The sequence below is a fragment of the Eptesicus fuscus genome, chromosome 19 (assembly GCF_027574615.1).
Source record: "Eptesicus fuscus isolate TK198812 chromosome 19, DD_ASM_mEF_20220401, whole genome shotgun sequence".
Classification (NCBI taxonomy): Eukaryota; Metazoa; Chordata; class Mammalia; order Chiroptera; family Vespertilionidae; genus Eptesicus; species Eptesicus fuscus.
The window spans coordinates 919554-981396 of NC_072491.1; the positions used below are offsets into that span (position 1 = coordinate 919554).

Here is a 61843-nt window from a genome sequence, read left to right on the forward strand (position 1 = left end):
CGCGGGCAGGCCCAGCAGAGCGCAGTGGCGGTGCGGGACTGGACCATGCGGGGGACGAGGTTGGCGCTGCTGGCGCTGGCGCTGGCCTCCTGCGGCGGGCTTGGTGAGAGGCGGGAGGGTGCCAGGGGTGCTGGGGTGGGCGGGTTGGGGGACAGGAGAGGAAGAAAGGGGGGGTGGCACCCGGCCTGAGGGCTCAGTTGGTAGGCCCCCAGTTTGATTCCCGTCAGGGTGGGTGCTGATGTCTGTTTCTCTCTCATCTCCCCGCCCTCCCTCTATGTCCTCCAGTGAGGAAGGGAGGGAGGGAGGGAGGGGGAGGTGAGGAGTGTTGGTGTCCCCTGGTGGAGGGAGATGGAGGCGGGGGGGGGGGGGGGCAGCATGGAGGGGCTGAGGGTGAGGAGGGTGCAGTGAGGGTGCTGGGGTCACCGGCAGAGGCCCTGGGTGCCCGCCAGGGAGCTGCCCTTCCCGGGGACCCTCGGGCTGGGTGTGGGCCAGACCAGGGAGTTCTGGGGGCAGCAGAGGATGGACAGAGGGGTGAGCACCTGGGAAAACAGCGGAGGGGACAGCCCAGCCCCTTGGGGCCCCTACGCCCCACCGCAGGAGGAGCTGGGTCTGAGCCGGACGACATGGTTCTGCCGTTTCCCAGAGAGGGAAACTGAGGTTAGCCAGCGGGACCCAGCGCCACCCAGTGCGGGTGCAGAAGCCTGTGGGCTCCGTGCAGGGGTGGGGCAGGTAGCAGGGAAGGGGAGTGGCCGGGCCCCACCCCTGCGCTGTGCACCCGACCTGCCTGGGTCCCTGCCCGGCGCCCCCTCCCCCCCCCCCCCCCCCCCCGTGCCCTGCAGACACCAGTGTCGCCCGGACACCGCCAAAGCCGCCTGTCCCCACCCCGGGAGGCCCCCGCCGGGCACACGCTGCCTCAGGACTCGGTTTTCACGTGGGCACCTGGGCCCCGGGTCTCCGGACGGGGCTCGGGAGGGCAGGGCCTGCTGACCCGCCCTGTCACCGCCCCAGCCGTGGCCCTGCGATGCTTCAGCTGCCAGGAGCCCACAGGGGAGTTCAGCTGCGTCACCATCGCCACGTGCAAGGCCAACGAAACCATGTGCAAGACCACCCTCTACTCGCGGGAGATGGGTCAGTGCGCGGGGGCGGGCGGGCGGGGCTGCGCCGGGGTCAGTGCGGCCTCCCCGGCGAGGACCCGTCGGTGGCCGTGTGCCTGGCCCCGGGGGCGCTCGCTGGTGCTGTGGGCGGACAGGGGGCCGGTCACAGAGGGAGTGAGACGGGGTGGCGGCCCGCGGGGGGTCCTGCCGGAGGCACGAGGCCTGACGCGGGTGCCCCCTGCCCACAGTGTACCCCTTCCTGGGGGACGCCACGGTGACCAAGGCCTGCGCCAGCAAGTGCGTGCCCTCGGACGCGGACGGCATCGGCCTGACACGGCCGGTGTCCTGCTGTAATGTCGACCTGTGCAACGTGGTCGGGGCGTCCGCCCCCCGCGGCCCCCGTGGCCTGGCCCTGGCCCTCACGCTGGCCTCCCTCCTGAGCCTCCCCCTTTAGCGCCCCACCCCCCGCCTCCCGGCCCAAACGCCCTTGAAGAAGCTCGCCTACCTGCACCAGGCCTCCCGTCTCCTTTCTGGGGCGCCTCCCCCTGCGTATCTGGGGCCTCACCTGGAGCCTGCGCGCCCCCCCCTCCCCCCGCCTACCGCTCTCTCCTCGTCACACCAGCCACCGCACATCACGGGCTCCCGCTGTCTCCCCGCGGGAGCGAGGATGGTCACTGGGCCGGGGACACACTGACCAGCAGGACGCTGCCCTCTAGCCCTCAGGGGCTCGGCGGCGGGCTGGGGGGCAGGAGATGGGACCCCAGGTGCAGGGGGAGCCCCCCACCCACCAGAGCCAGGTCGGGGTGGATTCTCGGAGGCAGCCGGGCAAGGCCTCCCATGACGGAGAGGTTGGGTGGAGGGGGCGCCAGGCCAGGCCGGCCAGCAGTGACCCCCTGCCGCTCACCCAGCCCGCGACGAGGTCCCCCTGGGGCCCCGTGGCAGAGGGTGCTGAGAGGTGTGTGTGGGGGGGCCCTGAGCGTCCACACCCCCCTTCTCCGGGCCCCACTTCCTGTGTCTGAGGAAACCCAGGCTCCAGTGCGGAGGGACCTTCACTCCACCTTGGACTTGGGCCGGCACCGACCCCCCGAGCACCTCCCAGGCCCCGTTCCCAGAGGGCGGCGCGTCTGTCTGGAGTGGGAGCCTGGGGCCTGTGTCTCCCCTCCCCCCGTCCCCCGGAGCGCCCGCCCTGCCCCAGGCGCCTGCCAGGCCTGGCGGTTGAGTTGCATAACCCTCTCCTTTTGTCCCCTCGCACCTCTCCCTCAGTCCCACACCTGCCCAGCCCACCGGGGGAGGCGAGCCCAGCCTCGGCCCGGCTGCAAACTCCCGCCTGCCCCGCACCCACTGGATGCCTGCTGCAAACCAGGTCCTCCTGGGCAGGTCAGAGCAGGGATGCAGCCCCTCCCCCACCCCCCCCCACGGAGTCGGGGGGCACAGACCCAGACTGTGGGGCACTACCTCCGGAGGGAGCACCTGGAGGGTCACGGGACTTGACCCCGGGACCAAGCTGGACACCTGGGCCGAGTGCCCTGAAACGGGCCAGCAAGGCCCGGGGGGAGAGAAAGCCGGCGCCGGGCCCGGGTTGGGGCCAGTCCTGCCCTGCCAGCCGGGTCCCCCGGTTCACAGGAGCCCCACCAGCCGGACGCCCCGACTCAGCACACACCCAGGGAGTGCCCGCGGCTCCGGGAGGGGGTTCGGGGCTTCCAAAGGAGGACCTCGCTCAGACACGCACGTCGAAGACCCTTTAATCGCGGGCTTCCTCTAAACAGAACAAACATCGCAGCTTTCCCGGCGGCGTAAGGAGAGGGGGCAGGCGAGGCGCGAGGCGGCGGCGCTCCTGCTCCAAGGCGGGGGGCGGGGCCTCCAGGCTGGGCGGCGAGGCGCTAGCGGGGCAGCGCCACCCCCAGGGCCTGAGCGCGTTCCGGCCGGGCTTTCTTGCTCGGAGGTCTTGGCCAGCTCCTCCTCTCTCCAGCTGACAGGAGGCATCAGGCTGGAGCAGGGGTGTGTGTGTGTGTGTGTGGCCCCAACGGGGAGCCCCGAGGGCAGCTGCAGGCCAGGCCACTGGGGTGAAACCGAGAAGACCCCCCCAGCCCCGGCCCATCAGGGAGGCAGCCCCTCCGAGGAAGAAGGGGAGATGGGCAGCAGAATGGGGTGCGAGGCAAGGACAGCTCAGAGGGAGGGCCAGAGAGGGCGGGGCCGCCCGTGGCCCCACAGCACACCCCAATGGACCAAGGAATGCAGACAGGCGAGGGCGGGGTGCGGCGGCCCCCCCCCCCCCCCCCCCCCCCCCGGCCACAGGAAGCTCGCCACCTCCACAGAAGCCCCGTGCCCTCCGCCCTGCTCGACGCCGCCCCGGGCCGGCCACCCTCACCTGCAGCCCGAGGGACGGCCCCGGCCCTGCCCCGCCCCCCACCGTCTCCCACTGCGGCTCGGTGCCCAGCACGGCTCCAGGTGGTCCCTGAGCTCCGAGCTAGCTCTGGACCCGGTCCCAGCGCCAAGGACCCTGGGCCTCCCTCTTCACTCACCGCCTCTGCCCGGAGGACGGGGCGCCTAGATCACCCCATCCCATGCTCAGCGGGGAGGCTCAGAGGGCCGTCAGTAATGGGGTGGGGGAGGGCCGAGCGAGTGAAGGGGGCCTTGCTGGTCGCAGGCCACCTCAGCTCGGAGAGCCGGGCCAGCCCATCCTGCAGTGTGCGCCCCGGCAGGCGGGGGCGGGGCGGCGGTGACTGCCTGGTAGTGGCCGGCAGGCGGGGATGGTCACTGGTCCTTGCCGACTTCGTCGCCGAGCCCGCTCTCGGCCCGGAGCAGCCGGCTGCTGGCCTCGTTGTAGGCGACCCAGTGCTGCAGGTCTTCCGGCAGCTCCGGCGGCTCCACCTGCGGGGGGAGGGGGGTGAGACCGGCTCCCTGAGCTCTCCGCTGCCAGGGCGACCAGCAGGAGTGCAGGGAGGGACAGCCTGGCCAGGGGCTGCCGCCCCCCTCCATGCCTCTGCGGATGGTCTCCAGGCCCAGGTGTCTCCTCCCTGGCCCAGGCCCCCAGCTCCTGGGCCCTCGGTGGTTAAACCTCTCCCGTCCTTGCTCTCAAGGCACCGCCTCCTCCATCAGGCCTGCGTCCCCAGGGCCTGCCTGAGCCCTGAGCCCTCCTTGTCCCCAGAATCAGGTCCAAACCTCTGAGGCCTGCGGGCCGGAGGGGTGACAGATGGGAACCCAGAGCAGCCAGAGGCCTTCGGAGGCAGAGCAGGGGCCGGAGGGCGGAGGGCCCGGGGCAGCACCCCAAGGGCTTGTCTCGAGCCCCCCTCTTTCTCGAGGGCGCCATCAAGGGCTGAGCTTGTCCTCCCAGCCCTTCCAGCTCCCGGCCTGACCGCTGAGTTCCCGCCTGGCCCCGTTTTTGCAATGGGGTGGCAGGCCAGATGCGGGGCCAGGCCTGGGGTCAGAGGCCGAACCGACTGGCTTTGGGAGCCAGGGGGTGGGGAGGCCCCAGGGACATGCCACCATCTCAGAGCACCCAGAGGCCCAGCCTCCCCTGCAGATGGGGGCGAGGGGGGGGGGGCGCGGCCGCATCACCGCACAGTCAGGCTCGGGCTCAGGCTCGGGCTCTGCTCCGGGTCCAGGCCTGGCTCTCGGGAGCCGGTCCCCCAAGGACCCAATCCTTCAGCATGCAGGACTCTGGGCAGTGGGCTCGGCCCGCCCCTGGCCCCCCTGGCCCTGGCTGGTGTCCTCGGCACGTCCCTGGGGCCTCCGTGGGTCAGCCCCCCACCTCTCGTGGGGACCTCCCCATCAGCTCAGTGACCCTCAGCCGAGGCCTGACCACGTCGCAGCTTCCCGGGCAGGAGAGCGCCGGACTCCCCTCCTCTGCCTTCGCTCACCCACAGACTCACAGCCTTGATGGCCACCCCCTGCCGGCTTCCTGGCACATGAAGGGGCACGCAGGACACCTCTGCCCCTGAGGCGGTCGGGGAGACCCGGGGCCTTTGGCTGTGTTCCTGGGGCTCGCTGTGCAGCCTCGGGCAGATCCCACCCCTCTCTGGGCCTGCTTCCCCATCTCTGAGGTGGGGAGACGCTGACCTCTCACCAGGAAGGTGAGGCCGCGGCCCTCCTGTCCTCGGAGGGCAGTGCCCTGCCCGGCGTGGGCACAGGAGCCCCCGGCGTTTTCGGGAACCCGCCTGCAGCCAGAGTCTGCCCTTGCCAACCTCCCGGGGCAGCGCCGGGCCGTCCCCAGGGCCCAGTTGCCAGGCAGCTCGGGGAGGGCAGGGGGGGGCTGCGCTGTGCCGGGAGGAGCTGGCCGCCGGCCCTGGGGAGGGACCTCGAGCCCCAGGCAGCGCTGCGGCTTCTTCTCTCCACTGGAACAGCGAGGGGCTGCAGCTCTCCGGCTCCGTCCCCAGAGCCAGTCCCAGGGGCCGGCGACACCCCCTCAGCTCTGAGCTCGGGAGAGGGGGTCTCAGAACTCCCAGCAACTTCCTCTCACTGACACCCCTCCCCCCACACACTACGTTCAGAACCAAGCACCAGAGAGGGCGGCTCCACACTCCGCGACACACAACACTGAGCTGGGAGAGGCCTGGCCTGGGCTCGCCGGTCCTGGGAGAGGTGGCACAAGGGCCTGGAGGCTTGAGGGGTCGGGCTAGGAAGTGGCGAGGGGGCAAGCACAGTCCCGGTATGGAGTGGATTCGGGGGCCCTGGGAGCCCCAGGAAGAACGGCACCAGGGAAGGAGGCTCTGGGTCCAAAAGGAAGGACGGTGCGCTGCAGGGCGGGCACCCCGAGGGAAGGGGTCTCACCAGGGGCGGGGCAAGGACCGGGAGACGGCGGGGTCGCGCACCGGGAGGGGGGGCTCACCCTGCGCTTGCACAGGTGCTGCACGACGCGCTCCGGCGAGGTGCCCAGCACGTGCTGGCGGGAGCGCAGCAGCGCGCACAGGAAGCCGTCGCGCAGGCTGACGAAGCGCGCCTCGAGGTAGAAGGCGCGGTCGTCCCAGCCCAGCAGGCGGGTGCGCACTTCGAAGGGCTCGAGCAGGCGCAGCGAGCGGCGGTAGCGCGCGCACGAGGCAGCCAGCACGGCGCGCGCCCCGAGCGTGCGCAGCGCCCCGAGCACCCCACAGCGGGCCAGGTGCGCGGCGCGCGCCACGTCGGCCTCGCGCAAGTAGCGCGCGTTGTTCATGTGCAGCAGCAGGTCCAGGTCCGAGGGCAGCACGCGGCCCGCGTAGCGCTGCTCGGCCAGCAGGTCCCGGACGCGCGGCTGCAGCAGGCGCGCGCGCAGCACGGCGCACGGGACGCGCAGCAGGTACCACCCGTCCAGCAGCGCGAAGTAGGCGAGCGCCAAGCCCAGCAGGGGCACGAGCAGCTGCAGCATCGCGACGCGGCCCGCGGTGCCAGGGCCAGCCGGTGCGCGCTGCGCAGCTACCCGCGCCCGCCAGCCCCGGAACCGGCGAGCGCCGCGCGGCCGGAGCGAACCACCTCGCGAAGCCGGCTGAGGGGGGAACGAGCCTGAGGCCGCGGGTGCTGCAGGCAGGAACCCCGCCCCTCGCCGCCGGCACCCCCGTGTCCTCAGTGGTCCCTTCCGCCCGGCCGCCGGCGCCGTTATCGCTTTCCTGGGCGGGTGGGGCGCCGAGGCGCGCGCGGAGCACCACAGCGCCACCTGGCGGTCGCGCTCCGCGGGGCAGGCTGGATCGCGGATAGTCGCCCGCAGGGTCCCTGCCCGGCCAGGAGCGAGCGCCCCACTGGCCCCCGAGATTCGGCCCCTGATTTGAGGGGAGTCCAAGGGTCCAGCGCTTCCCCGGCCCAGGCCGCGGGACTTCGCAAGAGAAATGGGCACAGTCAGCCCCGGGGGCGCTCGTGGGAGACTCTGCTGGAAGCCGACCTTCCTAGGCTCCAGGGGCTCCCCACTCCCGCAGGGCGACACCCCCAAAGCATAAGCGGCGGATTTAGGGCACATGACAGTCTGGCCCCAATACACCTTTCAGTCCCAGCCTGTAGCCTCATTACTCGTCCCCACCCACATTCACCCCTACCCCCCAAAGATCCTGACCACCCCAACTTGATTCCCAGGCATTCCCGCCCTTTGCCCCTTTAGAAACGGGAGCAACGACGCCTGGGTGGGGGCGGGGAACGTACATGACTCAGCAAGGGGTTCAGAGGTGTCTGCGCTTGGGACGCAGCCCAGCGGCCGGTGGCACACGCCCGGGTGCCTGTCCCCCCTGCAAGGCTGGGGAGGGAGAGCCCCGAGAGGGAGGCCCCAGGGCTCTCCAGCCTCAGGTTTGCAGTGACTGGAGGGCGCCCCTCAGGTCTGCGCTGGATCCTGCGGCTGGAGCTCCTGGTGCTTGCTGAGCGCCGGCAGCTCTGAGAAGCGTCCGGGCCGCTGGGCTCCCGGCCAGCCCACAGGGCCTGCAGGGCTCTCAGCCGCCCTCTCCACGGAGCAGCTTCCCAGGCGGGGCGGGCGGCTGCGCGCACCCCCGACCTGGAAGCCCCGGTGTGGACTATCTGAGCCTCTGAGCCCCCAGTGCGAACAGGCTCCCTGCCTCCAGTCCGGCGCTCAGCCGCCACACAGCCCCGCCACGCCTGGCAGCCTTGGGGCATCGTCACGATCCCATTTCCCAGAAGAAAAGCTGGGGCTCTGATGGGCTGAGTGACCGCCTGGGGCCCGGGGCCAGGAGAGCCTGAGCCAGGCCTGGGGTCCTCCCCTGGGGACCCTGCTGCCCAAAGCAGAGCCAGGGCTGGGCCTTGGGGGCAGGACCCCGTCCTCTGGGGCAGCCCCGGGTCCCTCCACCCTGACCTTTTCCATTCTTCCTGCCCTCCCTCTGGGGCGCTGTTCTTCGTGGCCTCACCTAAGTACAATTGTTCCATTGCTCGTTAGAGAGAGTGAGAGGGAGGGAGGGAAGAGGAGGAGAGAGAGAAACATCAATGTGAGAGAGACACATCGACTGGGAGCCTCCTGCATGCACCCTGCCTGGGGCTGGGGACTGAACCTGCAACCCAGGTAGGTAGGAGGGTTGATTTCAGAGGGGAAGGGAGAGGGGAGAGATAGAAACATCAGTGATGAGAGAGAGTCATGGATCGGCTGCCCTGACCCAGAATCGAACCCACGACCCATCGGTGTGCGGGCTGACGCTCTAGCCACTGAGACACAAGCCAGGGCTCTGGCACTTCTTAACAGGCAGCTGTGCGCCCCTGTGCCTCTGCCCACCCCGCCGGCATCCGTCTGTCTGTCTGTCTGCCCGTCCAGGAGCCAGGCCCTGGCCCAGGGTGGTGTCTGCACCCGGAGATCCCTGGGGGCCAACCTCTGGGTGAGGAGTTTCTGCATCGGGGCCCGGGTGCTGGAGGACCCCCAACCCCGACCCCGTAGCCGTGGGACTCGCCGCCTGTCCTGCCGTCTGGTGTGTCCCTGTGGGTGCCCGGATGCCCGCCCTGCGCCCGGCCCCCGCTGTCATCAAGCACACAGCTTGTCTGGTTTCACAGGGTGGGTGACAAAGGGACCGCAGACTAAACCCGACAAGCTCAGGGGGGCAGCGGGGCGGGCCCCACACACTCAGAGCCGAAGGGAACCCGGTGGGTGGTCCGAACACGGTGGCCGCGGCCGGGAGTCACGTGCGGGGCCGCAGCTTCCCCGCCCTCAGTCTCTGCCTTCGGCGAGTCTGTCTGCCGTGCTTGGCATCAGGAGGACGTCGCTTCGGGGTGTCAGCGTGACCTTCCTCTCCAGGCCTCGGGGTCACCCCGCACCAGGGCGGGGGCCGCAGAGCCCCAGGGCTGTCTGTTCTCCGGTCCCTGTCTCTCAACGCTGCCCTTCCCCAACAACAGCACAGAAGCACACGTCTCCCAACTCACTTGTTTTTAAAGTAATGTTTTCATTTCACTTTCAAATGTTTTTTTATTGATTTCAGAGAGGAAGGGAGTGGGGGGTGGGGGGGAGAGATAGAAACATCAGTGATGAGAGAGTCATGGATCGGCTGCCTGCTGCATGCCTCCAACGGGGGATGGAGCCCGCAACCCAGGCCTGTGCCCTGACCGGGAATCAAACCGTGACCTCCTGGGTCATAAGATGACGCCGGGCCACTGAGCCCCGCCGGCCGGGCTCTCCAGCGCACTTTTCATCTGACCCCCGTGGCTTCCCCGCGTCGCTGTCTCCCGCCGCCCTGATGCCCGCCTGTGCCTCCCCTGTGGTTCCGGGGTGAACCGAGGCTGCCTGAGCGTCTCCTCCTGAGGTCTCGCTTCCTGGCAAGTGCCCTCCATTTGGCTCAAATAAACTCGTAACAACCCTTTGCAGAGCGGGCCCTGTTTCCCAGTTCCGCCGGAGGGGACGCCGCTGGGGAGGGGACGCAGCTGGGGGGGGCCTCACGGCCGGAGGGGGGAGGGGACGCAGCTGGGGGGGGGCCTCATGGCCGGAGGGGGGAGGGGATGCAGCTGGGGGGGGGCCTCCCCCAATCTGACTGAAGGGGATGGAGTTTCCATGCGGCTTCGGCGGCTCGCCCTGCCCCCTCCCCTCTGCTCTGCAGTCACCTCCTGGGGCTCCAGATTTTCTGCTTCCTCGTGGCGCTGCACCCACGGCCGATGCCCCTGGGAACACCCCACATCCCAGGGAGGTCCTGGCCAACAGACCACTGTGACCTCCTGGGGCTGCCACCCGGGCCCACGCTTGCTGGAGGTCCCCACTCTGCCAGCTGGGTGCAGGCTTCCCAAGCTCCCTCATTGCTGAGCCCTTCCTGAGCCCTTCATTGCTGGGAGAAACTGTGAACGGAAGGAGCCACCTGCTAACCTGACCAGCTCAGGGGAGGCCTGCGTGGCCGTCTTGCAAACTCAGAGACCTGAAATAACCACAAAGATGGTCTGAAAATTAAATATTTGACTACAAACAGGTTATAGTGGGCAGTCATGTCCTAGGCTGATATCTTCCCTGACAAAGATCAACTTAGATCTTCCTTACTGAGCCCATTTGCCTTTTTGCCTCTAAGATAACATATCTGTGAGATGTCTGGGTAACTTGTAACTTCCTTCTTTTGCTGGAGCCCCTGGGGCACAACCAGATGTGGTGGGCGCCAGGACAGATACTTCAAATTCCTTCATTATCATGTTAATTGTTCCTGTACCCACCTAAGTATGTGTCCATCATTTTGCTTTTTATCCAATCCCAGGGGTTTCCCACCGTTTGACTTTAACCCACCTCCTTAATCCGTCACCAATGAATTTCATGTAGCCGACCTATGTCCCTCCTTTGATGGCAATGTATAAATACAGATGTAACCCACCATTTCCTCGGAGCATTATCTCAATTCATTGAGGTTCTGCTTCCCGGCATATGTCGACATTTTGGCTCAAATAAACTCACTAAAATTCTTTACAGGTTTCATTGGTTTTTTTCGTTAACAAAACTCATCACCCCCAGGCCTCCCCCAGGGGCAGGCTGCCCAGGTGTCCCTTCCCTAGGCCTCCAGAGCTGGGGGGGGGGGGGGTGGAAGGAGGGGCTGGATGGCCTCCAGCCCAAGGGAGGCCACCAGGGGGTGTTCGACCCTGTCCTCCTCTCTTCCCACCCCTCCCTCTCTGGCAGAGCCGACTCAGTCCTCGAGGCGAGGCCAGAGGTCCCAGAGGGACGGTGGGGGACCCTGGGGGAGCCCCGTGCATCTTGGGGATGGGTGCATGTGGTTCCATGTTCGCGAGGTGCCAGCAGACCGTCACACGGACAGAGCCGGCCTTCCTGGGACAACCTCGCTGACCCAGGAGACCCGCCAAGTCCCTTCACATGCCGTTTCTGCCGCCCAGCAGGCCTCGCTGCAGCAGGCTCAGGTCCCCACACACGGAGCCGCGAGCAACCAGGCGGTTGCTGTTCCAAGCCACTACGTTTCGGGGTGCGCTGGCACGCGGAAGTCATGGCTGCTACCGGCGCCCAGGGCAGAAGCAGAAATCAGTGAGACGGAGGGGCTTGGTCTGGGGACCGGAGCGGGCGACGGGAGAGAGAACGGGCAGCCGGGCTGCGGAGGGCAGAGCCCAGCCCGCTCTGGCTACTGGGTGTGGGTGCAAAGCCCACGGAGCGTCAGGGTGACTGCCTTTCGCCCGAGTGAACGGAAAGCTGCCGCTCTTGGTGTCCAGGGGGGCTGTCAGCCTCTGCTGGCGTGTGGAGCCCTCAGCATGGAGACGGCCGCCCGGGCGGCGGGGTGGGCGGGTCCTGGAGCCCGGGGAGGAAAGGAAGGCGCAGGAAGGCGCCGTCGCCAGTCTCGGTTCCGGTTCCGTCCTGCTGGGACGAAGGACAGTGAGCCGTGGCTCACACAACAGACACTCAGGAACTCACAGCTCCGGAGGTCCCTCGTCTGAAACGAGTCTTCGGAGCGGAAACCAAGGTGTCAGCAGGGCCTGCTCCTCCGGAGGCTCAGGGGAGCCTCAGTCCCGCCCTCTTCCAGGTTGGGGGCTCTGCACTCCGGCTCCTGGCCCTTCCCTCACCCACAGAGCACACCCTGCAGCCTGTGCCAGGGTCAGCCTCCCTCTCCCCCGTCACACTGTCTTCCCTGACTCCCACCCTCTGTCGTCCCTCCTGCAGGGACCCTGTGATGGCCCGGGCCCTCCCCATGATCAGGGTGCCGCCCCCAGAGCCTGAACGGAATCGCACCTGCTAAATCCCGGGTGCCCTGTGAGGTGACTATTCACAGGTTCCGGGGATTAGGATGTGGACAGCCGGGCTGTGTGTGTGTGTGTGTGTGTGGGGGCATTGGTTCCACATGCAAATTAGCCACCCCATCCCAAGGTCGCCCAAAGTCCCAACTCATGACAGCACCCACTCAAGTCCACATCTCCAAGTCTAGCCCGCTCGCTCACAAGTCTCAAATCTCATCATAGAAATCACCACCATTGGGTATGGAGAGGCTCCGGCTAAGGAAGAGGCTGGGCAGGAGGGACACAGCGTGGACACTGGATGTGGCTAAGGCAGGGGCTCAGAGACGGCCACGGGGGGTGGGGCACTGAGCCCTGTCCGCCTGGGGCCGACCCTGGCCCAGGGCAACGAGGGCCCCGCTCATCACGAAACCCAAGGCGCAGTCACCCCGCGCCCATGCTACAGCCGGACAAGTCGAGGCGCACAGCACTCTCGGGGCCAAGGCCATGGAGGTCCCCCTGGACGCCCCGTTTTCTTCCGTCTGCATGCCCACTGCCTCCTGCTGAGCCACCGAGACGCGAGTCCTCCGGGGTGCCTAGAGCGTCCCGGAAGTGATGGGGCGGAGGGGCGCGGCCCGGCGGAGGGCGGGGCGCCGGCACTTCCGGCGGCGGCGGCCCGGCGCCGGCAGGTGAGTGGGGCGGGCCTGGGGAGCGCCGGCGCCCTGTGGTCTCTGGTCCCTCTCCCGCCCAGCAGCGCTCCCGGGAGCCGCACCCCGGCTCGGGCCGAGCCCCTCCGCCTCCCGCCCCACGGGGACCGGGCCGGGCTGCCCTCCCCGAGCCATCCCTGCAGCCCCCGCCCGGAGCCTGGCGGCGCCCGCTCCCGACCCTGAGGCTCCGCCGGCAGAGGCCACCGGCCACGGAGTCACCCTCCCGCCCCTGGAGGAAGCCGCCTGAGACTTGACTTTCTGTTTCCCCTTTTGGGTTTGCCCTTGCCCCACGCGTGACCCCGGGGTAGAAACGCCTCCACACCGGCCTGAGTGGCCCGCGCGCCTCCCCGCCCCGGGGTCCCTAGCCCTGTGGTCCCCCCGCCGCCGACCTCCCTGTAGGATGTGCACCCGAGGTTACCGTCCCTTCCCCGCCCCACCCCATCCTTCTTGCCCCCAAGACTTCCTCCATCTCTTTCTCGGTTTCCAGAACACTTCTTCTTTTTTAAAAATATGTTTTTATTGGTTTCAGCGAGGAAGGAAGAGGGAGGGAGAGAAGCATCACTGATGAGACTCGTGGGTCCGCTGCCCTGACCGGGAATCCCACTGTGACCTCCTGGTTCATAGGTCGATGCCCAACCCCTGAGCCAGCAGCTGGGCCAGCACACTACTTACTGAGTCTTCCTCCCCGATTGCGCCCTCTGCCCCACAGACCAGCTCTCCCCCTGACGCTCTCTGCGAGGACAGGGAGGGGTCTGCACGTGGATAAGGGGCTCCCTCTCGCTCTCCTGCCCCTTCGGTCTGTCCCTTGGGCACGAGAGGGTGACAGGTTTGCGGCTGTCCGTGTCCCTGTGGCCTGGGTGGCGGTGCCTCCTTGGAGGTGGCGGTGGCGAGGCTGGAAGCCCCGGGACCTTCTGGTGTGAGACATTGTTCCAGGAGTACCACCTGAAGGCCATCCTTAGAGCAGGCTTCTGCCTCAGGAGACGGGTCCCCGTGTTTTCAGCCGTCGCGTGTCGCCCTGCGCACACCTGCGTGTCAGGCGTGAGGCGGCGTCCGTCGTGAACCGGTTCCTGGCGCTGAGCCTCCAGAACACCTTTTCGGGGCGTCCCAGCCCTTCCTTTGGGGTCCCCTTTCCTCCCGGTTTCTAAGCTGGTTTCCTGCTAAGCATCTCCTTAAAAGTGGGTAACGGCCTCTCCTTCCCTCTGCTCCCCACAGGGCCCTGGAGAGAGCGCCCTGGCCCCGCCGCGCAGCCTCTGCGAGCCGCAGCCTGCTCCCCAGGCCCCTCTGCTCTGGCCCGGGGCCGAGGGGAGAAGCTGCTTCCATCCCGCAGAGGAGGCCGCGGGCTTTAGCAGCGCAGAGACGTGTGGGGGCCGTGTGACGAGAGAGTTCCAGGAGCTGCCACGTATGTGCCCAGGAGTGGAAGACGGGGGAGCTGAGGCTAGAGGCTGCTGGGCCCGGAGGGAGGCAGGAGGCGCCAGGAGGATCAGCAGACTGGCAGGCAGAGGCAGGGGAGACGGGCAAGTGAGGGGCACGGAGAAGGGGGAGGGGAGGCCCCCAGCACCGGTGCCTGTCCCCCCTCCATCTGCCCGTGTCTGCCTCCAGGACGAGCCACCCTCCACATGGCCGCCAGGCAGGCTGCCGGGAGGGGCCCCGGGGGGAAGCGCAAGCGGGTGGTGCTGACCCTGAAGGAGAAGATGGACGTGTGCGCGCGGCTGGAGAAGGGCGAGAGCCGGAAGGCGCTGATGCAGGAGTACAACGTGGGGATGTCCACACTCTACGACATCAGGGCCCACAAGGCGCAGCTGCTGCGCTTCTTCGCCAGCTCCGCCTGCAACAAGGCGCTGGAGCGGCGGCGCACGCTGCACACGCCCAAGCTGGAGCACCTGGACCGGGCGCTGTACGCCTGGTTCCTGGGCCGGCGTGCCGAGGGCGTGCCCGTGTCGGGCCCCATGCTCATCGAGAAGGCCAAGGACTTCTACGCGCAGATGCAGCTCACCGAGCCCTGCGTGTTCTCCGGCGGCTGGCTGTGGCGGTTTAAGGCCAGGCACGGCATCAAGAAGCTGGACGCGGCCGGGGAGAAGCAGGTGGCCGACCGCCACGCGGCGGAGCGGTTCTGTGGGTTTTTCCGGAGCCTGACGGCGGAGCACGGCCTGACGCCGGAGCAGGTGTACAATGCCGACGAGACCGGCCTCTTCTGGCAGTGCCTGCCCGGACCCACCGCCGAGGGCGAGCCGGCGCCCGGCGGCAGGCAGAGCCGGGACAGGCTGACCGTCCTCACGTGCGCCAACGCCACGGGCTCCCACAGGCTCCGGCCCCTGGTGATCGGGAAGTGCAGCGGCCCCCGGGCTCCCAGGGGCACCCAGCACCTGCCGGCGGCCTCCCGGGCCGTGCTGGCTGACTGGTTCCACCACATCTTCGCCCCCGCGGTGAGGGAGCACTTCCGAGCCCTGGGGCTGCCCGAGGACAGCAAGGCCGTCCTGCTGCTGGACGGCTCCCGGGCCCACCCGCAGGAGTCCGAGCTGGTGGCGGGGAGCATCTTCACCGTCTTCCTGCCCGCCAGCGCCGCCGCCCTCCTCCAGCCCATGGACCAGGGCATTCGGCGGGGCTTCATGAGGAACTTCATCAACCCCCCGGGGGCGCTGCCCGGCTCCCACCCGCGCTGTGGCGCGAGTGACGCCATCTGCAGTGTGGCCTGCGCCTGGGACGCCGTGCCCGCCGCCGTCTTCAGCCGCGCCTGGGGGCGGCTGTGGCCCGGGGCCGCCATGCTGGCCGAAGGCTCATCTTCCGAGGAGGAGCCCCAGCGCCTGGGCGCCAAGCCTCACGACCAGACCTTCGCGCACGTCCCGGAGCTCGGGGGCGGGGCCCGGTCGCGGCTGAGCAGCCGGCTCCAGGGCAGCGTGGCCCCGGGGCAGGAGGCCGGAGCGGGGCGTCGGGCCCAGTGTCCCCCGGAGCGGCCCGAGAAGGACGGGGGCCCCGAGGCTGCCGGGGAGGGCGAGGAGGCCACCTGGGAGCAGGCGGCCGCGGCCTTCGACACGGTGCTCCGCTTCGCCGAGGGGTGGCCTTGCTTCACGGCGCAGGAGCTGGGGCAGCTGCGCGCACTGCGCTCCGTGTTCACGCGGCGGCGGCAGGGGCGGTGGCGGCGCCCACCCCTCGGGGCCGTGGTCAAGCTCGAAGGCGCCCGGGAGCGCACAGGGGGCTGCGCCACCTCGGCCTGCGCGCCGTGCCCCACGGGCGAGAACTGACGGTGCCCAGCCGCCGGGCTGCGTGGTGCCCGCGGCAGGAGCTGTCCCCGGGGAGTGGGCGCTGAGGCGCGCAGGGCCCCTCACGTTCCGTTACCTGCCTTCCTGTCACGTCACGTCACATGAACGTGAGGAGCTGAGCCTCCCATGGCGGGGACCGGGACAGGACCGGGACGGGCGGAGTCTGGCCTGGCGCCCGTGGCTGAGCCTTGCTCTGACCCGCCCGAGCGTGGAGAGGGGGAAGCCGGCGCTCAGGCCACCACGGCAGCGCCGCTGTCCCGCCGCAGGCTGGTCCCGGGCCCCGCCCCTCGGGTGGCTGCTGGCCTGGCGGCTGTGCGTGTCACATGGGCCCGGGGCGGGTCGCCAGCAGAGCCTGTTCGCGGCCCCGCTGGAGCCTGGTCTCCCGCAGCGCCCGCGTCTTCCTGAGAGGACCTCCGTGCTCCCGGCACTCACCGCCCCGCCTGGACTCGGCCCCCAAGATGTGGGCCCCACGCCGACTCGACGCGGTTGCACGTGCCATTCCCAGCGTCTTCCCTGCTGGGCCCGCCCCCACCTGCCCTCTGCCCCCTGGGGCCCCCTCTCTCCTTTCCTCCCTCTCCCGGCCCCTCCCTCGCCCAGCCCTGCGCACAGATGGCCTGTCCCTCCGGGGCCACGGCCCCCACAGAGCCCGCCCACGCAGGGTCTGGCCGCCGAGGGCGCTGGCCGAGCGTGGAGAGCTGCGTCCTTGCTCAGAGGACGGACGTTCAGAGAGAGCCCCGGGCGGGCGCGGCGGCAGCGTCTCCTCGGTATCCGCCTTTGTGTCCTGTTACCTGAGGACAGGGCACAGGCGTGACCAGGGCTGTGGCCCTGCCCGGGGCTGGGTGGGGGGCCGGCGGGGCCACGTGCGGGCACAGAGCTCCGCGTGGGGGAAGAACGGTCCTGGGCGCGGAGGCGGTGGCTGCACGGCACGGGGAATGTGCTTGGCGCCCGAGCCGTCAGTGCAACATGGCCAACGCTGTGACGTTCACGTTGGGGGTGTTTTACCCCAATAAACAGACTGAGGGCGGTGATGGGACCGGGTGGCTGGGCTGGGGACCTGCAGAACCTCAGAGGCCACCCCGGGCTTGGGGGTGTCCCCTCGTCCCACCGTCCCCCTTCCCTTCGGCGGCCGGGGCAGACCCAGCTGCCTGCTGCCTGGGAATCCAGGGAGGGGGGCTCAGCCTGCCCCTCTGCCCACCTGTCCTCAGCACCCACTGAGTGCCGGGCGTTGCCAGGTCCCCTGGCCCAGCCTGTGGGGTGGGGTCAGGCCCCTGCTGGAGCAGGACGAGGCCTATGAGGGGCAGGGCCCAAGGGCCTGTGTCTTCGGCCGGCTGGGGGCGGGGCCTCCGGAGCAGCCTCGGACCCCACCTGTCCTGTCCCTCTCACATTTATCGGGGTCCCTCCTCCTCAGAGGCCTCACTGGCCACTCCAGGCCAGCCGCTCCCTGACCCGCGAGCTCAGCCGCCTGCTGGTGGCGGGTTCGGTCTCGCTGGAGGGCCCCCCTCGAGGCCCCAGGACCCGGAGGCCTGCGGGCATCAGCCTCGCTCGCTATTGAACAAAACTGGAGAGGACGAGTGTCAGCCGCGGGTCCGTCGGCGACTCGGACGTTTTACGGAGAGGGAGGTGCCTGGCTGTGTTCTCCAAGCCGCTGCCTCACACACCTGGCTGGAGAGATCTGGGGGGAAGGGGGGAAGGTGGGGGCCTTCCCCTCTCCCTACTGTGTCCCTAGATCCCCTGCCGCCACCGGGTCGCTCCTGGGCTGGCAGGTGCGTCAGGGCCCGGCGGGTGGGTCGGGGATGACGTGGGCCTGACGCGCTTTCCTCCCAGACAAAGGCCCCTCCGCCGCTGAGTCAGCGCCAAGGGCGTGTGAGCAGCCCCTCCTGGCAGCCCCTCCTGTCACTGCACAGCCCTGGGGGCCGGGGGGCAGGGAAGGACGAGGGGGGGAGGGGAGGAGGAGCTGGAGCCAGCCACCTGGAGAGGGAGGCCAGGCCCCACTGCGGGCCCCTGAGCTGCCGTGGGGGGTCTGGTGGCCGGGATTGCTGTGTGGTGGGGGGCACAGCCCTCAGACCTGCAGAGCCTGCTTCTCTGATTAGGAGGAGCTGGGCGGCTGCCAGCTGGTGGGCATCACAGGTACCCACCGTCCTGGACGGTGACCGGCATCGTGGCTCAGGCCGGGCGTCCCAGCCCCCCACGAGATGGTCAGAGCGGCCGAGGGGGGACCCAGGTGGAGGGGACGGTGGTGGCCACCACCAGGCCCTGCAGGAGGTCCACGCGGCAGCCACGCGGGAGACACGAGGACAATGACGGCCCGCATGGCGGGGTTCCGGGGGCCTGCGGCACATCTCGGAGTCGGAGGGTGTCCTATGTCAGGGACTGGGAGCCCCTGGGTGGACAGGAGGGGGTGGGGTGGCTCAGGGGTCGGCGTGGTCCACAGCGCTCCCCGCCCAGCCTGCCTGGGCTACACGCTGGCCACCGGCTGTTCTCAGGAGCCCCCGGGCCGGCGGCCTCGCCGATGGTGGCTGCAGTCCACAGCGGGCCACCCAGGCTTCTCCAGCCGAGGGCCTGTGAGTGCAGCTGTGGTGTCTGACGGTTCCAGTGAGGTGGAACCTTCTAGACTCGAGGACGGGATAGTCCTGACCCTGGATCAGCCGGGCTCTCGCCCTGAGTCACGCGCTCCGTGGGGCTGGGCCAGGGGCACTTCCAGCCTCAGAAGTGAGAGGAATAAAAGTTTCAGCCCGAAGCCTGTGGTGTTTTGTTGTGCCTGAGCGGCTGGGACAGTGGGGAGGGTGCAGGGGTGATGGGGGTGGTGCTGGGAGTGAAATTGGAGGTGATGGTGATGATGGGGTGATAGTGGTGAAGGTGCAGGTGATGGGGGTGATGGGGGTGGAGGTGATGGTGATGATGGGGTGATAGTGGTGAAGGTGCATGGTGATGGGGTGGAGGTGATGGTGGTGATGGTGATGGGGGTGGATGTGATGGTGATGGTGATGGTGGTGATGGGGTGGTGGTAATGGTGGAGGTGCTGATGATGGGAGTGGTGGTGGTGATGGTGGTGGTGATGGTGGTTGTGGTGATGGTGGTGGTGGTGGTGATGGGAGTGGTGGTGGTGATGGAGGTGGTGGGGGTGATGGTGGTGGTGGTCATGGTGATGGTGATGGAGGGGGTGGTGGTGATGGGGGTGGAGGTGCTGATGGGAGTGGGGGTGGTGATGGTGGTGGTGATGGTGGTTGTGGTGATGGAGGTGGTGGGGGTGATGGTGGTGGTGGTGATGATGGTGGGGGTGAGGGGGGTGGTGGTGGTGATAGTGATGGAGGTGATGGTGATGGAGGGGGTGGTGGCTGTGGCCAAGGGGTGCGGAGGTGGTTGTGACAACGGTTATGACCGCCTGTATGAGGGACACTTGGAAGTCAGGGCAGAGCCTGGACCATGGGCAGCGGGCTCATGTCAGCGCCTCCTGCTGGGGACGCGCTGGTTTAGGGACCTGCCACGCCCCCCACGGGGCCTGGGAGCCGCGGGCTGTCCTGGAACCCTGCCCCCTGCACAGGATCCACCTCCTGCACCCCTCCCGGCCAGCTGGCCCCTCAGCAGACACTGACCCCATGGGCTCCTGGTGGTCTTGTGTTTGTACGCAGAAACGCCGGGTCCACTGGGCCCCGGGAGTGGTCTCATCGGGTGGCTGGGCTGTGACCCCAGGGCCCATTGCCACTTGGCCCAGCAGAGGCCGAGCAGTCCGGGGTGGCCGGCGCCCCAAGCCGCTCCTGACACACATTACCAGTCTCCCCGCCGATGGATGTGCCTGGTGATGGCCCACCTCCTCGCACCGCCCTCTGGCCGGGGTGGGTGGGGGGAGGAAGGCCTGGTTCCTGGCCGGGAGGGCAGTGTCCGGGGACCTGCGTCCACTCTGCTCCCAGGGCAGGAGCCCAGGGGAGCGGCTGCCGCGGGACTAGGTGGCCGGGGGCCTGCACAAGGGGGCGGGCGGGGAGGCCGCTGCGGAGGTGGCCCAGCCCAGGGGAGGGAGGGGGTGACCCGCAGTCAGACAGGTGGCCGGACCTGGAGCTCTGGGGCCCGGGGCATGGAGGGAGGGGCAAGCCCCGTGTCAGCCCTGCGCCCCTCAACGCACCCTGCTAGCCCCTGGGGCCAGTCCGGACGAAGGCGGAGGCTGTGCCAAGGCCTGGCACCCGTAGGTGCTGGGGAGCCCGGCTGTCCTTATATCGACGGCCCCACGGGCCCAGGCTCCTCCGCCCGGGGACTCGGGGTCCGGGGGCCGCCGGCAGGGCTTGCGGCTCCGGGAGGCCTGTCGCCAGCAGACGCTCTGGGCAGCGCCGGGGAGCGGGGAGCGGAGGGCAGGGTGGCAGCAGGCCAGCAGCAGGGGCGGGGGGGACCCGGGCTTCGGCAGCACCGGCCACCGCCATTTTCCCGTTTCCGGCGGGCGGGCGGGGCGGGCGCCTGCGTGGGGAGCCCGCGTCACCGCTGTTCTCAGCCGCGCTCCCCTCTCCTTTTATGGCTCCGGAAGCGGCTGCCGCAGGCAGAGCTCACGGGAGGCGCGGGGACAGCGGGAAGGCGCAGACGCCCCCTCCCTGGCAGTCCGCTCCCGCTCCCGCGCCGCAGTTCCGGGGCATCCGGCCCCCACCCTGGCTGAGGGGCTGCCTCACGTGGGGACCTGGCAGCAGGATCTGGGTCCCTGGGCACCGGGGGACGGCACCCAGCCTGGCCAGGCACCCAGGGGCGGGGGGAGGGGCAGCTGCGGCTCCAACCCAGGAGGCTCCCCTCTGCTCCTGGTGAGGCCTCGCCTCCCCCTCACCTGACGGCCGGGCCCTGGCTCCCCTGTCCCTGGACCATAGACGCCCTCAGCGGGCCCCTCCCCCGGCACCTGGCTCTCAGCTGGGGGACTCCCCACCGGCTGCACCTGTGGCCCCTGTGCCCCTCCCGGCCACAGACCCCCGTCCCTTCCAGCAACCCCTCCCCTCCCGGCCCTGCCCCTGGAGACAGGACCCAGCGCCCCCACCCCACCAGCCAGACCCCTGCACGCAGCCTCCCCTGCGCACCCTCCAGCTGCCCAGCCCTTCTCGGGCTCCCGCCCCCATACCTCGGTGGGATCCCCACCACAACGCTGCAGGGGGGTCTCTCCTCCTGGGTCTGGTCCAAGGGGGCCCCTTGAAGAGCTTGGGCTGTGAGCGGAGGCTCGACCCGCTGCTGCCGGCGCGGCCCGTGTCCCCCCGGGCCTGTGTGGGTTCGTGGAGATGCCCTGCTTTGTGGGCCGGTCTGCACCTCCCCGCACCCCACCTCGCCACGGCCGGGAACTGTTTGTTGATTGAATGACTGTTTGTTGATTGAATGACTGACCACCTCACGGCCGAGCAGGGCAGATGGCCGTGTGCGCCCTCTCCCCTCCCGCCCTGGTTCTGGCCTCCTTGCTGCGGGCCTTGGCCCCCCCCTCGGCCTCAGTTTCCTCTCCCCTAGGGCTGGGGGGGCGGGAGGGCCTTGGAGGACGGGCTCAGCCTCCTGGTCCGGGGGCGGGGGCCGCCTGAGGATGCAGGGAGCAGCTGGTGCAGCACCCGTGCCAGGATCACCGGAAAAATACAGAAGTTTCCTTGGAGGCTGCACCGGAAGGCGCCGAGGCGGGAGGCGGGAGGAGGGAGGAGGGTCTGGATGAGGGGCCCAGAAGGCCCGGCTGCCGGTTCCGGGACGGGATGCAGCACACGCTCCTGCCAAGCCCGGAGAGGAAGCGGAGGGAATGTTCTCCCAGCTCGCGTGCCTCCCGGGCCCAGCCTCCCGGTCATGGCCCCTCCTGTCTCAGGTCTTGGCCCACAATCAGGGCGCCCCGCACGGAGGGTCTCCTGACACCCCGCAGGCCCTGCCCCGGGAGGTGGAGGCAGCGGGCAGTGGGAGCGTCAGGAAGGGGGCCACCCGGGGGATCCCCGCCTCAGCCCCCTCCCCGGTCCCAGCGGTGACACTGTGACAGGGACCGGGCGGGGCCGGAGGCCCTCGGCCTCAGGGACACGCGGCTCTGGCACTGTCACCCCATTTCACAGGTGGAAAGTTGAGGCTCAGGTGAGCCCACCTAATGTCTCCCAGCCAGAAATGGTTGGAGAAGGGCCGGGCCTCCGTCTGTCCCCTGACCCGCCCGGAGGCCTGCTCGGTGCCAGGCCCGCTCCGGCTCCAGCCACTCCGCTGCGCCCCGTCACCCGGCTGGGGAGCAGGGGGGGCACAGGTCCTGCACTCGGGGACCCCTGGGCCGGGATGGAGGGAGGCTGCCCACCAGCAAGTGCCGGGCCAGGCACCAGGCCGCCTGGTCCTTCCGCCCAGCCCCGCAGGCACGGTGGCCATGGCCCGAGGCCGCCTGACCCGGGACGGCCCCACAGGTGGCCGGCCCAGACGGGGTTTGTGGAGGGTGGGCCCCTGGACTGCAGGCCCAGGCCGGCGGGAGGGGCCGAGTGCTGAGGTGGGACTTAGCCAGGAGGGAGCCAGCACCAACACTCGGAGTTCGGAAAACCACAGGAGAGGAGGAGGGTCCCCAGAGGGGGGTGAGCCTGTGGGGACAAGCCGGTCACGGAGCGGCAGCGGGAGGCAGGGGCGAGGCCCCACGGAGGCACAAGCTCGGTGGGGTGGGGTGGGGTGGGGTGGGCACCCTGAGGCGGGATGGAGGCCCATCCTGAGAGGAGCATCTTAGCACCTGGCTGTGGCCGCCTGAGCCCCAGGGCAGAAGGCCAGACCTACAGGGTCTTAAGTGGGTCCCGTTGGCCTCCTAGCATTGGGCAGGCCGCCCCCTCCCCCCCTCCCCCCTGCCGTGCTCACCCTCCATCCCCCCGCAGAGCCCCTCCCTCTAGGGCACGGCCTCGGCAGTGGTTAGGCCTGGAGCCTCAGACCAGCTGGGCTCCGAGAGAGAGGGGGCCCCAGGCCTGCCTCTCCCGCTGCCCGCCCCTCCCCAGCCTGCCCCTCCTGCTCTGTGTGAGGCTGGCGGGGAGGGCTGCACAGAGGGGCAGGGCGGGGCAGACCCCATCCCAGGCGGGGGAGCAGCCTGGAGGGGGGAGAACGGAGCCCCAGGTGCCAGTGTGGGGGGGGGAGGGGGGGCGGCGGTTTGCTACCGCAGGCCTCTGGGGCGATAATTGGGCCGCGCGTTCCCCAGCACAGAGCTGTTCCCAGCACAGAGCGCAGCCTGTCCCTGTCCCCGTCCCTCACTGCGGCTGGCCACCAGCGCAGCCTCCGCAGCCTCCGTGCAGGCCCTGCAGCATCGCCCGCCCCTGGCTGCGGCCGGACTAGCCTGGGAGGGGGCCGCCAACTTAACCTTGAGGCTCCCCGCTCAGGCCCGGCTGCCCCACAAAGGTGGTGGTTCACCCCCCCCCTTCCATCGCCCGCCTTGGCTCCCCCCTCTCCAGCCCCCCTCCCCCGTACCCTACCCCTCCCTGGCCCCCCGGGCCCTGGCTGGGCGCAGACCACGCTGCCGTGGGTGGGCCACGGAGCCCGCCCTGGCCCAGGCCACCCAGCTGGTCAGGGGACCTGGGTCCGAGGGCCGCCCTCAGGGCCACCGTGGAGCGGGCTAGCGGGGTGACGCCTGGCCACTCGGGTGCTGGCTCTGGCGCGTCCACTGCACACGCGTGTGGTGTGCACAAGGGTGGGTGCGCGCGGTCCCTGCCCGCTGGCTCAGGGGGGGCGCCTCCCCTAACCAGGGCCCTCAGACAGGTCCGAGCTCACCGCAGACGTGGGCACGGCCGCCCCCTCCACGCAGGCTCCCAGCACCAGGCACGCCGAGGGCCCGGCCACTCACCCCACAGACCTCGCACACCCAGGCCCGGCCGCCGCCGCCGCCTCCGGCTCCGGCTCCGGGAAACGCCTGGGGCTGCGGCTCGGGATCCCTGCTCGGGAGCGCTGCCTGCCTCCCCCTCCTCTGCCCACCCACTCGCCTTTAATTAGAAACGCCAGGAGAGCCATTTTTGGGGAGTTTTTGCCAGAAAGACTTTCCCCGTCCAAAGCAGGGGCGGAAGCTCAGATTGGCTCGGGGTGGGGAGGAGGGCTCCCCGAGCTGGGGGAAGGGGCTGGGGGGAGTGGGGACTCCAGAGTGTGGGCACCTGCCAAAGCTGTGTCCCCCCTGAGTGAATATGACAGAGTGGGGCTGTGTGAGGGGGTGGGGGTGAGCGTGTACTGGGGGGATACGTGTCTGTGTGGGGGGATGCGTGTCTGTGTGGGGGGATGCGTGTCTGTGTGGGGGGATGCGTGTCTGTGTGGGGGGATGCGTGTGGGGGGATGCGTGGGGAGGGATGACTGGGGGATGAGTGTGCAGTGAGGGGGGTGGGAGAGGGAGAGGGCCGGGCAGCAGGGGCTCAGCTCTCCTGGCCGGCACTGGGGTGTCTGTGCCCCGGCTGTGGGCAGTGGTGTGCCCAGGTGACAGGGGGCCTGGGCCCCAGACCCTCCTCGGCGGGGTTACCCAGGAAGGACATCCCTGCACTCTGCCAGGGAGGCCGGGAATCTCAGCTTCCGGAGCCCCACGCCTTATATGGCGCTTTCTCTCGGCTCTGCCACTGCCGCACGGAAGGCTGGCTCCCTCTCCTGCCGTCCCCCCCTTCCTCCCGCTCCCCCCTCCCTCTCGCTCTGCCAGCCTCTGGGAGCTTCTGACAGGTTTCCCCCTGGCCTGGGGGTTCAGGGCCCAGCCCCCTGCAGTGGGCAGCAGGTCCCCCATCCCCTCCCCTCCCCTCCCACCCTACCCCACCCCACCCCACCCCACCCCGGGCAAGCTTCCAGACTGGGGGCACTACGTGGGGAAATCGCAGGCCGCACCGGCCCAGCCCCGTCAGGCTGTCTCACACCCACACCTATGCCAGGGGCCGGCAGAGCCCAGGCCTGGGCGCAGGACCCACAGGCGGCCGGAGGACCCCAGGGCAGGGGCGGGCAGGACCCAGGGCAGGGGCGGCCGGAGGACCCCAGGGCAGGGGCGGCCGGAGGACCCCAGGGCAGGGGCGGCCGGAGGACCCCAGGGCAGGGGCGGCCGGAGGACCCCAGGGCAGGGGCGGCCGGAGGACCCCAGGGCAGGGGCGGGCAGGGCTCCAGGCCACGTCTGGGACTCACACCTGACCCCTGGGCACCCCAAGGCTCCTTGAAGCCCTCAGCTCGGGGAGGGGGGTCTGAGTATGGGGGGGCGGGTTGTCAGGGTTCACCTGGGGCTGAACATCGCGGCTGCACTGGGCAGGGTGGGGCAGGGTGGGCGGCAAGCAGGACCCAGCACCGGCCCTCACCCCCTCCAGGGTAGGGAGAGCGGGGAGGGGCGGAAGCCCGCCCTGAGCCCCGGGAGGGTCTCCCTCCTTACCCTCGCGTGGCGGGAGGAGGGGAGGGCGGGCAGGCTGTCCTTCCGGCCTCTGGGGGCGCACACTGCCCCGCCCCGCCCGGCGCCGGCGTGGGGGGTGGTCGCGGGTCCCCAGTCGTCCCCCAGGTTTGCAGGCTGAATGGCCCGGGGAGGGGGCGGCGGAGTCAGCGGATTAGTCACCCGAGGCCGGGCCTGGGCGCGGGGGGTGGGTCCTCGCTCTGCGCCGGGCGCGAGTGGCGCGGGGGCGGACCCGGGGGGGGGGGCGCGGGCCAATAGGAGGCCGCGCTCAGCGAGGGGCCGCCCACGGCGCGCCGGCAGCATAAAGAGCGGGCGCCGCGGCAGCGGGGTGCAGAGCTCGGCGCCGGCTGCCTCGCTGCTTCCCTGCGCAGCGGACGAGCCTCCGCGCTCCGCCGCCCCATCCATCCATCCCTCCATCCCTCCATCCCTCCGCACCCGGCGCGCCCGCTCCTCCGCACAGCCGCACCCGCACCCGGCGCGCCCGCACCCGCACCCGCCGGCCCCGAGGGGACTCTGCAGCCCGCCCCTCCCTCCCGTCCGAGCGCCGCGGCCACCTGCGCGCAGATGGAGCTGGACCACAGGACGACCGGAGGCCTCCACGCCTACCCCGGGCCGCGGGGCGGGCCGGTGGCCAAGCCCAACGTGATCCTGCAGATCGGGAAGTGCCGGGCCGAGATGCTGGAACACGTGCGCAGGACCCACCGGCACCTGCTGGCCGAGGTCTCCAAGCAGGTGGAGCGCGAGCTCAAGGGGCTGCACCGGTCGGTGGGCAAGCTGGAGAGCAACCTGGACGGCTACGTGCCCCCCAGCGACTCGCAGCGCTGGCGGAAGTCCATCAAGGCCTGCCTGTGCCGCTGCCAGGAGACCATCCTGCACCTGGAGCGCTGGGTCAAGCGCGAGATGCACGTGTGGCGCGAGGTCTTCTACCGCCTGGAGCGCTGGGCCGACCGCCTGGAGGCCATGGGCGCCAAGTACCCGGTGGGCAGCGAGCCGGGGCGCCACACCGTGTCCGTGGGCGTCGGGGGCCCCGAGAGCTGCCAGGAGGCCGACGGCTACGACTACACCGTCAGCCCCTACGCCATCACCCCGCCGCCGGCCGCGGGCGAGCTGCCGGGCCAGGAGCTGGAGGAGGCCCAGCAGTACCCGCCCTGGGGGTCCGGCGAGGACGGCCAGCCGCTCCCGGGCGTGGACACGCAGATCTTCGAGGACCCGCACGAGTTCCTCAGCCACCTGGAGGAGTACCTGCGGCAGGTGGGCGGCTCCGAGGAGTACTGGCTGTCCCAGATCCAGAACCACATGAACGGGCCGGCCAAGAAGTGGTGGGAGTTCAAGCAGGGCTCGGTCAAGAACTGGGTGCAGTTCAAGAAGGAGTTCCTGCAGTACAGCGAGGGCACGCTGTCCCGCGAGGCGCTGCAGCGCGAGCTGGACCTGCCGCAGAAGCAGGGCGAGCCGCTCGACCAGTTCCTCTGGCGCAAGCGGGACCTGTACCAGACGCTGTACGTGGACGCCGACGAGGAGGAGATCATCCAGTACGTGGTGGGCACCCTGCAGCCCAAGCTCAAGCGCTTCCTGCGCCACCCGCTGCCCAAGACGCTGGAGCAGCTCATCCAGCGCGGCCTGGAGGTGCAGGGCGGCCTGGAGCAGGCCGAGCCCGCCGGCGCCCAGCGCCCCGCCCAGGAGGAGGCCGAGACCGAGACCGAGGCCGAGGGGGCCCTCACGCCGGCCCTCACCAACGAGTCCGCCGTCAGTGACCGGACCCAGCCCGAGTAGAGGGCCTCGGGGCCCGCCGCCCGCCCGCCATGCCCGCCCGTAGCCTTTGCCAACCTGGACTTTCCAGCTGGGCCGACTCCTTCAGCGGGACAGCCCCTGGCCTCCCAGCCTGACCACACGGACAGTCACGGACAGTGTCCCCTCTCCCTACAGCACCCTGCCCCGTCACCTCCGCCGTCTGTCTTCCGGGGCCTGGGCCAGCCTGGTCCCCCCGACCCCTCACCCCTACACACACTCAGGTCACGGCGAGTCCCAGCTTCCGCCTCCTGCTCAGCGCCCGGGCCCTCGGCCTGTGGCCAGCTCCCCCCTCCGAAGGGCACGGGCAGCGGGCACCGAGCTCAGCGGGCACCGAGCTCGGGACACCCCAGAGCCGAAGCGAAGACACAGCCCGTGCCAAGGGGACCTCAGCTTCAGGGCTGCAGCGCCCTCCCGGCAGTGGCCGCACAGGGCAGCCGGCTCCCGTCCTGGAGGAAACAAGCTGAACCCCAGCCCCGCAGCAGCAGCAGCAGCAGCAGCAGACCCGGCCCCGCCTCCTGGCCCCTCAGGTGAGCCCCTGCAGCTGGGCACTACCACCAGGGGTCGCCATAGAGCAGGGAGCTCCCAGGCCAAGTCCGTGGTCCAGGGGAGCCCACGAGGCTCAGAGGCACCCCAACCAGTGAGCCACGGGGCTGCGTGGGGGCGCAGAGACCCCGGGGTCAGGGAGAGGGGCAGGTGGGAGGCAGGGCCGGGGGAGTTTGGTGAGCCAGCTCACACGGATCCCATGTTCTCTCTCCCCAGCAGCATCTGTGATTCATGCTCCAGCTCAGCTGGGTGACTCACCACGCGGGCAGAGGGTCCCACGGGCCCCAGTCCTCAAACTAGCTGAGGGGGCAGCCGTGTCCCCGGAGCCAGGAGAGTGACCACAGGTAAGGGAGCCCCCCTCCCGCCCAGGACCCTTCCCTCAGCTGTCCTCATAGGGGCCTGCGAGGCCCTTCCTACAGACCCCCCCGCCCCGCCCGGCCCCCCTGCCTCCCTGCCCCCCTGACGTCTGGTGTCTTCCTTTCCTCCAGGTCTCAGGCTCCCCGGAGCCCCGGCTGCTGCGCCTGGCACTGCCCGCCCCCCTCTCCTCCCACAAGCTGCCCGCCCAGGAGGAGATGCCTGAGGCCAGCGAGAGGGGGGCTGCGGAGAGGAGACCCAAGGAGAGCGGTGCTGAAGACGGGCCAGTGCGAGGGCCAGGCTGCCACGTGCCCGCCCCGCTGGCCGCCAGCCCGCCGGCCCCCAGGCCACTGTGGCTGGAGTCGGGGTTCGCTACCCAGGCCCCGACTCACTCCAGCCCGGGAACCCGCCCACTGTGTGGCCACCCGCTCCTCTCCCGCTGAGCTTCCCGCCAGCCCTGGGCTGAGGCCGCGGCCCCGCTCCTGCCTCTGCCCGGTGGCCCCAGGCCGGCCCAGGACGCCCCGAGCCTTTGCTCCTGGGGCTCAAGCTGCTCTCTGCCAGGCCCCGCTGCTGCCCGCCCCCCCCCCCCCCCACATACACCAACACCCTGGTGCTGCCCATGACCTGTGTCTGCCGAGCAGGTCCTGTTTGGGGGTCCCCTTTCTGCCTGTCCACTGGGGGTTCCCAGGTTCGGGGACCGACAGCTGCAGCGACACTGTCCGCCCTTCACCCCCCCTCAGGTTTCATGTGCACAGGATCCAGAACCCAGGCCCCAGGCCAGGCCTCCCTGAAGACAGACTCTTTTGTAAGATTTTGCTAATAAAACACTGAGACTTGGCGGAGTGTGCGCTGCTGTTTCTCGGCCGGAATGGAGCCGCGGAGGGAGGGATGCAGTGAGGGCGGCGGGCCCCGAAGTTCAGGTTGAGGGGTCTCTGGGAACCCGGGGAGCACAGCCCATTGCCCCACAGGGCAGCCGGTCAGGGTCCTGGATCCTCAGGGTGGGAGGGCCTCAGGGGCTCCCCTCACAGAAGCCAGCCCCCTGCAGCCCCCCCAGGCCGGCAGCAGGTGGGAGGGGCTGGGAGGAGGCCGAGGCTGCCCCCCTCCCCCTGCCGCCAGGGTGTGTGTGTGTGTGTGGGTGTGGGGGGGGGGGTCTTGGGAACTCTTCAACTCCCAGGGCTCAGCCCACACAGAAGCCGGCGGTCCGAGGGGACTTCTCAGGCCCTGGTGCCCGGGACCCAGGCACCCCGGGACCCAGGCACCCCGGGACCCAGGCAAGGCACGTTCCCTGCTGGGAGGGTCCCTGGCGAGGCCTGGCTGCAGGTTCCTGAACTTGGTCTCCTTCAGCCTCGGGCCCCTCGCCTGCAAAACGCGGGAACCGTCACTAACATAGTTCCCGCGTGGGCTCACACACAAACTCGGAAATGAGGGCCACCTGACGCCCTGGGGGGGCTGGCTCACCTGTCTGAGGGGAACACCAGGTCCGCGAGGGGGAGGGACAGTGGCTGGCGGTGCGTGCCGGCCGGAGCTGAAGAAGAAGCAGGACCCAGTGGAGAGGACGGTGAGCGGTCTGCCATAGGAGCTGGCTCGCTCGAAGGCAGGGCGGGGGCCTGGCCACTGCAAGGTGCCTGGGGCCTGAGGGGCTCCCTCCTCCAGGCCGAGCTCGGCTCAGGCTCCGGGCTCCGCTGGGAAATCTCTCACCTGATTGAGCCAGGCCCTCGGGTTGGCCCTCAAGTCCACCCCTGGAGCTGCAGTCACGCCCCCTCCAGACCTCAGCGACCCCCAGGTTGGGGTTTGATGGTGCCTGGGGGCAGTACCCAGCCAAGTACCATCCCAACCGCCATCCTCCGCAGCGCAGGGCCTGCCCCTCCCTCCCGGGGGCTGCTCTGCCCGGTGGGGTGCTGGGCCAGGTGGGCATGAGGGCGGGCGGCAGGAAATGAGCCGGAGTCAGGAACCACCTGCACCTGGACGTGCCAAACGTCATCAGCGCCCCCCCCCCCCCCCCCCCCCCCCCCCAAGGAAAAGGCCTCCTTTCCCCATCCCTCCCTCTTCTTCCTTCCTAAGTGATGGCGGTGCTGACAACGGGAGAAGGCGGGCGGGCGGGCTCGGCGGGACTTCTCCCCGGAAGCGCCTCCGCCGCTCAGAGCTGGGCGGTGGGTGCTTCTCTCCCACCGAGAGGTGACCCCCTCCGACTGGGGTGCGAGGCAGGTCCCCTGACACTTCTAGGGCGGAGCCGGCGTCTCTGTTCTCCGTCTGTGTGTCTGTCTGTCTCTCCTCCTCTTCCCCCTCCCTGGGCAGAGCAGAGCGGGGAAGGACCTGGGGGTCGGAGTGGGTGGGACCCCTGCAGGCCCCGGGTGAGGGAGTGAGGGGCAGTGAGGGACGGGGGGGGGCGGGGGTGCTTTGTAGGGAGAAGGGCAAAGGCCCGGGCAGGAGTGAGGGGGACGTGCCCGGAGGAGGGGCTGGGGGCAGGGCTCACCTCAGAGCCGGCCCAGCCCTTCCCCAAGGAGCCACCTGGGCCCAGTGGAGGCTGAATTAGGGGGCTCCCCACTCTGCTCCTTGCCCTCTTCCTCTCCCCGCCCCCCACGCCCAGCACCCTCCCGGCTCCCACGCCCGGCTCCCAGCAGCTGGGTGCACCCATTAGCCAGGCAGCCCAGTGTGGGGCGCGGCCACAGCGTCTGGACAGGTTCAAGCCTCGGGCTGATGAGAGGGCACAGTCCTCTCGTGGCAAAGCCACGTGCACGTCCCAGCGTGGAGGGCAGAGCCTCCCGCACCGTTAGAGCCAACAGCTGTGGTTGTGAGCTTGAACCTGTGGTCCGAACACGTGGCCCCACGTGCCTGAGTGGTAGAGGCTGCAAGTAAACAAAGCTGGATCAGGTGCGTGTAGTTGAGGAGGATCGAAACCCACGAGAATGCTGTAAACATCTGACCCGCCCTCACTGTGCCCCGTGGCATCGGCTGTAAAATAAAGACACGGCTCGTGGTCCGTGGCGCTGTCTCTCTCCATCAGAGAGGCAGCGTCCCACCCAGACCCAGCGTTCATTCTCTGGTCTTTTCTAAGCCTTCACCGCCCCCTCAGGCTCCGAACCTGGCTGAGCTGGCGGCACAGAAGGCGCCCAACGTGGGCTGAGTGGCCATGGCCGTGCCGGCTCCCCACAGCCCAGCCCCGGCCCGTGGCTCTGGGGGCCCGGCTGTGGGGCCGCAGTAGGCGCAGGGCTCCTCCGACCTCAGCCACCACTGCGTCTGTGCGGCAGCCTCAGAGCGGAATGGGGAAACTGAGGCCTGAGAGAGGGGGTCACAGGGGAACCAGGAGGCCTCCCTCACGCCTCTGCCGGCCTCAGGCAGCGCCTGTCCCTGGGTCCCGCCTGCCGTCTCCAGCCTGTCCTGCCCTCCCCACCCCGTGACCTCTGAGCGCAGCCCCGGAGAGGGCCGGCTGCCACGGGTCCCTCCCCGAGCCCCTCCCGGGTGCACAGCAGGGCCCCAAGCTGGGCTCTGGCCGAGGGAGGAGCCGCAGAGGCGTCTGGGGGCTCGGCTGGAAAGGGCAGGGTCGGGGCGCCCAAGGGAGGGAGGTCTTGCTTAGAGGCCTTGCCCCAAAGACAACAGTCACCCCGGAGGAGTGAGGCCCCGCCCTGGGGGTGACCATCGGCGCTGGAAGGCCCTCCGAGGCCGCCCCGCCCCTCCCACAGGGAACGGCCGCCATTTGCCAAACTCCTATTCACCCCGCAAAGCCCTGCTCTTGTCCTCTCCTCGGACATCGCCCTGCACACCACCTTGGGGTCACCTCTGCGGCCCCTTCCCACCCCTCCCCTTCCTGGCACCTGCCTGGTGCTCCCTGAAGACAGGGACCCCATGCCAGCCCTGGCCTCCCCCTTAGCCGCCCCCCCCCCGCCCCCGCTGCGGAGGGAGACCTCGGTCCTTGGAGGCCCCGGGCTCCCTGCTCGGCTCCCGGCTCGTCTGGCGTCTCCCGTGCCGGAGTCTGAGTGAGAGGGGCTATTTTTAGCCTCTGCCATCCCCGAGTTTCCTTGTCTCCGTTTGGTCCTGGCACCTGGCTCTGCAGGGAAATGCCAGTCTGTCTCCCTACACTTGGGGGACACGGGGACGAGGGGGGGTCCCCAGAGCGTCCTCTGCCCACTTAACAGAGGCCAGGAGAGCCTTGCAGGGCGTTCCGACAGCCCCCAGGCAGAGGGGCTGGGATGGGAGGGCGGCTAGGGGTTCTGGACGGGGCCCCCTAGGCCCCCAGAGCCCTCGACATGGGGCCTGGCTGGAGGGGTGCCCTGGGAGCAGAAACGCTGACTCGCTCTGTCCCCGGATGAAGCAGGAGCTTGTGGCCCCCGCAGACCCTGCGTCTCCGGGACCTGCCTCGGTCCGGGGCCTGCGTGGAGGCCGAGGAGCCTCGGCTGCAGCCCCAGTCCCCACGGCCACGCGGCCCGCACCGGGCGGCTTCTCAGGCTGCCCTTGGCGGGAGGCAGGCGCCCGAGGAGGGGGCACCGAGTGAGGCTCCTCCGCCCGGCGGGGGCAGGGCTGCCCGAGGACCCGGCCAGGCCCATCCAGGACTCCAGCTCTCGGCCCCCAGACCACAGCACCTCCCACCTCTGCCTGTGAGCGTCTCTGGCTCCCCTCAGCCCGGCCTCCAAGGCCCTCTGCCCGTGCCAGCCTCCCCCCACCCCGGGCGCAGCCCACACGAGGGACTCCCAAACGCTCTCCAAACTGCTTTGCTTGGTCTCACCGCCCGGGCCAACCTCCTCCGTTCTCTGCAGGTGGTTCGCGCGCTGCCTCCTCCAGGGAGCCCCCCGTGATGCTTGCTCTCACCCAGGTGAGTCCTCGCAATGAACCAGCCTGGACGCGTTGCCGCCTCGCAGCCCTGCTCCCATCCCTGTAGGTCTCCCCCCCAAGAACAGGAGAAGGCCCCCAGGCCGGCACTTGGCCGCTTGGGACACTCCTCCCACATGCTGGCCTGGCCACCCAACAGCGGACTCGCTTACCCCGCAGGGGCCCGTCCCCGGCCAGCAGTGCCACCGCGCTGGCCAGTGCGGCTCGCCCGCCGGCCCGGGGCTGGGGTCCCCCCCCTCCTCCCCTGGAGGCTAACGGGGCGACCTTGTTCTCTACCTGCCGCCTCCTTGTGTTTCACTCCCTTCCCCCACCATCCAGGCGTCACTATGGCAACGAGGCTTACCCACAGCATCCTGGGTGGGCAGGTCCAGGGGCACCTGTGTGTGTGTCTGTGTGTGTGTCGGGGGGCAGGATGGGGAGCCCTGGGGTTCCATCGGGTCACAAGGTCGGGGGGGGTGTTATTAGGAAGCCTGGGTCAGGGGGTCACTGCCACCTCCCCGCTCGTCCCGGCCCCGGTGGACTCAGTCAGGCCACCGCGGCCCCCTCGGCCTGTCCCCACGGACGGGGCGGCTGCCGCTCCCCTGTCGCCTCCCCTTTGACCTCTGGGGGTTGGGCACCCTTCTTCCTCCTGCAGCTGCGGGCGCTCCTTTCTCCACGCCGGGCCGGGCCCCGTGTCCCCGCAGCTGCAGGCCATGGTCACGACCTGTCTCAGGGCAGATTCCGGGGACAGGCCTGGCAGCCCCGCCCCCTCTGCCCACCACGGCTCTCCCTCCGCCCGGGGCTCCGTCAGGCACCTGGGACGGTTCCCAGGCACAGGACAGGTGGAGGGGGCTGAGCCGCTCAGCTCATGGCACCGCCGGGCTCTGGGCCCACTGCTGACAGCACCCCCGCCTGTCTGCCGCCTGGAGTCCCAGCGAGCCGCGGGCGGAGGGGCGGGGAGCCTGGCAGGCCGGGCCTCTGGGAGCTGCCCTCCTCCCTCCTCCCTCCTCCCTCCTCCCTCCTCCCTCCTCCCTCCTCCCTCCTCCCTCCTCCCTCCTCCCACCTCCCTCCTCCCTCTTCCCTCCTCCCTCCTCCCTCCTCCCACCTCCCTCCTCCCTCCTACCGCCTCCCTCCTCCCTCCTCCCTCCTCCCTCCTCCCGCCTCCCTCTTCCCTCCTCCCTCCTCCCTCCTCCCTCTTCCCTCCTCCCTCCTCCCTCCTCCCTCCTCCCTCCTTCCTCCTCCCTCTTCCCTCCTCCCTCCTCCCTTCTCCCTCTTCCCTCCTCCCGCCTCCCTCCTCCCTCCTCCCTCATCCCGCCTCCCTCCTCCCCTCCTCCCGCCTCCCTCCTCCCTCCTCCCTCTTCCCTCCTCCCTCCTCCCTTCTCCCTCTTCCCTCCTCCCGCCTCCCTCCTCCCTCCTCCCTCATCCCGCCTCCCGCCTCCCCTCCTCCCGCCTCCCTCCTCCCTCCTCCCTCCTCCCTCCTCCCTCCTCCCTCCTCCCTCCTCCCTCTTCCCTCCTCCCTCCTCCCTTCTCCCTCTTCCCTCCTCCCGCCTCCCTCCTCCCTCCTCCCTCATCCCGCCTCCCTCCTCCCCTCCTCCCGCCTCCCTCCTCCCTCCTCCCTCTTCCCTCCTCCCTCCTCCCTTCTCCCTCTTCCCTCCTCCCGCCTCCCTCCTCCCTCCTCCCTCATCCCGCCTCCCGCCTCCCCTCCTCCCGCCTCCCTCCTCCCTCCTCCCTCCTCCCTCCTCCCTCCTCCCTCCTCCCTCCTCCCTCCTCCCTCCTCCCTCCTCCCTCCTCCCTCCTCCCTCCTCCCTCCTCCCGCCTCCCTCCTCCCTCCTCCCTCCTCCCTCCTCCCGCCTCCCTGCACCTCCCAGGCCAGGGGCTGGGGCTCTGAAGAGCCAGGCAGTAGAGGGGTCCCATCCACGATAGAGTCCTGGGCTCCAGGGCGGGACGGGCCTCCCCTCAGACAGGGCGGGGCCGGGCCTCCTCCATCAGGTGCTGGGCGCCCCTGCCAGTGGCCCCTGGCCCGTGCCCGAGGCTGGCACGCTTCCCGCACTGCGTGACCTGCAGCGTCTGCTCGGTCCGATGAAACACGGGGCTGAAGGAAGGGCCACTGAGCTGTGAGGCGGAGGGAGGCCAGGGCACTTCCGAGCTGGCTTCCTTCCAGGGCGGGGGCGGGGCCTGCAGGGGAGGCCGGGGAGCAGGGGCTGGTTAGCTGACCGCCCCTGGGGGGCTCTGGGTGCCCCAGCTGTCAACCAGGGCGCCCTGGGGTTCCGGGGGGCTCGTGGTCTGGGGAAGGCTCTGCCCAGCCTTGGAGATGCCAGCGGCGCCTGGCGGTGCTGGTCCAGAGCCGAGGCCCAGTTATTGGCAGCGAGTGATTGAGGGCACCCCGGGCCGGCGCCGGCAGCCGCCTGCCGCCCCCGCCTCCTGGCAGCACGGCCCAGCGCCTGAGGCTGTCTCCCGCTAACCCCCACGGGGCGACACTGCAGAGTCAGGGCTGGGCCTGCGCCCCGAGCGGCCTCCAGGGACACGGACCAGAGCTGGGACTTCCTCTTGAAGACGGAGCCGGGCGAAAGGGGGGGCGGACAGGGAGCGGGGACCCCAGGCGAGACGTGCCCTGGAGCGGGGAGCAGCGCCCTCGGAGGCCAGGAGAGCCGCCCACGCCATCGCACGCCTTCCCCGCGCGCGCGGCCAGAGCAGCCCCACTTCTCACAGAAATGTCTCCGCCCCCTTCAGCCCGCCCGCCCGCCCCAGAGGGACCCGGCAGGTTTGCCCACGGACACGGCTGCCCGCGGCGGGGGCCGGTCCCGTCCTGCCCTTCTGACAGCTGGTGTCCTTCATCGTTACGGGGCGCAGTGACTGTGACCCCCTTCCCGCGGTGTGACAGAGGCCGCGGCCGGAGGTCTCCCTGCTCACGCCTGGCGGTCACTCGGCCCGGCGCGGGCTGGGAGGGCCTGTCCGCGCGTCTGGGCCCCTGAGCCTCTCGCCAGCATCAGGCCTGGCCCGTCCGTACCCTCACTCATTCACTCAACAAACACTCACTGGGCATCTGCGTGCCTGGGTCTGCGGAGCCTGCGCAGAGGGGACCCGCGGCCACGTGGGCGAGGAAGGAGCGGGCGCCGTCAGAGCGGCCCGCGGGCACCCAGGACGTCACCTGCTGACGCGAGGGCTCCGGGGGCGGGTGAGGCCCTCGCAGGGCCCAGGGGACAGGGCTCGTCCCCCGCTGCTGCCCGCCACCCCTCCCCCCACCTCGGCCAAGGTCCCCGCCCCCATCAGGCGTCATCCCCTCGGCCCGCCCTCTGACCTTCCCAAAGCCGAGGCCCCGTTAGCCGCGGTGTTGCGTGAAATTTCTGACCGCACCTTCTCCCAAAAGACAGAACCCGAGCCCCGAACCCTGCATTTCTTTTTGATTTTTATTTGTTTTTGTTAATCCTCACCCGGGGGGTATCTTTCCATTGATTTTCAGAGAGAGGGGGAGGAGGAGGGGAGACGCAGAGAGAGAAACATCGACTGGCTGCCTCCTCCAGGGGCCCCTGCTGGGCGGGGGGACTGAGCCTGCAACCAAGGTACGTGCCCTTGACCGGAATCGAACCCGGACTCTCCAGTCCACGGGCTGATGCTCTAACCACTGAGCAACCGGCCAGGGCCCGAACCCTGCATGTTAGAAGCACACCAACCCACTCCCCGGGCCACGGGAACCCCCGCAGGCCCCTGCAGACACACCCACCCAGGCGGCCCTGGCTCCTCACGGCCTCCTGAGTGTCCGTCTGCTGACGGGTCTGTCCCCGGGCACAGACGGCCGTGGGCACCTCGTCCGCCCCTCCCGAGCGCGGGCTGCTCAGCCGCCATATGGTGACTAAACACTTGAGTCAGACGGCGGCAGCCTGTCGCGGGAGCGGGGGCGCACAGGGCTCAGAGGAGCCGCGTCTTCCCTGTCCTGCCCCCGCCCCCCCCCCCAGGATCCACCACCACGGCTGTGTGAGCCCGGCAGCGGGGAGCGGGGAGCGGGGAGCGGGGCCATCGTCGCCAATGCACAGCCCCACGGAGCGGCCCCAGCCTGCGTCCGCCCCCCCCCGCCCCCCGCCCCCCGCCACTCCCTGACCGCTGCCTCCGGGGACGGGAGCGGCTCTCCCTGGCGGTCAGTCTGGATGCATGGGCACCCGGTGCTGGGTCCGACTCTAGGAGTGATGGGTGTGGGCTGCAGGTTAGGGAGAGCGCTGGGGACCCGGGACACACAGCGGCCGCACCCCCTGGGCAGGAGCCGGTGAGCCATTCCCAGGGGCGTGGAGGGGGCCATTCTCTAGGCCCCCACTCCTCAGTCTTTGCCCCTCCCCCGCCCCTGCTGCCCTGGGGCGGGGGTGCCCTGGACGGAGCCTCTTCTCTGGAGCACTTGGCTCACCCACTCCTCCTTGGGGGTCCCCCCTCCCAACCAGGCCTCTGGTTCGACTAGCGCAGTGTAACCCCCACCCCGCCTGCCCCCTCCCTCCCTCCCTCCCTCCCATGTTAGTGTCCTGCCCCCCACTCCTGCCCCCTCCCCTCACATCTCCGCCCCGCCCCCCAGCACACGGGCACCCGAGCTCCCTAAGAATCACCCTTTGAGCTCTGGTCCCCAACAAACGTCTGAACCCCACCCTAAGGGCCCCCGTCCCCTCCCTCCTGCCCGCTCCTGGGCTGATGGCCACCTGCCTGTCCCAGAGCCACTCAGACCTCGGCTTCCCCCAGCTCCCCCCCCCTGCCCCCCGCTTCCTCCTTCCGGGGCCCCTCCCAGGCCCAGGGCTGGTTGATGGCCGGGCAGCGCCTCTGCCGCCCTCCTCCCGCGTCCCGACGTGGAGAGGGCCATCACCCTCCAGGGTCACCGTGCCGGAAGCCTGGGGTCCTGCTCCTCCCGCTGGGATCTGGGGGTGCTGGGTGTTTCGCAGCCCCCTCCCCGGTACTTCCCAGTCAACTCCGGCCCCTTCCAGGGCTAAGGTCACGCTGCCCGAGGGGTTCATGGGCCCTGGGGGGGCCCTGTGTCCCCACAGCACCCCAGGCTCGGGCTACAGCTGCAGCACCTGTCCCCACGCCCCAGTCTCGCTCCCCCTGTCCCCCAGGCACGCCCAGCGCCTGGTGAGAGTGGAGAGCCGAGAGCTCCCCGAGGGGCCCCCCATCCAGGGGCTTCCTCTCTGCACCCGGCTTTTGCCCCTGGACACTGACCATGGCCTCGGGCGGCTGCCAGGCCCGGCCTCCCGGCCCCATCGCCGCTGCCCCTCCAGCTCGGCACGGCGGCCCTCGGGGAGGAGCCGTCCACGACCCGGCTCCTGGGGACCAAATCCCTCCCCCCTCACGGGGCCTGGCCTGAGTCCCGCCCGTGTCCACTGGGCGAAGGGACTTTGGCCGCCCGAGACCGTCTCTGCCTCAGGGAGTGAGGCCCCCTCCCCCCCCCCCCCCCCCCCCCCCCCCGGCAGAGGTTCACTCCCTCCAAGCATCCCAACGCCACAGAGCCCCGGACCCTCCCCTGCCAGGCGGCCGCTGGCTGGGGCGCCTCGGAGGAGGAGGAAATCCTTCGAAAACAGACTGGGCAGGGCTCCTGAGGGGAGAACCCCAGCCTGCCGAGAGCAAGATGGGGTCACGGGCAGACGGACGGACGGACGGACGGAGGGGTCGTCCGAGGCCCCGCGGCAGTGGCTCTGGCTCAGAGCTCCCTGGGTGGGTGCTGGGTTTACAGCTGTTTTCAGCCGCCCACGGGGAGGGCGCAGCCCAGGCCTCACAGGAGGGGTGCCATTGGCTCGGCCACGCCCCCGGCTGCCCTCCATCGGGGTGAGCTGTGAAGATAATTCCTCTGAAAACGCCCTTGTCCCCCCCAGCGGTGTCCCCCGCGTCCACACCCTTTCACGTCCTCGGGGCACAGCCTGGCGGCGGGGCGGGCGCTGGTCAGGGGTCTGCGCGCCGTGTCCCGGGGATGGCCCAGCGAGCCCACACCCAGGGGCGGTGTGGGGGGCAGGTCTGTGTTCAGGGCCGGAAACAGCCGGGTGGCAGCCGGGTCGGGGGGCCTGTGGCCAACGGATGGCGGGCCTGGGAGTTCCCTCAACTGCCAGCTCCTGGGGTTTTCCGTTGGCGGATGGAATTCCGAGGCGGTGACTGTTGGGACAGGGCAGCCGGGCCGCCACGTCTGGGGCCTCGCTTCTCAGAGCCGAGTGCCCGGGAGCCGGGACAGGACTGGGCAGCGGGTCTCTCAGGAGGTACCACCCCGCCCGCTGGCAGCTCAGCACCCCGTCCTGGGGAGCCGCCTCCATCTCTCAGGGTCACCTCCACACACTGCCGGCCGCTCCTCCTGGACCGAGGGCCGTACCCAGAGAATGGCACCCTCCCTCTCCTGGCCCCCCAGCTCCTCCCTCTCCTGGCCCCCCAGCTCCTCCCTCTCCCGTGTCACCCAGCTCCTCCCTCTACCGTGCCTCCCCAGCTCCTCCCTCTCCTGGCCCCCCAGCTCCTCTCCCCTTCCCCCCCACCCCCAGCCACAGCCAGCACTGGAGACTTTGACCTCTGGTGACCTCCAGACGGCACTGAGGAAAACCTGGCACACCTGGGCCTGGTGGGAGCCGGGCTGTCCTGGATCCCAGCCCTGGGGACGCAGCACGACCTCAAAGTCCCTCAGCTGCGACCACTCATCGCGGGGCTGGGAGAATCCGTGCCCTGCTGTCCGGGGGCCAGGGGTCTGCAGGGCCGGGGGGCCCACCCACCCCCCAGGGTCGCTGGGTGACTGGGCGCCAGCACTGCCTCCCTGGCCTCCGGCGTGGGAAGGACACTCAGCTTCGCCACAGGCAGCGGGGCTGGGTCCTCCACCTGCCCCGCTCGAGCCCCCTGCCGGCCCCGAGCCGGACCTGCCTCCTCCTCAGATGCCCACGGCACCGGGCCCACCCCAGGGCTTAGGCAGCGCCCGCGGACTCGTCTTTTTCTTACCTTTCTTCCAAGCCCCCCAACTCCTATTTATTTATTTACTTACTTACTTATTCATTGATTTTATTATTTTTTTATTTTAAATATATTTTATTGATTTTTTTACAGAGAGGAAGAGAGAGGGATAGAGAGTTAGAAACATCGATCAGCTGCCTCCTGCACACCTCCTACTGGGGATGTGCCCGCAACCAAGGCACATGCCCTTGACCGGAATCGAACCCGGGACCCTTGAGTCCGCAGGCCGACGCTCTATCCACTGGTTTCGGCTATTCATTTATTTTTAATGAATCTAACCTAATATCAAATTATTGATTTCAGAGAGGAAGGGGGAGGGAGGGAGAGAGAGAAACATCAATGAAGAGAGAGAATCATCGATCGGCTGCCTCCTGCACGCCCCGCACTGGGGATTGAGCCCGAAACCCCAGGCGTGTGCCCTGACCCGGATCGAACCTCGCTGGCCGGGCAGTCACATGACACTCATTCCCTGCGGGACGCTGAGCGCTTTCCCCTGCGCTAGCCTTCACGCCGGGCGTGCGCCCTCCCCTCCCGGTTTCCAGCCGCGTGGCCGGTGTAAAGCCCCCAAGAGCCTCCTCTCGCTCCTCTCAGAGCCGGTCCCAGAGGCGGGCACTCGGCCGGCGGGCGCGCTCCCGGGGACAACTCGCCGCGCACAGGGGCTCCTCCCTGACCCGACCTGAGCCGCTCTCCAGGCACCTGGCCCTGATTTAGGGGGGCTCTCTTCCCTGCTGGACTTCACAGCCCAGGGAACAGAGCGCAGGCACCCCCCTGCCCCGATATGGGGGCGTAAAGGCAACTGTAGTCGGGTGGATGGAAGGGCAGCGTGACATGAGGGGTGAGGGCGTGCAGGGGTGCGAGGGGCAGCGGGGAAGGGATGTCCAGGCAACAGGCAGCTTGTCGAGGGCGGCAGAGGCAGGGGGTGGGGTGGGGGGCGTGGGGGGGGTGGGGGTGGAGAAACTGAAAGGGCCTCGTGGCCCTGGGGTGAGGTGGTGGCGGAGGACGAGGCTGCAGGGTCCTCGGGGCTGAGCCAGGAGGGTGGGCCCCGCCCGCACCGGGTGGTGGTGGCAGGTGCGGCAGGGCAGGGCAGGGGGAGGCACTGAGCGTGCGGACAGCGGGGTGGGGGGCGGAGAACAGGCTCTCCCCTCCCCGCCTGCCTCCGCAGCTGGCCTCTGCTTCTGTGCACAATGGTCCTCGGTGGGGTTTGGGTGTCCTGGGCCACCCCGTTGTCACCTCCTGGGGTTTTCCGTCCCCTTCTCTGACTTTGGGTTTCCTGGGGGGGGTCACCTCACCTCCTCCAGGAAGCCCCCCAGGCTTGCTCCCACAGTCATTTCCCAACAACCTGGCCCCACCCCGGGCTCAGAACGGATGACAATGGCCTTTGCCTCTTCCATGAAAAGGGTTTGGGGGGCCAAGTTACTGAAGGGGGTTCGACCTCCGGAGAAAACTGTCTCCTCCAAACACATCCACAGCCCCCCCCCCCCCATCCCCAGCTGAAGCCAGTAGCCAAAGTGCAGGTCATGAGGGTGCTGGGGGCGCTCTCGGGGAGGTGCCACCAAGAGTCACACCAGAGCAGGGCCGCTGGTGGGCACCAGGGCCCAGGGCGGAGCTGAGGGGAGGGGAGGAGGGTGGGCAGCTCTGGGGGGTCATTAGGGTCTGGGGTGAGGAGCGGGAGGGGCCAACGGTATGCTATGGCCCTGGTACAGCTAATGGTCCACGGGGGTGCTGTCCCCCAGGGGGGGAGTGGGGGCTCAGGGCCCTGAGGGGGCACCCACAGCCGCCACCTGGCCCAGCCCGCAGCGGGGCCCGTGGGAGGTTGCTAGACACGCAGGTCTGGCCCGTTCACGGGACCGAGGACCCGCCATTCCCTCTGGCGGAAGCTGGGCAGGATGGAGGGTCCCGTCCAGGAGGGAGGGCTGAGGGAGAGGAGGGCCCGATGACCGTGGGAGCAAGCCTGGGGGGCTTCCAGGAGGAGGTGAGGTAATCCCCCCAGGAGCGCAGGGCCCGTCCACTCCCTGGCCGGCCTCACGTGGCTGGCTGCCCCTCCCCGAGGCCCCTGCCTGGGCCAAGGCGGGTGGAGGAGGGGCAGCGCCTGGGGCCTCGGATGTCAGCTCCGGTCGGTCGGGAGCTCATCCTCCCCCCCTTCCCTAGGTGAACCGGGACCCCTCGGAGCTACGGGACCGCCTGGGGGGCCTGGTAAGGTTTGGGGCGAGGGACGTCGGTGGGGGGCCTGGTGTGGTCCGGCCCGTGATGCTGCGCTGATCCCTGTCCCAGGAGGCGCCGCCCTGCACGGCTGCATCAGCGATGGCTTCCACCGTCCCTGCGAAAGGGCCAGCTGCCGGCCACACCCAGGAGGGGGAGGAAGAGAAGGAGAAGGAGCTGGAGGAGGAGAAGAAGGAGGAGGCAGAGGTGGAGGAGGAGAGGGAAGAGGTGGAGGAGGATGAGGAGGAGCTGGATACTGGTGAGCATGGCGGGTGGGGCCTCCTCACAGCCCCCTGGGCGGCCTGGGCTGCCCTGTTCCCGGCTCGGAGCAGGTCCCTCCTCTGGGGCCTTGGTTTCCTGTGTGAGGGAGGCGGGTCTTCAGTCGGCCGGGCAGAGGTCACCCTCCCCTCTGGGAGGAAGAGGGAGGGAGGGAGAAACATCCATGATGAGGGGGAATCATGGGTCGGCTGCCTCCTGCACGCCCCCACACTGGGGATCGAGCCTGCAACCCCGGGCCTGTGCCCTGACCGGGGATCAAACTGTGACCTCCTGGTTCGTAGGTCAATGCTCAACCCCTGAGCCACGCCGGCCGGCCCAGGCTGGGTTGGGAGCGTGTCCGGGACATCGGATGGTGCCCAGCACCCAGCCAGGCATCTGCCCTCTGTCTGTGAGGGTCCTGGCTGCTCTCACACCACTTTCCCTGCAAAGGCCTCGAGGGGAAGCAGTGTGGGCCCTGGCCGGTGTGGCTCAGCGGGTAGAGCCTGCAGACTGAAGGGTCCCGGGTTCGATTCCACGGGTGGTTGCAGGCTCCTCCCCAGTCCGGGTCCTGGGCGGGGCGCTTGCAGGGTGCGTGCAGGAGGCAACCAATCGATGTGTATCTCTCACATCCATGTTTCTCTCTGTCTCTCCCTCTCCCTTCCCCTCTCTCTGAAAATCACTGGAAAAATGTTCTTGGGTGAGGATTTCAACAAGAGAGAGAGAGAGAGAGAGAGAGAGAGAGAGAGAGAGAGAGAGAGCAGTGTGGGCTGGTGTGAATGAGGGGGTGAGCGGCCCCGCCTCGCCCCGGGAGCTGGGAGGTCTGGGGCTCCCACCTGAGGGGTGAGCCCAGCCCAGGCTGCAGGGCAGGCCCGCTCCCCGCCGCTCTGCCTGCAGAGCTCCCCAGCCGCGAGATCCTGGACGAGGCCCCCAGCAGCCCGCCCTGGGAGGAGGTGCTGGTGGACAGGGTCAGGGCCATGTCGGTGATGGAGAAGAGCCTGGTGCTGGAGGCCGTGCGCCAGTGCCTGCAGGAGCAGAACCAGGTGCCCCCCCCCCCCCGCCCCAGCCTGGGGCTCCGGGCCTCACAGGCACCCGCCCGGCTGTCCCCGCGGCTCTGACCTCCGTGTGTGTGTGTGTGTGTGTGTGTGTGTGTGTGTGTGTGTGTGTATGTGTGTGTGTGTGTATGTGTGTGCATGTGTGTGTATGTGTATGTGTGTGTGTGTGTGTATGTGTATGTGTGTGTATGTGTGTGTATGTGTGTATGTGTGTGTGTGTGTGTGTGTGTGTGTGTGTGTGTGTGTGTGTCTGCGTCAGATTCTCCAGGCTCTGGGGCTGGTGGACAGGACGGGGGGGAAATCACAGCAGAGCAGTCGTGTGCACAGTCACCCAGGGAGACAGGCTCCGAGCTGGGCTTCGGGGGACCCAGGCACAGGGAGGGAGAGCTGAGCAGAGGTGGGGACGGCCTGTGCCAAGGCCCTGAGGTCAACAGACAGCAGCATGGAGATGCGGGCGGGGGCACCGCCAGGGGAAGGGATCCTGCCCCTGTCCTGCGGGTCCGGGCGGTCCCCGGGGTGGAGCAGACGTGAGCGCGGCCAGAATCCCCCCGGAGCCTAGAGCGAGGCCTGCAGGGCCCTGTCCGCCCGCCGGGCCGACCCCGCTGAGCCCGCGCTCCGCCCGCCACAGCGCATCGGGAAGGAGGAGGCGGCGGCCATCCAGGAGCTCCTCGGGTCCCTGAACCTGGACCTCAGGCAGCCTTTGGAGAAGGTCAGTGCCTGAGGACTGCCATTCCCGGGAGCTCCGTGAGCACAGAAAGTGCCAGGGAGACACGACGCGGGGCCCGGGAGGCTCTGCTCCTGCCGTGGCCGCAGGACACGCAGCTCCGAGGGGGCCTAGGACCAGGCCGGGGGGACGGTGGCCTCGGGGACCCGAGGTCTCCTGGTCCCCAGCTCAGCACACGTGTCCCGAGCACTGTCCGCGGGCCGGCGGGCCCCAGGGTGCGGCAGCGGCCAGTGGCCTGGATGGAGGTGCCCGGCCTCAAATGGGCTCCATCCAAACGCGTGGCCCAGAGTAAAAGCTGCACGTTTTCAGGAAGAGAAAATAAAAGGGAATTCTAGATGACTCCGAGGTGGCCCCTGCGCCCGCGGGAAGTGGGGCTGGGGTGCAGAGTCCTGGCTCCGCCCCGGGGCCTGAGGGGAGTGAAGGGAAGTCTGATGTGGCCGGAGGGCTCGGTGTGGGCCGTCCTCAGGCAGCGCGGGGCGGGTGCCTGGGTGTGGGGGAGGGGGTGGGATTGGGGGGCATGGGAGCAGGCGGGGCCAGCCCTGCCGGGGGGCCTGGGGGCGGGGGAGGGGGGAGGAGGGGGGAAGGAGGGATGGAGGGGTTGGGGTTGGGGCGAGGGGGAGGGGGGAGAGGAGGGGCAGGGGAGCAGGCGGGGCCAGCCCTGCGGGGCCTGGGGGCCCGCGGAGGCTGCAGCGGCTCCTCTCCCTCCAGAACTTCCTGTTCCACTTCTACGGGCTGATGCTGAGGGAGAGCCCCGGCGGGGACGTGGTTCGGAAGCACCTGGCGGGCCTGCTCGAGCTGTCCCACGCGTCGGCCGGCCAGCGGGCGGTGCGTCGGCCCCGGCCCTGCCCCGGGCCCACCCGGTCGCCCCCTCTGCCCCTGGCCTGGGGCCCTCTCTCCCTTCACACCTGGGCTGTGTCTGGGCTCCATCGGACCACCCGCTCACGGCCCTCCCGCCCTCAGGGCATTGCGCTGGCCGTGGGCATCGCGGCCGCCACGCACATGGAGCTGGCGTGGGCCCTCCTGGAGCACGTGGGCCGCACCAGGTTCCTCAGGTCCCCCCCCACGAGCTCGGCCAGCCCGGGGGAAAGGGTGAGTGGGGCGGGGCCGGCGGCCTGGGGGTGTCACTCACCTGCTCTGAGCCTCACGCTGCTCATTGGGAGGGGTACCCCTTGCCCAGCCCCCTCCCTGAGGGGCTGCGTGTGGGACTCCTACTGTCTCTGTTCTTGCTGTGGCCCTGGGGACGCGAGCCTAGGGGCCGGGGCCTCCATCCGGGCGGGTGCTGTCCATGGGGCAGCCCCCCACACACACCCCCGTGAGCCGTGGGTGTGGCCTGCACACCTGGGATGTGTTGAGTGGCTCCATGTGCCGGCCAGTGACTCCCGGCCGCTCGCTGGGGAGAGCGGCAGCGGCCGGTCCAGCTGGAGGGCAGGGGAGTGGCCGGCTTTCCAGCGAGGGGCTGGCCGGGGCCCGGGACCACGAGGCCTGTGCACGGGCCGGCGCCCCCGCCTCACCCCTCCCGCCCGCAGCACTCGAACCCCAGCTTGCACTGGAAGTGGGTGGGCAGCACCGCCCTGCTGTGCTACGGGCAGATGGCCGCGCGGGCCCAGAAGCAGGTCCTGCCCTGGGTGGACAACATCGCCTCCCGGATGGTCTACTACTACTCGAGCAGCAGCTACGTGAGCGCGGCAGCGGGCGGGCGGGCGGACGGGTCTGCGCGGCGCCTGCTCCCGGTCGGTTGGTCGGTCGGTCGGTCGGCGCCCTGCGGCAGCTCTGACCGGCGCTGGCTCCCCCGTGCGCGGACAGGACCACATCCTGAGGAAGAGCTTCCTGTCGGCGGCCATCATGCTCATGAAGGCGCTCAAGAGGGAGAGCAGCGCCCAGGGCTACAAGTTCACGCAGACGGCGGAGCTGGTCCACTGCCTGCTGGTGCGCTGGGGCCGCTGGGGTGCGGTGGGCGGGGCCGGGCCGGCGCCACTCCCTGCCCTCTCTCCCTGCCCCCCCAGTTCGCCCTGCAGAAGGAGCCCGACTGCCTGGTCAATCCTTTCCGGCAGAAGATCATACTGGTCATCGCCGGGCTCAGGTAAGGCCCCTCGAGGTCCCCGAGTGGGGGGGAGGGTCAGCGTGTGAGGGCGGAGGATGTGGGTGAGGCCCGAGTGGGGGGGAGGGTCAGCGTGTGAGGACGGAGGATGTGGGTGAGGCCCGAGTGGGGGGGAGGGTCAGCGTGTGAGGACGGAGGATGTGGGTGAGGCCCGAGTGGGGGGGAGGGTCAGCGTGTGAGGACGGAGGATGTGGGTGAGGCCCGAGTGGGGGGGAGGGTCAGCGTGTGAGGACGGAGGATGTGGGTGAGGCCCGTGTGAGGGCTGCGCCAGGAGCTAAGCAGTGTGGCCAGCTGAGGCCAGGGCCACTTCCCCGGGACGGGTTGCCCTGCCCTGCTCACACCTGGGCCCTGCCCTGCTCACACCTGGGCCCTGTCCTGCTCACACCTGGGCCCTGTCCTGCTCACACCTGGGCCCTGACCCTGCTCACACCTGGGCCCTGACCCTGCTCACACCTGGGCCCTGCCCTGCTCACACCTGGGCCCTGACCCTGCTCACACCTGGGCCCTGCCCTGCTCACACCTGGGCCCTGACCTGCTCACACCTGGGCCCTGACCCTGCTCACACCTGGGCCCTGACCCTGCTCACACCTGGGTCCTGCCCTGCTCACACCTGGGTCCTGCCCTGCTCACACCTGGGTCCTTACCCTGCTCACACCTGGGTCCTGACCCTGCTCACACCTGGGTCCTGCCCTGCTCACACCTGGGTCCTGCCCTGCTCACACCTGGGCCCTGACCCTGCTCACACCTGGGTCCTGCCCTGCTCACACCTGGGTCCTGCCCTGCTCACACCTGGGTCCTGACCCTGCTCACACCTGGGTCCTGCCCTGCTCACACCTGGGCCCTGTCCTGCTCACACCTGGGCCCTGTCCTGCTCACACCTGGGTCCTGCCCTGCTCACACCTGGGTCCTGACCCTGCTCACACCTGGGTCCTGCCCTGCTCACACCTGGGTCCTGACCCTGCTCACACCTGGGCCCTGACCCTGCTCACACCTGGGTCCTGCCCTGCTCACACCTGGGTCCTGCCCTGCTCACACCTGGGTCCTGACCCTGCTCACACCTGGGTCCTGCCCTGCTCACACCTGGGTCCTGCCCTGCTCACACCTGGGTCCTGCCCTGCTCACACCTGGGTCCTGACCCTGCTCACACCTGGGTCCTGACCCTGCTCACACCTGGGCCCTGTCCTGCTCACACCTGGGTCCTGTCCTGCTCACACCTGGGTCCTGACCCTGCTCACACCTGGGCCCTGTCCCGCTCACACCTGGGCCCTGACCCTGCTCACACCTGGGTCCTGCCCTGCTCACACCTGGGTCCTGCCCTGCTCACACCTGGGTCCTGACCCTGCTCACACCTGGGTCCTGCCCTGCTCACACCTGGGCCCTGCCCTGCTCACACCTGGGCCCTGACCCTGCTCACACCTGGGCCCTGTCCTGCTCACACCTGGGTCCTGCCCTGCTCACACCTGGGTCCTGACCCTGCTCACACCTGGGCCCTGACCTTTTCCACAGCCTGGACACTGGGCTCAGTCACAGCACTAACTCTGACCCCAGAACAATCCCTTTGTTTTCTCACAAAGAAATACCAATGAACCCGAGAGAAGTGAGTGAGCTCGACGGCCCCGCCCAGCACAGATGAGCTTCGGCACCCCGACCCCACCCCCAGTCCCATCCCCAGGCCACGCCACGCCACGCCAGAGTCAGAGGCCTTGGTGCCCCCAGACCCCGCGCACACTGCACGCCCTGTGAGGCCCTCCCTGCCGGGACCTCCCTTCCCAGGATCCTCTGTGCTGTGTCTCTCCAGCAGCCTGCGGCCCAGCCTCACGCCCAAGGTCAAGTCCACCATCCTGCAGACCTGCTTCCAGAGCCTGTACCAGCTGCCGCCCATAGAGTCACTCAGGAGCTGCTGCCCTCCCCTGAAGTCAGACCCCATGGTGACTGCCGCCCCGGGCCAGCCCATCCCTCTGGGGCGGGTGCTGGGCGCCGGGCCCCCGGGTCAGGCCCTTGCCGCCGATGCCACTGAGGGGAGCAGAGGACAGGGGCTTTCCCTGCGGCAGGGGGGGGGGCGGGGGCCACCGAAGGGCTGGCCACAGTCTGAGAAGGACGCGGGGCTCAGGGGCTGAGCGTCGACCTATGACCCAGGAGGTCACGGTTCGAAACCCGGTCGGGGCACAGGCCCGGGTTGCGGGCTCGATCCCCTGTGTGGGGCGAGCAGGAGGCGGCCGATCCATGATTCCCTCTCATCACCGATGTTCCCCCCCCCCCCCCCCCCGCTCCCTTCCTCTCTGGCGTCGATAAAAAACGTAATGAAGGGAAAGGGCCGCCCTCCCCGCCAGCTGGGCCCGGTGGGCGTCGCCCTCAGCGGGACGGACCCCGGGCCCCGGTGAGGGCTGGGTGGGCGTTGGCACAGGGCCCGTGTGCCGGCAGGTGCTGTACCAGAAGGCCGCGCAGGCTCTCAACCTGCTGCTGCAGACCTTCATCTTGGAGAACAAGAGCATGGACGAAGTCTGCTTCCTCCTGCAGGTGGCTGGCGGCCCCAGGGGCGGGCTAGCCCTGGACCCCGACCCCAGTGCCCGGGGCCTCGCCCCCCCAAGGGGTCTGCCGGGTGTTTCCAGAGCCAAGGGCCCTGTGCAGAGCGGGGTGGCCCGCTGACCTCACCCCCCCCCGTGCCCTCGGGGTGGGGAAGCCCCCCAGCCTGGAGAGGCCCTCTCCGCCCACCCACAGCGGGCACAGCCCCGAGGCCCCTGAGGCAGACCCAGCGTCCCCCCCAACCCCCCCCCCCCCCACACACACGGCTTGTCCGCGGAGCCCGCAAGCCCAGGGCTCTCTCCGTGTTCCGGAGGGGGTCCCCGCCCCAGCCCAGCCTCACCTGCGGGAGCCAGGCGGAAAGACGGGGCGGGAGGGGGGACACGTCTGGTGGGTCGGACCAGCGGCAGCCCCTCCCGTCACCACTGCCCGGCGGCCGGCGTGAGCGGGCAGTGAGGGGGCCTGACGTCCCCGGCCTCCTCCCTCCGCCCAGCACACGGAGCCCTGGCTGACGTCCGCCCGGAGCGAGGAGCGCGAGCGGGCGGTGCAGACCATCTTCCTGCTCCTGAAGTGCGTGGTGGAGTGCGTGAAACTCACCGTGAGTGCGGGGCGGGGGGGGGGGGCGGGGGCGAGGTTACCGCTCCAGAACGGGAATCAAACCTCAGCCCGCGGCCGCGTGGCTCCACCCCCGCCCTGGTGGGAGCGCATGCAGGGGGCACCCATCAGCGTTTCCCTCTCTCCCGCCTTCCTTTCTCCCTCCCACTTTCCCTAAGAGTCAAGGGGAAGAATATTGTTGGGTGAGGATTTAAAAAAGAAAAGCGGAGACACGGACGGGAGACACCTCGGTAGGCGCGAGTCTAACAGCAGACGCGTGTCCCGGAGGGCGTGTGAGTGTCCACGGTCGGAAGGTGGACGATCCGGTGTAGAGCAGGCAAAGCTAAATAGGCGTTTTACAAAGCCACGCTGGGCGGCCCCGCTGGCCGCCGGGAGGCTCACGTCCAACGCCTGAGCAGCCCGGCGCGTGGCTCCGTGGCTGCGCGTCGACCCGTGAACCAGGCGGTCACAGCTCGATTCCCGTCAGGGCACGTGCCCGGGTTGCGGGCTTGGTCCCCAGTTTGTGGGGCGTGCGGGAGGCAGCCGATCCACGATCCTCTCTCCTCATTGATGTTTCTCTCTCTCGCTCTCCTTTCCTCTCTGAAATCAATACAAAAAAATAGATGAAAAGATCTAATGGCTGAAATTTCCAAATTGCCAGAAAAACCGTAAGCCGTGTCTCCCAGAGCACCGGCAAGCCCAGAGCAACCGAGGGCGCCCGGGAGCGGGACCAGGCACGGGACGGGTGGGGAGAGATGAACAGTTGGGAGGGCCCTGGCCGGAGTTGCTCAGTGGATAGAGCGTCGGCCCACGGACGGAAGGGTCCCGGGTTCGATTCTGGTCAAGGGCACGTACCTGGGTTGCAGGCTCGATCCCCGGCTCTGGTCGGGGCACATGCAGGAGGCAGCCAGTCCGCTGTCTCTCTCACATCAATCTTTCCCTCTCTCTCCCCCTCCCACTCTCTAAAAAATAATGGAAAAATATCCTCGGGTGAGGGTTAGCAAAAAAAAAAAAAAAAAAAGAGAAGTTGGGAGGGACCGTGGGAATGATACCAAGCAGCCAGGCGTGGCTCCGCTCACCGTGGCCTCCCCCCTCCCCCCAGGAGGAGGCCAGGCCCTCGGTGCTGGGCCACCAGATAGGCCTGCTGATGCTGCTGTGGTGGGACAGGGTGGAGTTCACCAAGAGCCACGCCCGCCTGTGCGTCTGCCTCCTCCTCCAGCTGCTGGTCCAGCAGAAGGGTGAGCCGGGCCGGGGGGTGGGGGTGGGGGCCCCCTGCAGAGGCCTGTGCCCCACGCTTCCCGGGGAGCTGGCTCGGTGGAGGGCGCTAGTTGCCTCCCGCCCGTGCTTCCCGGGCCTCCTGACCCCCGGGTGTCCCGCTACAGGGAACATGACGGAGTTCATATATTTGAATAAAATGAAGAATTTCGAAGAAAAAGTCCACAAAGACTTGGATGTGACGTTCTACCATTTGGTGCAGGTGTGGCTGTGAGAGCCGGGGGCGGGGTGCTCCCACGCGGCCCGGGAACTGTCCGAGCGTGGGCCCCGTACCGGCCCGCCCCGCCCCGCCCCGCCCGTTCCACGCCGGGCCCACGGAGGCCTCGCACCGCCTGTGCCGGGAGCAGGCAGAGCCGGGCCGAGGCGCTCGCAGGGAAGGTCCCCGCCCCCCACAGCCCGCCCGCCCCCCTGCGACCACGGGGGACGCAGGTCCTCTCCTCGGCACCCTCTCCCGGCCCCTCGGTGGCTCCTCGCTAGGGGCCCTGTCTCCCTGGTTGCTCGGTCCCAGGCAAGCGGAGGGGCCGGCCTCCCCTCGCCGGCCGGTCCTCTGTCTCCTGGTCCGCCGTCCCCTCTCAGCGCGGCCCTGCCCTCACGTGGGACTGGGAGTGGGAGGTTCGGGTTTGAGCCCGAGCTCTGTGCCTGACTGGCTGAGTGGCCTTGGATAGGTCAGCCAACCTACCCGTGCCTCAGTTTCCCCACTTTCCAAGGGAGGGCCCCTGGGACCGGCGCCAGCCCGCGCTCCGGACAGGCTGTGATGGGAACGGCGACCCCTCCGAGCGGGTGGACGTCCCCCGGGAGTCCTTCCCAGGGGTCCCCGGCTCAAAGCCTGCCGCTGTGGGCGGCCCCCGGACACAGAGCCTGGGACGGAACCCCAGGGCAGCTGCGCGAGGACAGGAGACCGAGGACAGGATGTGTTCCCAGGGGGAGGGGAGGGGGGGGGAGCCGGGCAGGTACCCCCCCAGCCCCCCGGGGGATGGTCCCGCCTCGAGGCCGGGGCTCGGCCTTTGTACCCCGTCAGTCACTGGCTGTGGGTGAGGCTGGGGGCGGCGGGGGCCAGGCCTGGGCTAAGCTGCTCGCTCCCATCACCCCCGGGGGCGCCCGTAGCCGCGCCTGCGGCCTGAGGAGGCAAGCCGGGCGGGGTCCCCGCCAGGCCGGCACCCGGTAACCCCCGCCTCTGGGCTAGAGCAGAGCCGCGGGCCGGCCCCAGGCCGCGTGCAGGAGGGGCGGGTGCTGACCGGGCAGGCGCCCTCGCCGCTGAGCCCGCCCTCTGCACAGGCCGTGGACGACCACCTGACGGTGGCCCAGCACACGCAGCTCATCCTCACGCTGCTGCGCGCGCTCTCCAACCCCAGGCACGCCGACAGCGACCTGGCCTCCCAGCTGCTGCTCATGGTCTTCGAGGACCACAGCATCAAGCCCGAGCAGGTGGGCTGGGCCGGCCCCCGTGGGCACCGGGGAGCAGAAGGGCCACGGGTCCGGGGCTGCCCGTGTGTGCGGGTACCCCCACCTCTTCCCGGAGACCCCGACCTTCGGCAGCAGACGCCCCCTCCAGGAGGGCCGAGCCTCAGAGGTGCCCAGGGCCCTGATGGCCTCCCGTCTGGCTGGACCCCAGGGTCCCCCCGCCCCTTGGTCTCAGTCTTGTTCCGCAGGAGAGAGAGAAACTGGCCCCACCCGGGATTTTTTTTTTTTCTTCTAAATATATTTTTATTGGTTTCAGAGAGGAAGGGAGAGGGAGACAGGAAATTCAATGGTGAGAGAGAATCTCTGACCGACTGCCTCCTGCACGCCCCCCCGCTGGGGACGGAGCCTGCAAACCCGGGCCTGTGCTCTGACCGGGGATGAGACTGTGACCTCCTGGCCCATAGGTCGCCGCTCAACCCCTGAGCCAGCAGCCGGCCCCACCGGGATCTTGCTGTGCTCAGCCCGGCCCTCGGGGTTGGCTCCCGTTGTCAGCAGCTGTGCTGTCCTCATGGGCCCTGCGCGCTGCAGGGACACACTGGGGGGGGGGGGGGGTCCAGGCCCCGGCCCGCTGGAGGCGCTGCTCTGAGGCGCTCCCGCCGCCGCCCGCGCAGGTGGCCGAGATCCTGCAGGGGCTGTTCCAGGAGCTGCCCGCCATCTCCTTCAAGAACGTCCAGCAGACGGTGCTGAGGGCGGTGACGGTGCTGGGCACCCAGCACACCCAGGAGACCGTCGAGGTGCTGCTGTCCCTGTGCCACCCCTCGGAGAGGTAGGTCCCTGCAGGCGCACCCCAGGGGAACCCCTGGCCCTTGTCCACGGCCCGCCCTCCCGTCCACGGCCGGGGCCTGGACAGACTCCGGTCCACAGCGACAGCCCAACTCCGCCCCCTTCCCACACTCGGCCACCCAGGTCCCTGAAGGCGGCCGGGGCCCAGGGCGCTGGGGGGAGTGTCCCTCAGACCCAGGGAGCCCCAGGCACCAGCCTGCAGAGGGGCCAGGGGTCAGTGGGGTGACGTGAAGACCCTAAGGGGCCCCCACACAGCTCCAGCCCGCTGCCCAGGCCCCGGGCGCACGGTCCCAGGCGCCCCTCTGCACGGGGGGGGGGGGGGGGGGGGAGGGGCACTGAGGACCAGCGACAGCAGGGAGCGCCTTAGGGATGCTGGCCGGCTCTCCGGAGCCGGAGCGCAGCCTAACCAGACTGAGTGGGTGTGCACTTAGTTGTTTGTTTTTTAAAAAAATATTCTTATTGATGTCAGAGAGGAAGGGAGAGGGAGGGAGGCAGAGAGAGAAACATCAATGATGAGAGAGAATCATTGATCGGCTGCCTCCTGCTCACCACACACTGGGGATGGAGCCCACAACCTGGGCATGTGCCCTTTCCGGGAACTGAACCCTGACCTCCTGGTTCATAGGTCGAAGCTCAGCCCCCGAGCCCCCCCTGGCCCGGCCACACTGTTACGTTTAAGGGGTGCGGGGACCATGGGACCTTTGTGGGCGTCTCAGGGAGCACCGCTGCCCTGGCCACAGGGTGTTCTCAGGTTGAGACCCGAGAGCGCCTCCCAGGCTGCCCGAGGCCTGAGCCCGCTGGGGGACAAGCCCACTTTCCGGGGGAGCAGTCAGTCTGCTTGGGGGCGCAGGGCCGGGGGTGAGAGGGCGCGAGGCCCCTGTCGGGGCCCGGGGGTGGCCTGCACTCAGAGCTTCGGGCAGGGCCCCGCCCAGCTGGTCAGCAGAATCAGCGCCCGAAGGAGGGGCTCCCCCTGCCCGAGGGGCCTGGCCACCTCCCTGTCACATCCTGCTCCTCCGGGGTTGTGCCCCTTGACCCCTCTGCCCAGCGTGGCGGCAGCTGGGGCACCGGACTCCCGCCTCTGCAGGCAGGTGGCGCCCCTGTGGAAGGCCCTGGCCAGCAACAACCAGCTGGCCCGCAAGGTCATGACCCTGCTCTACATCAAGCTGAAGCTGCGGCCGCCCCAGCTGCTGGTCAGGCTGTCAGAGCAGGCGGAGCTCATGTCCATGCTGGTGAGCGGCCCGCCCTGCCCTGTGCTGCTGCACCTGCCTCTGCATCCAAGGGCCCCAGGGGAGGCCAGGGTCACGGCCAAGGGTCTCACCACAGGTCGCCGAGGGCTCTGGATGCTGAGTCCCAAGGGGAGCCAGAGCCACTCTCCCGGCCCAGCCAGGTGTGGGGAGCGGGTCTGGAGGACAGCAGGGGGCGGGGAGGGGAGGGGGGCCCTGCCAGGGCCCTGCTCTGTCGCCCCCTGCAGGCCCTGGGCACCATTTACGAACTCCTCTACATCCGAGAGTACAAGGCCATCGTGCACTGGGCCTTTGCCGGCATCCTGCTGGGCCTGCTCACGCAGCTGCACTACCTGTTCGAGCTGGGCGTGGTCGAGAGCATCCCAGAGCCCCAGGAGGACGTCCTGGACATGAAGCCCCTTGGCCCCTGCAGGTGAGGGGGACCGGCCCCCGTTCTCTGTCCCCCGCCCCCCCCAGGTCTCCAGAGCACCCGGTGGGCACCAGGCAGGCTAAGTGCTGGGGACGCGGGAAGGAGGGAACTCTGGCCCCACCTGGGGGCCTGCAGTCCAGGGTGGGGAGCGGGGGTCAGAGCGTCCACGGCTGTCAGGGGTGAGGAACCCCAGAGAGTGACAGCGTGCCCAGCCGGCGTGGCTCGGTGGTTGAGTGTTGACCTATGAACCAGGAGGTCCCAGTTCAATTCCTGGTCAGGGCACAGGCCCGGGTTGTGGGTTTGGTCCCCAGTGGGGGGCGTGCAGGAGGCAGCCGATCCATGATTCTCATCGTTGATGTTTCTCTCTGTCTCTCCCTCTCCTTTCCTCTCTGAAATCAGTAAAAATAAATAAAAAGAAAGTGACAGCTTGCCAGGCCGGGACGGGAGAGGGCGGTGGGGGAAGTCGGCGCCCCTCCTGCTCCAGGTGGAGCACTGAGCCTCTCGCCGTCTCCCTCCCGCCAGCACGTGCCTGGAGGCCCTGAAGGGCCTCTTCTGGACCACCAACTACTGGGAGGTGTTTGCCTACCTCAAGCTGCTGAGGGGCTGGGAGCTCTTCGGGCACGTGGAGACCTACACTGAGGGGGTGACCCTGCTGGCCAGGTAAGCACCAAGCCTGGGAGGGGCCTGGTCCCGACGGCACCCCGATGGGTCCCCTCCGACACCCCACACTGCGTCCCCCTCCGACACCCCACACTGGGTCCCCCCCGACACCCCACACTGGGTCCCCCTCCGACACCCCACACTGGGTCCCCCTCCGACACCCCACACTGGGTCCCCCTCCGACACCCCACACTGGGTCCCCCCCGACACCCCACACTGGGTCCCCCCCGACACCCCACACTGGGTCCCCCTCCGACACCCCACACTGGGACTCTGCACTTCAGACTCGGCCTCCGGGGCCGTCTCCCCGGGTGGGCAATGTCTGTGGGGAGAGGGGGGCCCCTGGCCCAGGGCGAGGCCCTCAGGGTCCCAGCGGCGCCGCTTCCCGTGGCAGGGCCATGGCCCACTACGACTGCGAGGTCAAGGCCGTCTTGGGGCAGGCGGTCATCTGCCTCAAGAGCGCAGAGGAACGGGACAACATCGTGGCCATCCTCATCATCACAGAGGTCAGCGCGCCTCTGGCCGCCCGGCGCCCCTGGCCCTTAGGAGGAAGGTCAGGGAGCTGGGCGTCCCTTCCTCCCTCCAGCATGGAGGCATCCTGACCGGGCCTCCCCCCCACCCCGCCCCATCCCATGCTGTGCTGAGGCCGCTTTCCCCGGGGCCGTAAATCACCGGTGGGCTGACTGTACCGACCCGCTCAGTTTCTCAACAGCCAGGAGATCACCCAGTACATGACCCGGAAAACCTTGAACAAGTTCCTGACCCTGGGCCTGACCAACCCCAGCCAGCTGGTGCGGGCCCTGAGCCTGGCGGGGCTCAGCAGCGTCCTCATGCAGCCCAAGAAGGTGCGGGAGGCCCCCCAACCCAGGAGGGGGCGTTTGGGAAAAAGCCTCCGTGACAGGTGGGGGCGGACAGGGAAGCCGGCCCGCAGGAGAGGGCTGCAGTGTTTAGGGGACCCTGCTGCATTGCACGGGGCTGCGGACCCCAGACTTTCTGAGCTGGAGGGAGCGCGGACGCCAGCGACTTGGGCTCCTTCCGGGGAAGGAATCCCTCACCTGACAGCTCACCTGCCCTGGTCCGTGCCCCGCCCGCACCTGCGGGACTCGGCCATCGCTGGATGGGGGGGCCTTCTGCCTCCCCCTCGGGCCTCCCAGGACATGTCGGTGCCCCATGATGCCAGCCGAGGGCTGGGCTCAGGCCCCCGGGGGTCATGGAGGCGAGGCGGCGGGTGGGCAGAGGAGGAGGTGCACGGGGGGGGGGTGGGGGGTGGGGAGCAGCGGAAAGGCGTTTCGGAGGAGGAGGGACGGCCACGCCGGCTGTGTCTCCCGCAGTTGCAGCTGCTCCGGACCCGGATGTTGGTGCTGGTGGACAGCTTCCAGAAGCCCGAGCCCCAGGACCTCCTGGGCCTGATGGAGATCATGGGCGACACGCTGCACCGCATGGGCCCGCAGGGCGTCGGCGCCTGCAGCCTCAAGCTTGCGCAGCGCCTGCGGCAGCTGTTCGACAACGTGAGCCCACGCACGCACACACGCACGCACGCACGCACTCACGCACACGCACGCGCCTGCGCAGCAGCTCACCCAGCCCGCCAATCGGAGCAGCCAGAGCTGCCACCCAGCCCCTACCCCCCCTCCCGGGGATTGTGGGTAAAGTCCCCGGTGAAAAGGCGCCGGTGGGAACCAGGCCCCCGGGGAGGAAGGTTCCACGAGGGCTTTGGGCCAAGCCACGCCATTCGTTCCCAAGCCCTGTCCCCTCCTCACCAGGAGGACGTGGACCGGGGTCAGCGAGAGGGCGGGCCAGCCGTTTGTCTTCAGGAAGAACCTCGGGCAGCCATGTGGAAAGTGGGGAGGCGGCGGGTGGTGGCAAGGCAGGGGCTGGGTACGTGGTGTCAGCGGTTCCGAGGGCATCAGGGAGGTCAGGGGAGCGGGAGGGGCCGGGTGAGCCCGATGGGTTGGCAGGTGGGAGGCCGACGCCACACTCCGTCTTCACCAACCCGGGCCCTAGGCATTACTGTTGACCCCCCCCCCCCCCCGCCCCAATTTCAGAGAGAGAGAGAGAGGGAGGATAGAAACATCAAGGATGAGAGAGAATCATGGACTGGCTGCCTCCTGCACACCCCCTACTGGGTATCGAGCCTGCAACCCTGGGCATGTGCCCTTGACCGGAATCGAACCTGGGACCCTTCAGTCCGCAGGCCGAGGTTCTATCCACTGAGCCACACCAGCTAGGGCTGTTGACCCTTTATCAAAAGAGGAAACCCAGTCACACACTGGGGGGAGGGGGTAAAGGGGGGGCTTGCCCAGGGTCACCGAGCTACAAAGTGACACGTGTGGCAAAAGGGTCTGTGCTGTAACCCCATCGTGGTCTACCCGGGATCGCAGGGGTAGGGGGGAGGGAGGAGGGAGGAGGGGGGAGATGACCGGGGCGATGTGAGGGCAAGTGCTGGCCACTCAGATCAGGGCCAGAAAGGAAGGGGAGAGATGGGGTGGGGCCGGCAAGGGGGTGGCCAGTGCAGGCGGCTGTGGGGGGCTGCGGGAGGCCTCTCCGTCTCTCTCTGTCTCGGGCAGGAGCAGGAGGAGGTGCGCGGAGGGGCCATTCTCCTCTACGGGGACGTCATCTACAGCGGCGGCCGGAAGTACCAGCAGGCGCTCAAGGGCCACGCCTTCCAGTCCCTGGTGCCGCTGCTCTTCCACCTGGCCGACACCTGCCCCCAAGTGGTCATGGTGAGTGGCCAGCCGGGCCTCCGGCTGGACGGCCTCCTCCGGACGGTCTGGGGGTATCTGGGGCCGGGCGGGGAGGACAGCTCAGGAGGACTCGGCCTCCGTGGGTGCAGAGCAGGGAGAGGCCGCGGGCCTGGCCTTGCAGGCTGCGGTGAGGTGGAGAGCTGGAGAGCTGGCAGGATTCATCCAGATGGCGGTTCCCTCGCTCCACCCCCTCCCCATCCAGGACCCGTGAACCCCCCCTGCACACAGTCAGCCTCGTGAACCTCCCCCTGCACATAGTCAGCCTCGTGAACCTCCCCCTGCACACAGTCAGCCCTGTGAACCCCCCCTGCACACAGTCAGCCTCGTGAACCTCCCCCTGCACACAGTCAGCCCTGTGAACCCCCCTGCACACAGTCAGCCTCGTGAACCTCCCCCTGCACATAGTCAGCCTCGCAGCCTGGCGCGGGGGGCTGGGTGCACCCCTAGCCCGGCTCCAGGGCCCCCGGCAGGGAGAGGCTGTGTTAACTCCTGAAGAGGTTGTGGGCGGCCCTGTGGCCACCAGCCCCCTCACAGGCCCCAGGCCCCTCGGTCATGCCTCTGTGAGGCGCCTCTGACCTGGGATACCCTGCCCAGGGGCCCTCCCGAGGGAAGCCTGGGGGGAGGGGGGGGCAGCGCGATGGGGAGGTGACCGTCTGTGGCGCCCGCAGAAGACCAAGTTCACCTTCCTGCGCTGCGCCATCCTGCTCAACTGGGAGTTCCGGAAGCAGCTGTTCAGCAAGCTGGCGTGGGGCCGCGGCCTGAGCGCCGAGAGCGACATCTTCATGTGCATGGTGAGGGCCCCGGAGGCGGGCAGTCGGGGTCCCCTGGGTCTCTGCTCATCCCAGCGCCCCGGAGGGGCTCCAGGTGCCTGCTTTATGCCGGGGTCCCCCTCCCCCCCGCCTCCCTGGGCCTGAGGGCGGACCGTCTTCCCCGCGGTGCTGTGGGCGGCGGGAGCGGACCCAGCTCAGCCTGGGGAGCCGCCAGCGCAGCAGCCCAGAGGGTCCCGTCCTGCCCATGGCCGCCCTCCCGATCGCCCTCGGCCAGTTCCGCTGAGGACCCGGTAAGGAACGTGCTGTGAGTCGGTCTTCCATCGCAGAGTTTCTGTGCGTGGGGAGGCGCCTGCTCTGCGCTTTGTTTGGTGCCGTTTATTCATCTCAGTTTATTAAACAGCCCGCCTGGTGAACGCCAACATTGCTAACTCAACCGGGGGCAGCTCCCAGTTAACAGTGGGCTGGGACCGCCTCTGGTTGTGGCTGCGGGAGCCCCCGGGCCGCGCCCTCACGGGGCGCCCTCGTCCTCCGCTCCCGTTCCGTCCTCCTCCTGGCTCTTCCCTCCGCACCCCGATTCTTGCGAGTGCAGGTGGCAGACCAGCCGACTCAGACAGGCCTGGGCGTGGGCCAAACTGGCTTGTAAGCTCGAAAAGGCTCGGAGGCCTGTCCCCTCCGAGGGTGGCTTCCTCCGGCCGGGGCTGGCTGTCCTGGGCCGCTTCTCCCCCCTTAGAAACGGCAGCGGCGGGCCCACCCCCTCAGAGCGCAGGAGAGTGAGCGAGGCTGGCCGTGGGCCCCATCCCGGCGCAGACGCCCGGGGCCCCGCCCGCTGCCCGTCCCAGTGGCCGCCCTGCATCCCGCGGGGCCGTGGCCCTGCTGCTGCAGCTGTGGGGGGCGGAGGGGGGAGCAGAGGCAACTTCCTGGAGGACATTTGGGACAGTGGGGGGTGGGGAGGGGTGACCACATGGAAGGTCCTGGATCCCTTGGCCCAGGCTCCCACCGAGATGGGCCAGAAAAAGGACCGGGCCTGCTGGGCCCTCCCGCCTCCCCCTGCTGGGTCCCGGCCTCCCCCTGCTGGGCCCTCCCGCCTCCCCCTGCTGGGTCCCGGCCTCCCCCTGCAGCCTTGGCCGCCGCTGACCGCGCCTCCCTCCCCAGGTGGAGAGCAACTTCGGCAGCTGCCACCTGTTCCTGCTGCAGGCCGCCGTCTACCTGCGCAGCCCCCACAAGAACCTCAAGCGCACGGCCATGAAGTTCATCGGTAGGTGCGCCGGGCGGTGGGGCCGGCGGTGGGGCCCGGGGGCGGGCCCGGCTCCCACGGCGCTCTCCGCAGGCGGCATCCTGCAGGACTACTTCACCAACCTGTGCTTCTACCTCAAGAGGGGCGACATGAAGCTCTTCCGGACCCGTGAGCGGCCCCTCCCGCCCCCGCCTCCCCCGCCCGGCACCCCGGGGCCCCTCCCTGGGCTGCAGGGGCCCCGCACCCAGACCCCCTCTCCCGCAGAGTTCGAGGTGCTGAAGCAGGAGCACGACTCCGCCAGCCGCAGGTTCTACCGGAACTTCCAGCACGAGGTGGTGGAGCTGTCCCGGTACGTGAGCCAGTGAGCGGCCGGGCCTGCGTGTGCCGGGCATTCTCTCTATTAAAGTGGACCGAGTCCCACTGCCGGCTCTCCCTGACCCTGACCCTGACCCTGACCCTGACCCTGACCCTGACTGACCCACCGGCGTGGACCTGCAGGGGTCTCCTCCCATCGCTCAAAACTCGCCCCGTGACTGGACCGGAGCCTGGTCCTGGGTGCCCGCCCCCCCGCAGCCTTCCAGGCCCTGGGACCCTCCTGGGGCATCCGGAACCCCCACCCGGCCTCCCTCCTGCACCCGACTCTGCTCTCCACCCCAGCCCAGCGGGGCTTTCCAAATGCACATCCCACCCCACCCTCCCGCCTCCCCATGCCCAGCTGGGCGGTGCACAGGGCCTCAGCGGTGGGGTGGCCTCGGCCCCCTGCGCCCTCACGGGATGGCACTGGGGACCACGCGGACATCCCGGCAGGGGGTGGGCACCCTGTGCATGTGAGTCAAACGAAGGCGTGAAGGCCAGGCCAGGAGGCCCGGGCGCCGCTAGGGGAGAAGGGCAGGTGTCCAGGCGTCTGTGCTGGGCTGCCCTCCAGCCGGGAGGGGCGGGGCCTGGTGGACAGGGCAGCTGGAGCCCAGCTGGTGGGCACCTGGGGGGGGTCAGCAGGGGCAGAGCGGGCAGCCAACGGGGTGGGCGGAGGGGCCACCTGAGTGAAGGCAAGGGGCCTGATGCCCGGGGTCCAAGAGGACGGATGGGGGTTCAGCTGGAAGTCGGGGGGCAGGCTGGGAAGCAGAGAATGCCCGTCTGGGGGCTGTGGATGGCCCAGAGCCTGTGGGGTGCCCGGTGGGGGAGGGGCGGGGGGCTGGCTGCGGTGAGGCACTGCGGGTTGCGGGAGGCCGGGGAGGGGCAGTCAGAGGGGAGGGTGGGCGGCCGTGTGGGGCGCTCCCCGAGGGGGGGTGACGAAGGTGGGAAGGAGGGTGTCTTGGTGGAGAGCTTGGGGGTGGCAGGGGATAGAAGCACAGGGAGGCTGCCCCCCGCAGAGTGCTGCCGGGCCGGGCACCTCCCGCTGAGACAGCCAGGGCCCCTGCGGCCACGGCGGGAGGAGGAAGCAGGGCCTCCGGGCACCAGGTCCACCGCCACTCACCGTGCTGGCGGGCCCCACCAGACCTCAGTCAGCGCCCCCGCCCCCCCACCACGGTTACTGAGCTGGACACAGCCTGCGGCTTGGCGGTCTGAGATGCCTCAGCTACTCGAGTCATTTTAAAAAAATTAACACCTGAAATAATAATGTAGGCTTTATTAATAATTTAAAAAGTAAAATACAACTAAACCTGGAAAAAATATAGTAAATGTGCTTTTCAATGCATTGCTGACACCAGAAACAGTAGGGAGGTCTCCACAGGCTTAGAAACAACAAAAAAAGAAAAACTAAGGACCCCAAACAGCTGACAACAGATGGTGAGTGGAAAACAAGAAACCAGGGCCCTCCCAGAGCCAGTGATGGAGCTGAGGTAGGGGTCAGGGTCAGGGTCAGGGTTAGGCTCAGGGCTAGGGTCAGGGTTAGGGTCAGGGTCAGGGTTAGGATCAGGGTCAGGGCTAGGGTTAGGGTTAGGGTTAGGGTCAGGGCTAGGGCTAGGGTTAGGGTTAGGGCTAGGGTTGGGGTTAGGGTTAGGGTTAGGGTCAGGGCTAGGGCTAGGGTTAGGGTTAGGGCTAGGGTTGGGGTTAGGGTTAGGGTTAGGCTTAGGGTCAGGGCCAGGGTCAGGGTCAAGGCTAGGGTTAGGGTCAGGGATAGGGTCAGGGCTAGGGTTGGGGTTAGGGTTAGGGGTAGGGTTAGGGTTAGGGCTAAGGCTAGGGCTAGGGCTAGGGTTAGAGCTAGGGTTAGGGTTAGGGCTAGGGCTAGGGTTGGGGTTAGGGCTAGGGTCAGGGTTGGGGTTAGGGTCAGGGTCAGGGCTAGGGTCGGAGTTAGGGTTAGGGTTGGGGTTGGGGTTAGGGTTAGGGTTAGGGCTAGGGCTAGGGCTAGGTTTAGAGTTAGGGTTGAGGCTGGCGCTGGCCACTCTGTCTCCCACCCCAGGGAGGAGGAGAGTGGAAAACCCCCGGTCCCCAGCAGGGTTGTTGGGGTCGCAGCTGTTC

At 69.3% G+C, this 61843-nt stretch overlaps 5 protein-coding genes across 5 annotated transcripts; 4 read left to right on the forward strand and 1 right to left on the reverse strand.

Moving 5' to 3' along the window:
- The first annotated feature begins 45 nt into the window (after nt 1-45).
- On the forward strand, nt 46-1548 carry LOC103302725 (ly6/PLAUR domain-containing protein 2-like). The gene is made up of 3 exons (XM_008159768.3): nt 46-103; nt 1009-1128; nt 1343-1548. Exons 1-3 carry the CDS (start codon nt 46-48, stop codon nt 1546-1548), a joined length of 384 nt encoding a protein of 127 aa, XP_008157990.2.
- Nucleotides 1549-3382: 1834 nt separating this feature from the next.
- Nucleotides 3383-6546, reverse strand: THEM6 (thioesterase superfamily member 6). The gene is made up of 2 exons (XM_008159719.3): nt 5923-6546; nt 3383-3965 (listed from the first exon to the last, which is right to left on the reverse strand). Exons 1-2 carry the CDS (start codon nt 6433-6435, stop codon nt 3849-3851), a joined length of 630 nt encoding a protein of 209 aa, XP_008157941.2. The 5' UTR covers nt 6436-6546; the 3' UTR covers nt 3383-3848.
- A 5771-nt stretch (nt 6547-12317) lies between these two features.
- On the forward strand, nt 12318-17523 carry JRK (Jrk helix-turn-helix protein). The gene is made up of 3 exons (XM_054708652.1): nt 12318-12343; nt 13574-13760; nt 13961-17523. Exon 3 carries the CDS (start codon nt 13978-13980, stop codon nt 15598-15600), a length of 1623 nt encoding a protein of 540 aa, XP_054564627.1. The 5' UTR covers nt 12318-12343; nt 13574-13760; nt 13961-13977; the 3' UTR covers nt 15601-17523.
- Nucleotides 17524-25492: 7969 nt separating this feature from the next.
- Nucleotides 25493-26747, forward strand: ARC (activity regulated cytoskeleton associated protein). Its single transcript, XM_008159720.3, has one exon. The coding sequence runs from the start codon at nt 25493-25495 to the stop codon at nt 26696-26698; it is 1206 nt and encodes a 401-aa protein (XP_008157942.1). The 3' UTR covers nt 26699-26747.
- A 14544-nt stretch (nt 26748-41291) lies between these two features.
- On the forward strand, nt 41292-59803 carry LOC103299774 (maestro heat-like repeat family member 5). Its single transcript, XM_028132786.2, has 27 exons — nt 41292-41330; nt 41507-41576; nt 42710-42855; nt 43496-43576; nt 44300-44416; nt 44552-44680; nt 45118-45267; nt 45395-45517; nt 45595-45671; nt 47488-47617; nt 48111-48206; nt 48703-48807; nt 49906-50041; nt 50186-50280; nt 51354-51503; nt 52151-52305; nt 53407-53551; nt 53794-53978; nt 54498-54635; nt 55030-55141; nt 55337-55480; nt 55967-56143; nt 57203-57358; nt 58048-58170; nt 59302-59404; nt 59477-59551; nt 59648-59803. The coding sequence occupies exons 1-27, from the start codon at nt 41292-41294 to the stop codon at nt 59746-59748; spliced, it is 3258 nt and encodes a 1085-aa protein (XP_027988587.2). The 3' UTR covers nt 59749-59803.
- The last annotated feature ends 2040 nt before the right edge of the window (nt 59804-61843 follow it).

Excerpts from the sequence above, each read along its gene's own strand:
- ARC (XM_008159720.3), top strand. The coding sequence starts at position 25,493 with ATGGAGCTGGACCACAGGACGACCGGAGGCCTCCACGCCTACCCCGGG.
- JRK (XM_054708652.1), top strand. The coding sequence starts at position 13,978 with ATGGCCGCCAGGCAGGCTGCCGGGAGGGGCCCCGGGGGGAAGCGCAAG.
- THEM6 (XM_008159719.3), bottom strand. The coding sequence starts at position 6,435 with ATGCTGCAGCTGCTCGTGCCCCTGCTGGGCTTGGCGCTCGCCTACTTC. Across the intron at positions 3,966-5,922 it reads AGCACCTGTGCAAGCGCAGG|GTGGAGCCGCCGGAGCTGCC; the intron begins GTGAGCCCCCCC and ends CTCCCCCCGCAG.
- LOC103302725 (XM_008159768.3), top strand. The coding sequence starts at position 46 with ATGCGGGGGACGAGGTTGGCGCTGCTGGCGCTGGCGCTGGCCTCCTGC. Across the intron at positions 104-1,008 it reads GGCCTCCTGCGGCGGGCTTG|CCGTGGCCCTGCGATGCTTC; the intron begins GTGAGAGGCGGG and ends TCACCGCCCCAG. Across the intron at positions 1,129-1,342 it reads CCTCTACTCGCGGGAGATGG|TGTACCCCTTCCTGGGGGAC; the intron begins GTCAGTGCGCGG and ends CCCTGCCCACAG.
- LOC103299774 (XM_028132786.2), top strand. The coding sequence starts at position 41,292 with ATGACCGTGGGAGCAAGCCTGGGGGGCTTCCAGGAGGAG. Across the intron at positions 45,672-47,487 it reads CTGGTCATCGCCGGGCTCAG|CAGCCTGCGGCCCAGCCTCA; the intron begins GTAAGGCCCCTC and ends GTGTCTCTCCAG. Across the intron at positions 48,207-48,702 it reads AAGTCTGCTTCCTCCTGCAG|CACACGGAGCCCTGGCTGAC; the intron begins GTGGCTGGCGGC and ends CCCTCCGCCCAG.